Source organism: Rhinolophus sinicus, linkage group LG02 (assembly GCF_036562045.2).
Source record: "Rhinolophus sinicus isolate RSC01 linkage group LG02, ASM3656204v1, whole genome shotgun sequence".
NCBI classification, from domain to species: domain Eukaryota; kingdom Metazoa; phylum Chordata; class Mammalia; order Chiroptera; family Rhinolophidae; genus Rhinolophus; species Rhinolophus sinicus.
In genome coordinates, this window is record NC_133752.1 from 104,414,730 (window position 1) to 104,486,575 (window position 71,846).

Sequence of the window (71,846 nt, forward strand, 5' to 3'; positions counted from 1 at the left end):
AGCAATTTTGGAACTCTTTTTCTGGAATGGCCATCAGAGCTGTCATTGCTCTGATTTGCGAATGTAATTGTTAGACCTTGTATATGGCAAACCCTAGAGCAACCACTAAAAAAAATAAGATTAAAGTTAAAAAATGAAAATGCTACAATAGGAAATATTCATTGAATGTAAATGGAAGTAAGGAAAGGAGGAATAGAAGACCAAATAAGATATGAGACATAGAGAAAACAAAAAATATAATAGCAGACATAAATCCAACTATATCAACAACATTAAATGTGAATGAATCAGCACAATGAATTTTAAAAAATTATCCAGCTATAAGCTGTCTGTGGGAGAAACACTTTAGAATCAAAGATACAAATATATTAACTGAGGGTTGCTAGATGGGGGGGGTGGGGATAAGGGGGAAGGTGAGGGGATTAGAAAACAGTCAGTAACCACAAGATGGCTACGGGGTTTTCAAAATTAATTTGGGGAATGTAATCAATAATGTTGTAAAGATTTTGTAGGGTATCCGATGGACACTTGTCCCATTTGGGAGACCACTTCAGGGATGATGTAGATGCCTGATCTCTGGACTGTACACCTGAAGCTGAAGTTGAACAATAATGAATGCCAACTATAATTTTATGTATATATATGTATATATATGTATATATATGTATGTATATACTTACAAGAAGGGAATACAGCATTAGGAATAGAGACAGTGGAAATGTAATGGCTCTGGGCGATGTCAGAGGGATAGTGGATGGGGGGAGGGGGGTTCACACAGTGTGAGGGATATAAATGATAAACGTCTAAGTATTACTTTGTCTTTTGCACCTGGAACTAATAAAAAAAAAGATATAAATATATCAAAAGTAAATGGATGGAAAAGAAATATCATGCAGACAGGATCCATAAGAAAATAGCTATACTAATATGAGACAAAATCAACTTCAAAACAAACAAAAAAAGATGTTACTGGAACTAAAGAGGGAAATTTTATCATAAAAGGGTTGATTCATAAGGAAGATAAAAACAATTGTACATAGAAATAACAGAACTGTAAAACATGGAAGCAAAAACTGCAGAAATGAAGGGAGAAATAGGTAATTGAACAGTAATAGTTGGAGACTTTAATATTCCACTTTCAGTAATGAATAAAATAACTAAATAAGAAATCACAAGTAAATATAAGACTGGAACAACACTATAAACCAATTGGAACTAACAGACCTCTGCAGAACAGAATACTCAACAATAGAATATACATTCTTCTCAAGTGCACATAAAACATTCTACAGAGTAGACTATATACTAGGTTATAAAACAAACCTCAGTATATTTAATGTAGTCTCTGCGTACAAGGCAATGCAATTAGCAATCAACAGCCAGAAAAAAATTAGGAAACTTACAAATATGTGGACATTAACACACTCCTAAGTAGCCAATGGCTCCAAGAATAAATCAAAAGAGGATTAAAAAACATACTTTGTGTTGAGTGAATATTAAGACACTACACACCAAAACCTAGTTAAAAAAATGCTTAGAGGGAAATTTATGCCTGTAAGTGCCTATATTAAGAAATAAATAAAATCTCCAATCAATAATTTAATACCACCTTGAGAAACTGATAAAACAAAAGCAAAGTAAACCTAAAACAAGCAGTAAAATAGAAATAATAAACATTAGCACAGAAATGAAGGAAATGGAGAACAGAATAACAATAGAAAAAAAACACCAATATCAAATGTAGTTCTTTGAAAATACTGACAAAATTGACAGACCTTTAGTGAGATTGACTAAGAAAAAAAGAAGACTCAAAATAACTAGAATCAGAAATGAAAGAGGGAACTGTATATGAACCTTACAAAAATAAATAGGGTTTTAAGGAAGTAGTAGGAGGTCTGACAATAAAGTTTGCAAACTTGTTGCAAAGATGTTGCTAACTTTTTTTGATATCAGAGGGATTATTCATTATGTATTGGTACCAAGTGGACAAACAGTTAACCAACTTTACTATTTGGAAGTGCTGAAAAGGCTGCATGAAAAAGTTAGAGTAAAATGACCCGAACTTTTCATCAACAATTCATGATTCTTGCCTCATGACAATGCACCAGCTCACATGGCACTGTGAGGGAGTTTTTAGCCAGTAAACAAATAACTGTATTGGAACACCCTCCCTACTCACCTGATCTGGCCACCAATGACTTTTTTCTTTACCCAATGATAAAGAAAATACTGAAAGGAAGACATTTTGATGACATTCAGGACATCAAGGGTAATACTACGACAGGTCTGATGGCCATTCCAGAAAAAGAGTTCCAAAGTTGCTTTGAAGGTTGGACTAGTTGCTGGTGTCAGTGCATAGCTTCCCAAGGGGAGTACTTCGAAGGTGACAGTAGTGATATTCAGCAATGAGGTATGTAGAGATATTCAGAGTAGAGATGTTCAGCAATGAGAACTTTTTCTAGGATGAGTTCGTGAACTTCATTGGCAGACCTCATATATGCAACTATACGCCAATAAATTACATAAATTGGGTGAAATAGATGGATACCTAGCAATATTAAAAAGCTACTGAAAACTGACTCTAGAAGAAATAAACAACCTGAATGGAACTCTAACAAGTGAAGAGATCCAATCAGTATTAAAAAAAAAAAAAAAAAAAAAAAAAACCCACAAAGAAAAGCCCAGACACAGAAGACCTCATTGTTGAATTCTACTAAACATTTAAAGAATTATTATGAATTATTCACAAACTTTTCCAAAAAATAAAAGGGAGGCAAACATTTCCCAACTCATTTTATAGGGCCAATATTATCCTGATACCAAACAAACCAACCAACCAACAAACAAACAAAAAAGAAAGAAAGACCAGACAAAACAAGAAAGACCTATATTTCTTATGAGTATGAATGCAAAAATTCTCAACAAAATATTAGCAAAATATCCAGCAACATGTAAAAAAATTTATAAACCATGAACAAGTGGGATTTATCCCAGAAATACAAGGTTTAGTATAAAAAAAATCAACTAATGTAATAAATCATATCAATAGAACAAAAAAACAAAAGTCACATGGTTCTCTCAATAGACACAGAAAAAGTATTTGACAAAATCCAATACCAATTCCTGATTTAAAACAAACAAACAAACAAACAAAACCACTCAACAAAATAGGAATAGAAGGGATCTTCCTCACCTTGATAAAGGCGTCTATTAGAAAAACCTATTCTAACATCATATTTAAAGGTGAAAGTCTTTTTTTCTTTTTTAAACTAGACAGAGCAGAGTTTATTCAATCTAGGAAACAATGTAAGGAGTGTCAGTTTGGTAGTTTTGCTCAGTGGAATGTGCTAAAATTAGTTTTGGAAAAACCTGTTTATTTCATAAAGTATTTCAATGCAAATTATACCAGGGACAAAGTGAAATCTTTCATCAGTGCAGCCTAATTAATCATTTGTATAACTTAGCCAATATTATAAGGAACAAAGGAAAGTTAAAGATAGACAATAGAAAAAAAGTGATGTATTTAATTTCAAAAGTTCCCCATTCCAAGTGTAGATACCTTGCTATACTGATTTTTTCTTAAAAAAAAAAAGAAAAAAAAAGACAATAACTAAGTTTACTTCATGGTTTTCCCCTGAGATCATGCACAAGACAGGGGTATCTGCTCTCATTACTTCTATTTAGCAAGGTACTGGAGGTTCTAGCCAAGGCAAATAAGAAAGAAAAAGAAATAAAAGCATCTAGATTAAAAAGAAAGAAGTAATGTTATCTTTATTTTCAGCTGACATGATCTTGTATATAGAAAATCCTAAGAAATCTAGTTAAAACAAAACAAAACTATTAGATGTAATAAATGAATTCGGCAAGTTTGCAGGATACAAGATAAATATACAAAAATAAATTGTATTTGAATACATTTGCATGAAAAATTTGAAAATGCAACTAAGAAAATTCTACTCATGATAACATCCAAAAGAATAGAATACTTAGGAATAAATGTAGCAGATTCAAAACTTATACTCTGAACTACAAAACGTTATTGAGAGAAGTTAAAGAAATCTACATAAATGGGAAAACATCCCATTTTCATGGATCAGAAGACCTAGCATTGTCAAAATGGCGATATTCCCCAAATTGATCTACAGGTTACATGTAGTCTCTATAATATTCCCAGATGAAATTGTAGAAATTGAGAAGGTATTCTAAAATTCATATGAAATTGCAAGGGACCCAGAACAGTCAATAAACAATCCTGAAAAAGAACAACAAAGTAGGGAGACATACTTCTTGATTTAAAAACTTACTGCAAAGAAATGAAAATAAAGACACTGAAGAAAAAGGAATCTTTGTGTACCATTGGTGGGAATGTAAATTGATATGGCCGCTATGGAAAACAATATGAAGGTTCCTCAAAAAATTAAAAATAGAACTACCATATGATTCAGCAATTCCACTTTTGGGTATTTATCTGAAGGAAATGAAAATACTTAAACTTGACAAGATATGCATATGTGCACCCCTATGTTCTTTGCAGCATTATTTACAATAGTCAAGAAATGGAAGCAACCTAAGTGTCCACTGATGGATGAATGGATAAATGAATATGATACACATGCATACAACTGAATATTACTCAGACATAAAAAGAAGGAAATCTTCCCATTTGTGACAACATGGATCTTGAGGGCATTATACTAAGTGAAATAAGACAGACAGAGAAAGACAAATATATATGATCTCAATTATGTGGAATCTAAAAGCAAAACAAAGCAAAAAACTCATACAGAGAACCAACTGGTGATAGCCAGAGGTGGGTGTGTGGGCGAAGTGGACGAAGGTAGTCAAAATGCACAAACTTCTCGTTACAAAATAAATAAGTCATGGGGATGCAATGTACAGTATGGTAAGTATAGTTAATAGTACTCTATTGTATATTTGAAAGTTGCTAAGAAAGTAGATCTTAAAAGTTCTCATCATAAGAAAAAAAATGTAACTATGGGTGGTGATTGATGTTAACTAGACTTACAGTGGTGATCATTTAACAATATACTCGTATACAAATATCAAATCATGATGTTGTATACCTGAAACTAATGTGTCATATATCAATTATATCTCAAAAAATAAAAAAGATAATTGGAACATAATTTGCAATAAAAGGAGATTAATACAAAATAGATAAATGAATGTAATGAGTATTTTGGAAACAATTCTGTTTCAGTTTAGAAAAAAAATTAACTTAGATCCTATACATTGCAACAAATTCCTGATGGATTAAAGACTCAATAACAACAAAATGGAATAATATACATATTCTGATTCTTGCTGGAGAAATACATTCTGAATATTAAAGAAGGGAAATACTCTCAGAATATATTTCTGAAAATATAAAAACTTTAATAAGGTTTTCTGCAATTAATTCTTGAAATCAAGCAATAGAATGAAGAAAAAAATTATAACAGAATAAGCTAATAATAAGGAACATTTGTTTTGCAGTATTTTAGCAAATACCTGCATACATACATATATAAATACATTCATATACACATAAGTATATAAATCTGAATAAATATGTATGGTTTATAAATATCTATGGTATATACATGATCTATACCCAGATCTTGATAATACTTTATCAAGGAATAAATAGTGAAGAAAATACAAACAAAAAAGCACATGGCATTGCGATGGAGAAAACATCCTATGGCAAATACATTAATTCAAAAGTGTACTACATTTAGTAAAGAATGCAAGAAATTTGCAAAAAAAAAAAAAAAAAAAAATTCAAGAGCCTAATTTTAGTAGACAAGTGGCAAAAAGAGTACAAACACACATTGCTGATAGGCTTGACATTTCATTCCTAGGCCTGGGATTCTCAATTCCCAACATATTTGGATTCTGACAGATAGGGCTCAACCACTTCTCAATATAGTGCCCATTGTCCGGACTTGGAGATAAAGATTCCCGTCCTGGGGAAGCCTTGCCCAGGGTGACAGATCAAACCTTCTGCTCTCTGCTAGGCCGTATGTATTTCCAGACCCAACAATTCCTATTTTCACTTTCTAGGCCAAACTAATTTCTACATTTAGGCTCAGTTCAGATCAGCGTGGGTGAGAAATTGTGTGTGGAGACCGCAACGAACTTTGGCAAGGTCAAACCTTCTGAACCTTATTAGGGGCTTTACAAAATAAACAAAAACAAGCAAACAAAACTCCCTTATTCAATTGTCAACATGGAGTCATTCGGAAATAGGTTCTTCATTTCTGCCATGAGACTCGGGTAGCAGTTTTTTAAATCGTTTTGTTTTTCAAGGAATGTGAACAATTTGGAATTTATGATTTCCCTGGAAAGATGAAACAGATAGGGAGTATGCTAGCTTCAGTAGAAAGTTTGTCGTTAAAATTAAAGCATGGAAGAACTCTGGAGCTCTGCCAAGGGCGATCAGTGCAAAGGACGGTAGCGAGTTTTAGCAGCTGAACACTTTTGCACGTCTACACAGGGATACGTTGTGCACATGCAAACACATGGACACGGTTTGCACTTGGACACATGGACACGCTTTGCACATGGACATACGGGCACATTTTACACATGGACACATATTTTGCACAGGGACACGTTTTGTGCATGGCGGCAGTGACAGCAGAGTAGGACGCAGATGACCACGATGTGGCGCTGGCCCCGAGTCCCGGGAGGCGCGCCAGCTGGGCAGGGAAACTACAACTCCCGGCGCTCACGGCCACCTCCGCCGGACGCTCGGCCCCAAGGCAGATCAGCCCGCCCAGCCCGCAGCGCGGTCCACGGCCCTCCGCGCAGGGACGTGGAACCGGGGGCGCGTGGCAGCAAGCAGCATGGAGCCCCGGACCCCGGATGGCTACTTCCTGGGTGACGTCGGTACGTGCGGGGCGCCGTGGAGGCTCGGGTACAGGAATACGCGGCTGGGGGGCTGGCAAAAGAACCAGGACCGCCCGCGCAGGCTTTCGGGGACTGCAGAGGTGCATCCGATGACATTGGCTTTGAGACGCTTGAAGCACCCTCCTCTGAGTGTGTCGTCAGGGCGTTTTGGTGGGCCCAGATTGGAGGGTGATGTCCTTAAAGACGTGGGGTCCGGTGATCCCATGCATGCAGAGGTGGTTTCTATGTCTATTCCTTGTCCCCGGCCAGTGCGTTGCAGGACTGGTCATCATTGTGACGCGACAGTAGTGGGACTTCAGAATTGCAGAACCATCAGAATGCTGCGCACCTTGGGGAGGATGCGGTGTGTGTGTGTGGAGGTGTGTATGGGGGTGGGGTGGTAGTGCGTGGTCATTGTCAAGTTGGAGAAGAACCTAGGAAATGCCCATGCAGGACCGTTCATAGGGCAGCCCTGGCAAGAACCCAGGGTGGGAGCTGGAAGGTCTCTGAGACAAGGCGCCCTGTGAGAAGGCTGTGTGGCAGTGGTATTATTAGCATCCCACAGATACACCCAGGTTAGATAGAAGGAATCAGCTCCAGAAGGAGGATGTGCCCTTGTGACATTATGTCACACTGTAAAAAAATGCAATCTCAGTTCTTCACTGAATCTTATCATTGGGGCTACCCAAGGATGAAATGGATTAGAGGACAAAGGGATATTTCTTCGAGGAAGCAAACTTTCCTGCCTATGAAGTAATACTGTGGTGAATAAAAGGAGCTTTGAAAAGACTGGAAAGAAAACAAAATTGGAAGTATGTTTATACTAGTGAAAACAGTATGCAAATAAAAGTGAGAAATCTTGAGGGGAAATTTAGCTTCAGAGGAATTGCAGTCATAGCAAGGCAAAGTTATTTTCATTGATTTTTCAAAAGAGCCACCTTCAACACCATCAAAGATATTTAATAAACATCTGGTTTTACTTGGCATTCTGCCCCAGGCAAACACAGGACTTCGACCCTGCCAGTGTGATATGTATTCAATTGGATCAATTAAGTAAGGAATGACTAGCGAGCTGTGGGAGCCTATTTAAACATATATTTTGATATTTTGATTCATGTAGAGCATTCAATAGCACAGCATAACTTCTGAGCATGTTTTCTGCATAGTTTAAGGACTGTGTCTTTAGAAGAAAAGCACATTCTAAACTAATGGATACACAGCTTCTGGGGTTCGTGGATATTTTTGACTTTGTTTTAATATATTTCTTCAAGGTTTGTCCTGCTGACATTTTATTCTCAACACCGATGAAGAACCTCAATGTGTTGAATCCAAAACAACACTGCTATCTCAGGAGTAGTAGAAGTAGAGGCCCATCACAAGGCTGTTGAAATAGTCTGATCTCAAATTCTGTGTGTGTGTGTGTGTGTGTGTGTGTGTGTGTGTGTGTGTGGTGTACTCCAACCAAAGCGTGTAGGTTTTCCATTTTTTATTATAACAGCTCAAACAGGTAAAGATTGCCGAGTCTCACAATATGGCCTTATCAAGCCAGTACAAAGAATTTAGGGCAAGTCACACCCCAAAGTGAATCCCATGTTTATACTGTGTTTCCCCCAAAATAAGACCTAGCCGGACAATCAGCTCTAATGTGTCTTTTGGAGCAAACGTTAATATAAGACTCTTATTTCACCATAATATAATACCAGGTCTTATATAAAATAGATTATGTAAGACCGGGTCTTATATTAATGTTTGCTCCAAAAGACTAATTAGAGCTAATTATCCGGCTAGGTCTTATTTTCAGGGAAACACAGTAACTTAGCAAAGGTAATACAGATCATTATTGACGTAAGGTACGTTTTTATTTGCAAAGTTGAAAGCGTGATCTCCATACTCAGCATTTGTTCTCAAGAGCTTCTGACTTGGTCGTAAGAGGCTGGCCAAAGATGAAAGGGTGTTTTAGGGACTTTGGGCTCTAAGCAAGGTGATCTGCTGCTGTTCTTCAGTTATACCTAGCCAACAACTCTAAACACAGTTCACTGCCATCTACAGTGTTCAGAAGGTGAGATGGAGAGAGAAAAAGAAGAGGCAGCTCCTGGGACCACGATAAGAGCCACAGAGCAGCCGGGCACATAACGTGCCAGGCACTAGCCATCAGCCCTGGGACAGCCCCTAGACAGGTCATCACTGTTGATAATGTAAGGCGAAACTGAGTTCACACAGCTGGAAAGAAGCAAAGCTGATGTTTAAACCCAGGTGGGGTTTTTAGTTTTTTTGGTTGCTGCTTGCTTTACGCTAAAAGGTGCATGCCCTTCCCATTCAATAGGTTAATCTCTAATCGATTTATAGGGTTACCTAGAGTGCTGGCCTAGTTTCATGACTGAATGGGTAAACAGTCTGCGGTAGGTTTCTCAGGAGACCTGGTGAGACAGGTTAGCTAGCATGTCGCGAGGTAGACAGGGAGGTCCCTGGTGGATTAAACAAAGACAGCCATATCCTGAAACTCCAGATTTTGAAATCACTTCTTCACTCCAGTACATAATGTAACAAGGCCTTGAGGTTAATCATAAAATTCCTTTTGGCCTGACAAATGGAGCAGATCTGATAGATAAGAGAGGGTTATTTTGCTAATTTCTTCAGAATGGGCAAGCAGAACAAACCTGGTAGACAAATTTCATTAGAAGGCGCCAGTTCCCTTCATCAAACAGCTCCCCTTCCCCAAACAGGCAAAGGAAGGTATAAAAGTAAGAGCTTTTGCCTCAGTCACTGGGCATCCCCATTCGGGACCCCGTCCCGCTGGGGAGCCCTGACTCTTTGCTTTCAATCAACTATCCTCTTTTTAAAACTCTTTGCCTCTCCTGGGTCGTGTTTCCATTGTTCGGTCTCACGAGACGCGATCCCAGCACTCACCCACTCACTCCAAAGTCCCCTACGTCATTTGGGAACCCACAGAGATATATTCCTCCTTTATTGGGAGTGCTTTACCACCTACCTGCCTTCTCCGCATGGTACCTTATCCCCTTTCTTGCTGTGAGAAATGTATTTGCCTCAGGGGTCCACAGTCAGGAGCAGGCCAGTGCCCCGGAACCTGTGTATAAGTTCATCCTTCTGCTGCGTCTGTAGAATATGACTTTTAAAAACTACAGTTGTATTGAAAGCATCTTGAGATATTTAGATAATCAGTGCCCTGGCTGAGAAGTAAACTTCCTCAAAATCTTCTCAAATTGTGTTTCCATTTCTGCCTTAGAGAAAGCTGGATTCTAGAACTCTTTAGAAATGTCCCTTTGTGGAGAAACCTCTGGGCACTGTGTTATACTGCTAATAAAAATGTCTGAAGGAAATCCATTTAGGACGATTTTAACACCAATTGGGATTCTACGGCAGTCGCTGTGGCTGGCAGTAGCTGCCATCGCCAGCAGTACAAAGGAGTTTTAAGGTTTTGGTTTACCTTTGCTGCCTTGGAGAATGGGGAGGGGTTAGGAGTTTCTTTAGCTGGGGGTTAAGGAACAGTAATAAGAGCAGGATGTCTTGGGCTAGACCATAAAGATCCTTCAGGAGGAGAGGGGAAAGGATAGCTGCTCTGGAAAGCTGGTTCCAGGACACAGTGGAAGGGAAAGGCAGTGTTTTCCTACAATAGAGAGAAAACACTGATTCGCAATCTTGGCCGCACACTGGAATAACCTGAGGATCTTTAAAAAAATGCTGGTGCTTGGGTCCCATCCCGAGAGATTCTGATTTAATTGGGGGTACAGCCTGGCTGCCACACATTTTAAAAGCACCTCAGGTAATTCTAACATGCAACCAAAGTTGAGAACCACTGAAGTAGAAAAAGTCTTGGCCCATCACATCCTGAAAAATTAACAAATCTGGAACAGGTCTATGGGAATGGGATGGGGGAAGGATGGAGGGAAGTGAGTAAACCCAAGCACTTAAGCACAAGAAGAAGGCAACTGAATGTCACAGCAAGGTGAGAGATTTAAGCTTCTTTGTTAACTATAGTCATCTTTGATGGAGACCCTGTGTGCCAAGCAGGAAAACGAAGAGTTTATCAACTAGTTCCATGCTCTGTAGAAGCTTGCTGTGGGAAGCTTCTACATTGGGACATTGCTGTCCCAAGGAGACATCCAGCCACCTTCTTGGGTTTTCTCCCCGAATTCTTTAAGCCAGGTGTTTTCAGCCCATATTTTGGGGTGAGTTGCTTCTGCGGATGGTTTATGATTCCTGTTTTCTCTACTAAGTCTGACTTATGAATATGGTAACCCTATTCCAAATTTAGAAGTGGAGTCTCACGTTGCCCTGTCTGTACTAATTTTACAATGGATTTGAGGCATAAAAGGGCAAAGTAATGAATTTGGAGTATAAAAGAGCAGTGTCTAAATTAAAAGGCAGGATAAAAATAATTTTCTTTATATGACTTGTGAAGTTGTTTTGTGAAACGCTGGCTGAGGAATTCCATGACCTTCTCCTTCTCCTTGCTTGTTGGATAGATGGCTTTGTTCCTCAGGCTGCTGGCAGGCCCCAGCTTGACTGCCTTCCTGGGACTCACCTTTGGAAAATATTATACATATTTTGGTTTTAAAAGATTTACTTTCCAAGTTGTATTGGTGAAGTAGAAACAGAGATAAGCACTAATATCAATCAAGAATTTAATCAGTGTGATCTGATAGAAAGAAGGGAGGAGGCAAATGTTTTCCATGTCCTATTCCTACCTCCCTAAAGATTTAAACAGCACCAAACTGTGGTCTGGAGCAGTGTACTGAAGCAAATGGATGAACAAGACCAGGTTGAAAAGTAGGTCCTTCAAGATGCAGAAATCACTTACCGCTATTTTAAGGAGCAGAATTTACAGAAGTGATAAGAGAATTTAATTCTCTGGATCTTCCTTCATGGCCAGTGTAGGTACGGATGGAGAATACTAATAGGCAAAAGCTGAGAAAACCCTTTTAAGTCTGTGCTCTGAAATCTGCCTTCTCTCAAGCATTTTAATAAACCTGCCATTTAAAGTGCCCTTTTATACCTGATGAGGCTACCAGATGTTCCAAGGTAGCGAGCTCACCTGTGGCATCATGGTTACAGTTGAATCAGTAAAATTTTAACACAAGCACAAACACATGCACCCTGCTGTGAGACGACAGAATTCTGTGTGGGTTGGGTAGTTTGGGATCTCATTCAAAGGTACTTACACTGAGTCAGATACCAAAAAAGGGTCTTTTTGTTAGGAGTTTCCCTCTGTGTGAGGTGAGTTTCGTTGCATGCTTTCAGAGGTTCAGAATGAGAGGGAAACTCTAAAGCTTATGTTACGTTCCATGTATGGAAGCCCTTGCAACTCCAGAAATGGTAGACTGCCTGGGCTTGGGGGCGGTCAGGGGTCAATGAATGCTGTCCACATTTGCAGTGATATGAAGAATCACTCAGAATCCATTGGGAAAAAGGACAGGAAGAAACAGTTCAAGAAGCAAACCTAAAAAAAAAAAAGAAGCAAACCTAGAGTTACCCATGCTTCTTGTATGTACACGAAAAAAACCACTGAAATCTATTCGATGTTTGTGTGAATTTGACTTTGATGGGCTAGAGAGGCAAAGCCAGAAATAATCATGGCTATTTCGGCTACAATATATAAAATATTTTGTAGGAATCAGAGCCAAGAATCCCAGAGGTGCTGAATGGCCCTAAATGGTTTTTGGTTTTGCATTGGCACAGAAAGTATGTCCCATGTTCAGATGGGCCATTTCCTAAATATAGAACACACACAAAAACAGACATGCAGAAGCCTGGGATGGTTTGAACAGCAGGGATTCCTATGCTGTGTGAGTTTAGGCAAGTCTTTTGCTTTATTTCAGTTTTCTAACATGGCTTAAATGAGGGATTATAAAGGATTTCTTATTCATATTTATAATATCTTATGGATATAAGAGCGTACATAGTTTAAAAAATTAAGTGAAGCCACAGGGCTTAGCATGAAACATTTCTGTCTTCTTCCAACCCTTCTAGCTGTTCATCTGGTTTACCTCCATTTGTCTAACCAAATCAGGCAGTGTGACTTTCTGACTTTCAAACTTTACTCTCCCTACAGACATCCTGCTATGAGAAGGAAGCCCTCGCCCACTCGGTGCTCCTCCACTCCCATATATGTCTCTCTGGTATCCTCTAACATAATTACATTTTTGTTGTTGTTGTTTAAATCAGCATTCAGCATTTATATTATTATGAAAGTGAATACTGCACCCCCTGGCCATGATAGGATTACATTTCTCCCTTCGCATAACTTTTTGCTTTTCTTGGTGGTAACGACTTATTTTTGTTTGCTTAGTTTTCTATACACACAATCACTACCTTATTCCCAGGCTGCCTCTCAGTCGGCTTAGGCACCTCAGGTACCCCACCCATTCCACCGTCTTTCTCGTCTCATGGATGATTTGGGGACACACCCCCAACAGCTTGCCCCTTCCTGCTCCATCCTCGAAGGGTGCTCGTGAGGCCGCTGCCCACCTGTCACTCTGGAGCCTCCCTTGACAAAATCCCAGGAATTCACATCACCTCTCTCCCACATTGAATCCTAGGTCCCGTATCTCCCTCTTCCTTGATTTAACTCCCTCATTTTGATGGGACACATCTTCCAGGAAGGCCCCCAGAAAGAGGGATGAGGAGGCAAGTTATGTGAGATCTTGCTTGTTGTCCCCAAATGCCTTGATTCCACACCTCATTGGCAGCCTGGCTGTGTTCGGAATTCTGGGCTGGAAATTCTTTTGCCACAGAATGTTGAAGGCGTGGCTCCTGTCCTCGAGTTTCCAGAACTGCTTTAAGAGGTCAGACGCCATTCTGAACCCTGATTCTTTGTGATTTGTTTTTTTCCTCTCTAGAAACTTCTAGGGGTTTTCCTTATCCTTGGTGTTCTGAAATTACATGACAGTGCGGCTTGGTGTGGCCCTTTTTATACATCACTCGGGCTACTCATAGGCCTCTCCTCATTTATAGGCTCATCCCCTTCAACTCAGAGACTTTTTAGTGTAATTTCTTTGAGAGTTCTCTTTTCTGTTTCTGGAAGCCCTGCTAATTGGATCTAAGACTTCCTGGATGGAAACTTTATTTTCATACTATTTTTTTGTGTACTTTCCATCTCCTTGTCTTTTTGTTTTACTCCCTAGATTATCTGAACTTCATTTTCCAATTCTTTTATTGGATTTGTTTTTAATTTTTGCTATCATATTTTTTGTTGCTGAAAGCTCTTTCTTATTCCTTGAGTTTTTCTTTAGAAAGTCCCGGGATAGTGTTTCAGTATTTCCTCTCCTCTCTTCTGAGGGATCGAGAATAGTTTTTTAGACGCTTTTACCTGCATTGACCTAGTTTCTTCAGAAGTTCTTATGTTCTGTTTGTTTTGATCTCTTTTCTTATAAACCTTGGCTGTGCATTTGTGTTTGTGAGAGAGGCACTGCAGAGAGGTTTGGGAGTCAGGCCAGATGCTTTGATTGCACGCAGGGAGTTAGGGCAGGGACCTGACTCTCAGTGGATTGGGGGCTCTCTGTAGACTCAGTGTCAGCATCTGTAGCTTTTCCCTACCCACCGCCCCCCACCCCCATGGGTAGAGAGATATTTACAGCCTAAAGCTTATCCTAAAATTGTGCTTCAAAGAGGACTTGTAAACAAACAAACCAAAGAAGCCTATTTAGGGCAAATGAAGGTACTCAAAGAAATCGCAGGTAGTGAGTTACAAACTCTTACTGAGGTACTTTTCTGGGCAAAGCATTGTACATCATTTTTTTGTTTTCTCCTTCAAACAGCCCTGTGAAATGTGATCTCCAATGATAAGAAAACTGAGACTCAGATGATTTCAAATGAAAAACTCCCCAAAGTCCCTCGGCTGAGACAGAGGATGACTGCTCAGTGGTTCGGATGCAAAGCCCCCACCCTCTGTGCTCTGTGGTTACGGAAGGGGGGAGAGGAGGTGAGAGCAGGAGATGAGCAGATCTGATGGTGTTTGGGGAGACCGGTCTGCAGAGAAGGACTGCATTAAGAAGCTGCCTCCTCCTCCCTCTTCTTTTTCTGGCTCTTTCACTTCTTAGTAGTAATCTATTTTCACTTCTCTTTCGTTTTCACTTATTCTCTTTCACTTTCTTTTTTTCTTCTCTTACCAAGTTTTGACTGTTTTGTCTCTAGGAAGGTACCCTTTTCTATTTATTTTTTACCTAATTTAGCATATCTTAAAACCACACTGAATGCCATTTGTCCTCATGTTTACCGATACACAATACTTGGGTTATTATTCATAATTAAAACATTGAAAAAGACCTTGCTAAAAAATCTCTTACAAAGCAATAGATTATGTGTGATGTCAGAGGGGTAGTAGATTGGGGGGGTATCACTTTGTGAGGGGCATAGATAATAAATGTCTAACTAGTACATTGTTTTGTATACCTGAAACTAATTTAAAAAAAATGAAGGTTAAAAAAAAAAAGCAGTGCAACACTCAGCCCCAGTTCTCAAGTAAGTTTCTACATATAAAAAGAAAGATTTGTTTTCCCTTGAGAAGCAAGGTGACTGCTACTTTCTGGTACTAAAACTGTAACTCAGACTGCACTAGTCACAAGTACTGGTCCTGATAAACACCGTTTATTAAGTACCCACTTTGTGCCAGGCTCTTTCACATATATGGTGTCTTTGGACCTTAGAGTGTCCTGCAAAGTAGGATTTGTCATCCTTAGGTGCTGGTCTGTTTGTCCTTATGGGTTTATGACCTGCTTCTTTTTTGATTCCTTTACCGTGAGAGGGATGGGCATATGTTGCCGTACTTTTCTGGAAGTGTTGATTGTTAAGGATTTCTAAGGTCCTTGCAGCTCTTAAATTCATTGTTAGCTTTTACACACATATCCTTGTCCTTCTGGGACCTTGGGGGCTGTGTCTGTCACTCAGGACCCCTGTCTTTCTCCTGAGAGCTGAGGGTTGGCCCAGAGAGCAGGCCTCAGAAAACCATCTCCCCTGTAGCTTCAGAGCCCGTCCCGACCACTACATCCCTCAGGAATGGCCTCCCCTCCCTTCCATCTTGCTCTGCATTTATGGATGGGGTATGGCAGAAGGTTGCCATGTTAAGAATGTTTGCTGGAATATTTGGGGGAAAGGCTTATGCCAGAGACTGAAGATTATCTTCAATTCACAGCTGTGCCAGAGAAAGGCCTTCCTGCAATGAGGACCCCAGGCTGCCCTTAATGACATTCTTGGAACAAAATTCCCAGCCCAAGCAACATGCAAGGGTGCTGGGTGGATGTTGACCCCAATTCATTGCCAGTGTGCTGGATTAGCTTTGTTGTAAAGGTGTTCTCTGCAGTGTTTGGAAAACACTCTTTGTTAGAGCATGGCTGCTGCCCGTGGGGAGGCCGGCCCAGCTGGGGGAAGAAAGGTCTGGAGCAGGGCCAGGGTCACGGTCAGGGCCAGCTCAGTCAGAATGGTCTGGGTTCCTGTCTCGGGAGACTGTGATAGGGCCGCTGAGCACCCTCCTCTGATGTGGGCAGGGACCCATTAGGCCGTATACATTGCAGGCTGTCTGGGGGGTAGGGGGTGGGAGGCCTTGGAGGCCCCTTTGTTTGGAGGCTCTTTGTTTGACTCAATGAGCTTCCGGTCTCTGTGACGACTAAGTGGATGCTGGTAAAGTGGCTTTCTGGAGGAAAAAGAATTAAAAAGGAACAAAAACAAGATCCTGATTTGCTGCTCCTGCTGGTGTAAATACTCACACCATGGCTGATTTTTGAGTCCCCAGTGGCTTCTGGCTGGCGGGATTCCTGGATATTTAACAGCGGGCTGTGGTGAGCTGGTGGAAGCTGGTGGGAATGCAGGCTCCATCCTGTGTCAGGGGGCCCAGGAACTGTGCAGGTAAAGCGGGCCTAGGCTCAGTGCAGGGGCCTCACACAGGAGCCAGTTACTGGAAGTGGGGTCCAAGGTGGAGCTTATTATGGAACAAGGACAGATAGTGAAGCTGGAACCCAAGATCCCAGCAGGGCGGGCAGAAGTGGTCGTGAGGGTAATGATCCTCTCATAGTCATAGCATCTGTCATTCACTGAGCACTTACGATTGGCTGGGCACTGTGTAAAATAGCGTCCATTCAGTTTTCACAGCCACCCTGCGGGCTAGGCAAAAATATCTCCATTTTATAAGCGAGAAAACTGAGGCTTTGAGAGGGTAACCTGCCCAAGGCCACAGAGCTCATGGTAAGGGACAGGCAGACATTGGGTGATTCCTGAGGCTCTTCGGTCACTGCATACTGTCCCATTCAGGGCAGGTGGATGCAGAAACACTTGAAGTACTCAACTAGGGCTTCTCAATTCCTGAAGGATGGGCTTGGGCCTGGGGCCCTCAGATGTGAGGTGCCGGGAGCCCCAGCTAAGGCAAAGAAGGTGCTGCAGCTGGGAGCTAGAAAGGTGCACATGGGGTACACAGGCTGAATCAATTAGGTCATACTGTGGGGCAGAAAAGTGGCACGTGTTCTCAAGTGCCTGTCATTCCTCCTTGGGTGACTGACTGACTGTCATCCGGCAGTAGATGTGTAGAGGACGTTGGTGAAACTTCTAGTTTTCAAGAGGAAGGTCTTTATTTAACCCTTCACGAGCTTGGGCTTGCCAGCAGCTGGTCAACACGAGGCATGACTCAAGTGTCATCATGACCTCAAATCCAAGCACAGGCAAGAGGTGAGCTGGGATGCAGCTCTCAGTCTGGGGCATAAGTGCTCAGATGCTCTTCCAGGACTGCGGCCTTGCTCTTGTTACAACAGACTATTTAATTGGTACCCTGGCACCTGGCTCAGTGTCATGGGCTGAGCAGGTGTGTAAGGGGCTGGGAGGTAGTTGTGCTTTGGCAGTGGGAGGGCAGATCCAGCTGTGGGGTAAGAAGTTGTCTGGCAAGTAAAACCTGCTTCTGCAGAGTATTCATTCATCCCATACCTGTGTATCAGGTGCTGTGCTGGAACCAGAGGGTTTTATCCCTTGTCCTATCCTAAAAATGCTCAAGGAAGGATGGGAGAGGAGTGCAAATGAGGTGTAGGTGTGCACAGCTATCTGTACAGAGATGGAGTAAAGACAGGAGAGGCAGACATTCGACTGGGTGAGGAGGAATTTACTCACTCAGGCAGAGGATGAGAAATGGGGAGCTGGGGGGCTTCGTTTCAGTTGGGGACAACAAGTATAAAGGCACAGGGCCTGGACCACTTGACCCTGTGTGAGCTATGTGAAGCTCAGTATATTGGAGACACTGTGTGTGTGGGGGTAGGGGGGGGGAGGGAGGGCGCGAGGGTGCCAATGGGAGGGATATAGAAGGGGGAAGACAGGGAAAAGGTCTGGAACTCCATCCTGGAAGGCTTACGTACCTGGCTTGCGAAGGAGTGTGGATTTTATCCTGAAGAAAGGGCCAATTGAAGGGTCCTGAGCAGGCCCCACATGACCTACACAAGATTTAGCTGCATTAGGCAGGGGCCAAGGGAGGAGGCCAGGGGAGGGATGGGAAGACTGGAGGCGGGTGTGAAGCAGGGGAAGGGGGTGGTGGAAGGAGGAGCTAGGAAACCAGTTAGTGTCAGGGCTGGGATTTAGGGGAATGCTCCTCCTACAGGAAACTTGCCAGAATAGGAAGGTCTCAGGTTTCCAGGGTGGCCCCTCTCCTAGGGGGATGGGGTGTCATGTCAGAACTGGGGTCCAAGCACAGGGCTGGAAATAGAGCCCGAGGTCCGGCCTGGCAGGGGGGTAACTAATGTGTATCTCCCCTGCTTTCTTCACTGACTATAAGAGGATGTATCGTTTTGTTTTAAGGTAAATAACTCCTCACCTTTTCTCTGAGGGAAAGCTGGGCTACCCTCTAAGGGCCAGGGCATTCTCAAAGCTCTGTGGGGCACCATGCAGCCCCCATGTCCTTTATGTAGGGGTGGTTCTCCCCTCTCCTTGCTTCTCAGCCCTTCCTGGAGTCCCCAGAGGCTACTGAGGCCACCATCTCACCCTCTGCCCCTCCCCTCCCACTGTAACTGTCTCCTGTTGATGACAGCCTGCGGTTGGTACCAGCTGCAGGTGACAACATCTCCATTCCCAGGGCTTCCTCCATCTTTTTGTCATGTTTTTCTTAAAATGGTTTTAACATTTTTAATTGTGGTAAAAAGAAAAGCCACATAGAAATGGTTAAGATGGTAAATTTTAAGTTTACAGTTCAGGAGTGTTAACTATATGCACATTGTTGTGCAACAGGTATTCAAAACTTTGTCTTCTTGCAACACTGAAGTTCTGCACCTGGTAAACTCCTCCTTTCGCCCCCCACCCCCCCAGCCCCTGGCAATCACCATTCTACTTTCTGTCACTATGAATTTGATAACTCATGTAAGTGGAATCATATAAGTATTTGTCTCTCTGCGACAAGCTTATTTCACTTGGCGTAATGTCCTTAAGTTTCATTCATGTGACAGAATTTCCCTCTTTTTTAAGGCTGAATAATATTCTTTTATATGGATAAACCTCATTTCTTTATCCAGTCATTCATCCACGGACACTTGGGTGCTTCCACCTCTTGGCCATTGTGAACATGCTGCAGTGAACATGGGGGTACATGCATCTTTCAACACACTGCTTTCGATTCCTTTGGATATATACCTAGAAGTGGGATTCCTGGATCATATGGTAATTCTCTTTAATTTTTTGAGGAGCCAGAATACTCTTTTCCATAGTGGCTGCACCATCTTACATTCCCACCAACAATGCACAAGGGTTCCGATTTTTCCACATCCTCGCCAACATTTATTTTCTGTTTTTTTTATAGTAGCGTCCTTGTGGGATAGCTCATTGTGGTTTTGATTTGCATTTCTCTGATGATTAGCGATGCTGAACATCTTTTCATATGCTTGTTGGCCATCTGTATGTCTTCTTTGGAGAAATACCTATTTAAGTCCTTTGCCCATTTGTAAATTGGATTATTTGTGTTGTTGAGCTGCAGGAGTTCTTTATATCTTCTGGATATTAACCCCTTCAGATACACGATTTGAAAATATTTTCTCCCGTTCTGTAGGTTGCCTTTCCATCTGTTGATCGTGCTCTTTGATGTGCACAAGTTTCTTTTCTTTGTTATCACACCTGCTGCTTCTGCTCTCTGCCCTCCATGGCTGCCGCTGGTTACCAGTAAGTCATTTCCTTTATACACATAGACTGGTCATAAAAAAAGAAAATTAGCTTTTCTTTTAAAAATTTGATGTCCAGACTTTATAAATTTTTTTTTTAGCGATTCCCTCAATTCATTCATTTGCTTATTCTTAAACAAGTGGGTGGATATGAGCATCTGTGTTGAGCCATATTCTGTGCCTGACGTTGGGAATACACAGCCAAACAAGCCTTGCTTGTCACAAACACAAACACACTGTAGCTTGCCTCCTCCATGATGCTTTCCTGACTGTCCCTGGACACGTGGGTGGTCTTGCTTCTAAGTTCTCATAACTTGAAATATTCCTCTAGTACCAAAGTCATCATGCTGTTTTGAATTATTTGCACATCCTCTGTGACCAGGAACTGCTTTTTTGTCATATCTTATTCGTCCCTCTACCCTGCAGTGGAAGATGCCACATCTCTCTAGGTAGCTGCTGCATGTGGGAGCCATGCCAGGCTGCCTGCCACTCAGCCGCAGGCACCCCCAGTGCCCAGCATTCCTGAGCTGTACTTTCTTCTTGCTGCAAGTCCTAGGGCCTCGTCCTGCTCTCCTCTTTTTAGGGGTGCCACTGCTCATTCTGACCTTGGGGTGTTTCTCCCTTTCAATTGACTTTAAAGTCACCCATAGCCACTTTTCACTACCCCGCAAAACAGGCCCTCGGGTGACTATTAATTATTACTGGGAAACACACTGGGGACCCTTCTTGAGATGGTAAGTAGAAAGTTCCTTAAGCTTGGCTTATATATTTTGTGGAAATCAAATCTTCTTTGCGTTTCAGCACTCCTTTCATCTCCCCCACACTCCCTAATGGCCTCACTTTAACTTAAGTACTTCTGTGAAGGCCCTATCTCCAAATATAGTTACGAGTACATTCTGAGGTACTAGGGGTTAGGGTTTCAATATATTAAATTTGAGGTGGGGATGGGGGACACAATTCAGTCCATAACAAATTGTATGCCAATGAGTTAGATAACATGGGTGAAGTGAACAGATTCCCAGAAAGGCACAACCTACAAACTACCCAAACTGACTCAAAAATAGAAAATCTGAATAGAGCTATAACAAAGAAAGAGATTGAATTAGTCATTTAAAAACTTAATATAGGATAGCCCACGCCCAGATGTCTTCACAGGTGAATTTGATGCAACATTGACAGATTTAATCCCAATTTTTCAAAAACTCTTTCAAAAATTAGAAGAGGAGAGAATACTGACTGGCTCATTTTACGAGGTCAGTGATACCTTGATACTAAAACTAGACAAATCCATCAATCACAAGATAAATGACACTGATGAAAATAGGCGCAAAAATCCTCAAAGAATACTAGCAAACCACATCTAGCATCATATAAAAAGGATTATACACCAAGACCTAGTGGGATTTATCCCAGGAATGTATGGTTGATTTATTATCTGAAAACAATGAACATAATACATCATTCTGATAGAATTAAGATGGCATGATCATAGTTATAGGTGCAGAAAGAGTATTTGACAAAATCCAACACTCTCTCATGATAAAGACACTCAACAAATTAGAAACAGGCAGGAACTTCCTCGACCTGATAAAAAGTATCTACAAAACCCCACACTAACATTGTCCTTCATGGTGAAACACAAAGCTTTAGCTCCAAGACCAGGAACAAGACATGGGTGTTTGCTGTCACCATTCCTGTTCAACATTGTACTAGAAGTTCAAGCTAGGGCAACAAGGCAAGAAAAAATAAAAAAGCATCCAGATTAAAAAGGAAGAAGCAAAATTATCTTTATGTGCAGATGACATGATTTTGTGTGTAGAAAATCCTGAGGGATCTGCTAAAATTGAGGCATTAAAACCTGGTCCCTACTTTCAAGGCACTCACTCCCAGGCAAGGAGGAGGACAGTGTAAATGAGTGTGTATGTGCGAGTATTGTGGGAGAAGTGTTTCCCAGAGAAGGAGGTATTTCAACTGGGCTCATGTGGAATATGTAGGTGTCTAAACAGGAGATTGCAGGATGGACGCTTGGGGTCGGGGTGAAGGTGGGCATTTCAGGCAGAGAAGAATACATGCAAGGAGATGTGGGTGTGACATGGCAGGGGCAGTGATGAGCTGCCAGTGTGACTGCACAGAGGTTTGTGGGGTGGTGTGGGAGAGGGGCCAAGGAGATGAGCAAGGCCCCATTACGAAGCCCCTCATATGCTGCCAAAGACTCGCCAAAGTCCAGTCTCCAGGACTTTGAGTGGAGTGTTTAGACCAACTACATGATCATGCGTGGTGTCTGAGTTTCATAAGGGGTCTCTGGAGTTGTAAGTGTATTCATCTGACCTTTGTAGGAGTGGCATGGTCTCATCACTAGGTCCATTGCCTTTCCAGGCTTCTGGGTGGAACGCACGCCCGTGCACGAGGCTGCCCAGCGTGGCGAGGCCCTGCAGCTGCAGCAGCTGATCGAGAATGGCGCCTGTGTCAACCAGGTCATGGTGGACTCCATCACACCCCTGCACGCAGCCAGTCTGCAAGGCCAGGCACAGTGCGTGCAGCTGCTGCTGGCCGCCGGGGCCCAGGTGAGTGGCCCTTCAGGACACCCCACGAGATTGGCTGTGGCTGCGGGCATCGATGGGACAAGGTCAAGTGGCATGTAGAGGGAAGAAAAGAAGGGTTTTTCAGTTAGCGTTCTGTGATTTGCAAATACTTGGAAAGCAAAGAAACCCCTGCAGGAAAGGAGAAGGAAAGGAAAGCGGAAGCCAGAATGAGGCATGGTGGGAACCAAGGGTGGGGAGGGGCCCTTTCTGTCAACCACACAGTAGGACCAGTCAGTGTGGCTGTGGACTTGGCTGGTAGGGGAGTCACTGGCAGTAAAACGGAAGGCAGTTTTAGCAAAATGGTGGAAGGAGTGCCCTCCCCTGCACTGGGCAGGGTCCTAAGAGGCCGAGTACATCACAGACACAGGCTCTCTGGAGGGCTGGTGGGGCGTTGGCTGAAGCGCTGCTATTTGGGCTCAGAGAGCAGGATGACTAAGTGGGATGCTGGCACACTGCTCCCTGGAAAAAAAGGTTAAAAGGAACATAAACAAGATTCTGATTTGCTGCTTTCCCTGGTGTAAGGACTCATGCCATACCCAATGCATGCCGGCTGGCGGGATTGCTGGATATTTGACAGTGAGCTGGGTGAGCTGACAGGGGCTGGCCTGGACGCTGCCGGGATGGATTGCATTGGAGAATGTAGGCTCCAGGGTCAGGGTTCATGGTGTACTGCTTACTTTTCCCCAATGTTTGACCATGAAGGCGGTTCAGGAGGTAAGGGAACAAGCTTCAGCATGTACCCAAATAGCAGCTGAATTTGGACAAATTCAAAGCAGAACCTGCCAGTTGGGGAGTTGCCTTTTTCCTGCCATGTGATTCTCCAACTAGAAGGAGGCACACTGAGCAGTTTCAGGCACTCCTGGCTGAGGCTGGAGTTAAAGCCCATTTTTACGCCCCGCCTTCCGCAGCCTGAACCTGGAGCTCTCCTTGCCTACTTTGTGCATATTAGGTGTGGGGTGGTGGCGAGAGTGAGGCTGAGTTGATACGCCCTAGAAAGAAGAGAGCCCCAGACAGGACAACACCTGTACTTAGGAGGCTAGTAGGCCATCCCAACCCAGGTTTCTTTTCATCTGAGAACTCCCCTACCTGGCACAGCACCTTTAACACATACTAGAAAACCTAAGAACTTCTCAAAGAGAGCCAAGAAATGTCTTTGCCAAGATGAATGTGCATCGAGATGAGAAAGCGAGTTTTCTACCCCACCTTGTGACACCTGTTTCTTCCTCCCCATGAGGTGGACGCCCGGAACATTGACGGCAGCACCCCACTCTGCGATGCCTGTGCCTCAGGCAGCATCGAGTGTGTGAAGCTCTTGCTCTCCTATGGGGCCAAGGTCAACCCACCCCTGTATACGGCCTCTCCACTGCACGAAGCCTGCATGAGTGGTGAGTTGGGTGGAAGGGAGCCGTATGGACGGGAATTAGAAGCCTTTGGCTGGCCTAAGAGAGTTCCCTCTCTGTATCTGGCTCCTGGTCACTTGGCACGGATATCCTCAGCTGTCCTCTTAGAGATACAGTCCTCACCCAGGACTAGGGGGCTGTTGTTTCCATGATAGGATTCTATTTCTTAGTAGATGCTCAGTGCCTTTCAGGCATTCACACTGGAGATTGGTCCACTCTGCAGTGTCTTTCTTGGTCTTTGCTGCCATTTTGCCTTGTACCCCTGATCTTGTTGGGAGACGAGACCCAGTCACATCCCTGAGGACGTGCTCTCAGCAGGAGGGGAAGCTGGTCCTGTAGGCTCAGGGAGCAGGTGGGATTTCAACTGCCCTCCAAGAGTGGATGGACCTTAGATGTGGGAGCATAAGAGGAAGGCCATGTCTAGGGAAAATGATGTCTAATCTTACTGGATCAGAAGCTCCCAACAGATGAGCAACAACAGATAAGAATGGAAATTTAGGGCGAGACCAGCTGGTGGAAAATTTTTTAATGACAGACTAAGGATTTTGGGTTCTACTCTTCTGAGCAAAGGTTGCAAACTTGTGCCCTACATTTTGATTGACCAGCACGGTGTTTGTCTTTGTTGTGCTTCAGTGGGGTGTGTGGTGTACCCTCTTCCATGCCTTCATGCAGGGCCACTGTTCTCTGTGGCCTCACACCCCACTTCCCAGTTAGGTCATCTTTCGTCACCCACAGGCACTGGTGATTGCTACAGGCAGCTCTCGACGATTTCTGAGCACATATTGAATGACAAGAAAAACAACATTTTTGAAAGATTAGTTTAGTGGTCATCCATGTATAGAGTAGGGGAGGAAAACATTTTTCTTTCACCTGTCTTAGGTTCACTGGCTGGGCCCCACCAATTAGGCTGACAAGGGAGCGATTAACAAGAGAAAACAGAAGTTTGTTAATGTGAGCGGTGCATCTCACATACAATACATTTTTAGAGGAACGATAAGACCAAAACAAAATGAAACAAACAAACAAAACAAACAAACAAACAAACAAACAAACGACTTTGAGTTTCTAAGATGGCAAGTAGTGGGGAGGCAAATACCGGGGGAACTAATGGTAGACGGGGATGATTTTAGCAACTCCACTTAGAGTGGTCTCTGGTGATTAACTTCTGTCCTTCCTGGTAGAGAGGGGAAGGGGACACCTTTATGAATATATGTCCTACTTTTAGGCCATCTGGGGGTAGGGCAGAGAGCGTTTCTTCTGTTTCTTCTCAATTGTCTTCAGCTCAAAATAAACCATATACCAAAGAGGCATATTTTGGGGCAGCATGTTCTGCTATCCTTCAATAGACTGAAATAGTGGTGGTGGTGGTGGGGGGGTGACATCCTGGAAGTAGAGAGGTGAGTTGGGGCATCATAATGGTTCAAGTGCAAAGCTCTTAGAGCCTAAGTGGGAGGGATTCATTCAGAAAACTTTGAGAGAAGAATTAATGGGCTTTGATATGAGGGAGAGGAGAGCATGGGGTCAAAACTGACTCAGGTTGAGTGGGAAGTACAGCCAATGGCTGAGACAGATTGGCCAGGAGGAGGCGACCTCAGGAAGGGGAGGGAGAAGACTTGGTAGGGTCAAGTCATCCAAATGAGAATGGCCAGCAGACGGCTGTAGACCAGGGGCTGGGTTTCAGAGATAGAGGTGGAAACTCGGTAGTGTCAAAAGGAAGTGTGATCAAGTGATGAGAGAGGATGGAGTCCTGTACAGGGTAAACCTTGACCCTAATCTGCATCAAAGATACCCAGAGAGGAGGAAGAGGCAGCAAAGGCAGATCTGGTCTGGGAACCGCGTGGTAAGAGAGTTTAGGTAGTTTTCCCAGGAGGTTTGGACTGGGGGTGCCAGCAGGTTTATGTCATCCCCTCCAGTCTCGATGCTCCCAGGGCAGTTTAGGAGGCAGCCCTGAGGCGGCAGAGCACCTTCTCTCACAGCGGAGCAGTGAGAAGAGTCTTCTCTTCCTGTTCAGAAGTGGTATTCCCCAACTTGCTGTTTTCCCAGCAATAGGCTGGCTGTGCGCTCCCTTTCTGCCACTACCAGGCAGGCTTGGAGAAGAACCACTGTGCCCTCAGGAGAAAGGAGAGCCATCCTCTTGCTCCCTAGGGCCACATGGGGTCCTGAACTGCTCTCTCAGCTTGGGATGTAGTCCTGCAAGCAAGCCTGGGGCTTACCTGTTCCGGCTGCTGGTCCTATCACGCTTGTCATTTCAAATGCATATGTTCATTGACAGTTTTCATTCTTTTCCATTTCTTTTAAGGAAGTTCTGAATGTGTGAGGCTTCTTATTGACGTTGGGGCCAACCTGGAAGCACATGATTGCCATTTTGGGACCCCGCTGCACGTTGCCTGCGCCCGGGAGCATCTGGATTGTGTCAAAGTGCTGCTCAATGCAGGTGTGTTGCGTTTATACCTGCTCTGTTCAGTGTAGGGGCATCAATGTTTACATGTGCACTGTTCCATGCAGGTGTGTCGTGTTTACCGGCACCATATGCCAGCAGAGAGCTAGGTGGTAGAGTCAGCCAGCCCAGGTTTGAAGCTGGCTCTTCTGCTTGCCAGCTGAGAATAGGGCCTCAGTTTCTATATCTATAAAACTGGAAAAATAAAACCTACTTTGCAGGTTTGTTGGGAGGATTTGTTTCCACAGGACCCAGTACATAGTAGTGCTCCACAAATGCCAATCATTTTTAGTGGCCACAGGGGACCATCCAATACCTGCCTAATAAGGTTGCTGTCGAACTCAGAAAGAGATGGGGATCCAGTGGAAAATGGGGTTGGCGGCATTTGGAATCCTAGTTGTTGTCGAGTGTTCTAAAAATGCTCAGGATACTTCCGGTCAAGATGACGGAGTAGGTAAATGCTGTGTTCACTTCCTTCCATGACCACATCAAAGTCACAACTGAATTACAGAACGGCCATCACTGAGAACCACCTGAAGACTAGCTGAACAGAACTCCTATAACTAGGGAGATAAAAAGGAAGCCACGTTGAGACTAGTAAGAGGGGTGGAGATGCTGAATGGGTGGGTCGCACACTGACGGTGTGTCGATTAAGAATCAGGAGGCATATCTCAGCTGTGGAGGTCCCCCCTGAGGAGTGAGGGGTCCTAGCCCCACATCAGGCTCCCCAGCCCAGGCCTCCAGTGCTGGGAAGAGGAGACCCCATAACTCTGGCTGTGAAAACCAGCAGGGACTCCGTCCGGGTGAGATGGAGAGCTGCAGGTGACCGAGGTGCTCCTCTTGAGGGGCCTGCACACAGACTCACTTGCTCACAGACTCACTCGCCCTGGGCTCCAGTGCCAGGGTGGCAGCTTGAAGAGTGCCAGGGACATAACAGGAACTGAACTGACTGGCTTTAGGGTGAACGATAGAGGGGAAGGGGTCAGGGCAGCTCTCTCCGAGGACAGAAGTGCTGGCAGGTGCCATTGTGCCTTTGTTGAGCCCCCTCCCACCCAACCAGCAGGCACCAAATCTGAGTTCTCCATTAACCTGGCTATCACCTCTCACCCTGCCTTGGTGAATCCCTAAGACCCTGTCCCGCTCGACTCATGTGCCCAACCCAAGCCACTTCCAGGGTCTTTTCCACCCAAATGGCCTGCCTCAGCTAGTGAGCTTGTGCTGTGGACTTTCTGAAAATCTCTGAAAGGTCCACAAACCCCAAACAAGCAGTGTCTTACCTTGGCATGCCCTGTACCTCTTACTCAGTGAACCCAAACCTGGCATAAGTGGCTACCGGTCTCAACTTGCATTGTAACTCCCATCAGGTGGCCCTAATCCTGCCATAAGCTGCAGCTAGAGTTGGCCTGGAACATAGCTTCAACTAAATGGCCACAAACCTGGCACAGGAGGCAGTTGGCCTCAGCTCACATTGTGGTGCCTACCAAGCCCAGCATAAGTGGCAGCCAGCCTCAATTCACAGGATAGCCTCTCCCAAATGCCGTGAAGCCCAGCACAAGTGGCAACCAACCACAGGTCACTTTGTAGCTCCCACTAGGTGGTCCCAAGCCAGGCACAAATGATGGCTGACCTTGGCCTGCACCAGATCCCATTCCAAGAGACTCTAGAATCAATACACCCGGTAGTCAGCTTCAGACCACACCAGGCACTACCCAACCAGCTCCACAAACGACATACTTGAAGGGTGGACTCAGCTGGCACTATAGCCTCGCTGAAGAGACTCCCACTCCATAGGTAGGTCAGCCCTACATAAGCTTGTCTGTTGTAGTCACCACCAGTCCTCACAACCAGTCAGTCTGAGGGTCAAATCCATACACTGACATGCCAACAGCAACCAAGGCTCAATTACAACAGGAGGGCACACACAACCCACATAGGCACAATCCTGGAGCAGCTGGCTCTGGTGATCAGGGGGACTGTGCCACTGGGCCTCACAGGACACTTGCTACATAAGGCCACTCTGCCAAGCCTGGGAGACATAGCAGACCTACTTAATATGTAGAAACAAACTCAGGGAGGCAGCCAAAATGAGGAGACAAAGAAACATGTCCCAAATGAAAGAACAGGACAAAACTCCAGAAGAAGAACTAAACAAAATGGAGGCAAGCAATCTACCAGATGTTGAGTTCAAAACACTGGTTATAAGGCTACTCAATGAACTTAGGGCAAGAATAGATGAATTCAGTGAGAACTTCAAAAAAGAGATAGAAACCATAAAAAAGAACCAGTCAGAAATGAAGAATATACTAACTGAACTGAAGAATACATTAAAGGGAATCAACAGTAAATTAGATGAAACAGAGAATCCAATCAATGATCTGGGAGACAAGGTAGAGGAAAACACCTAATTGGAACTGCAAAAAAATTAAAAAAAATGGGGCTAGTTTAAGGGACTTCTGGCACAACTTCAGCCATACTAACATTCACATGATAGGGGTACCAGAAGGGGAAGAAAGAGAGAGAACGACTGAAAACCTATTTAAACAAACAATGGCTAAAACTTCCCTAACCTGTTGAAGGAGATAGACATACAAGCCCAGGAAGTGCAGACAATCCCAAATAAGATAAACCCAAAGAGGCCCACACCAAGACACCTCAGAGAAAGACAACACCATATGATTTCACTTATATGTGGAATCTTAAGAAAAACAAAATAAATGAACAAACAAAACAGAAACAAACTCATAAGTACAGAGAACAAATGAATGGTTGCTAGGTGGGAGGGGGTTTGAGGGGATGCGTGAAAAAGATGAAGCGATTAAGAAGTACAAATTGTCAGATATAAAAACAGTCACAAGGATATAAAGTACAGCACAGGGACTATAGCCAATAATATTGTCATAAGAATGTATGGTGTCAAATGGGTCCTAGACTGATCAGAATGACCAATTCATAAGTTATGTAAATGTCTAATCACTATGTTGTACACCTGAAGCTAATAATATTGTATGTCAACTGTAAGTGAAAAAAAAATTTTTTTAATTAAAAATTCTCAGGCTAGAGAGGCTCCCAAGGTGAAAAAAGCAAACAAAATAAAGAACAACCCAGCCTAGTGAAGGTTAGATTCAGGACTTGTCTACCACAGGGATTTTACAATGCAAAGTGGGTATTGGCAAGGAGCTTTTACTGTGAACCCAACTTCAATATTTTTGTTGAGAGAAAATTTTAGCTCATTCATTCTGGGTACAGCTTAGGATAAAAACAAAACTGTTCAGAAATAGAAAGTTTGTGAATTCTCTTCATGTGATGGTCATTTGAGCTTAAGTTGTATGTAGTTTTCTATTAGTGTTATTCACTTTAAGGTGTCACTTTTAAGTCTTTTCAGTGAAAAAGATTCATTTTGTGTAAGGTAGGTCATGGGGACAGTTTTTATTTTTTATACAATTTTAAAATATCTAGATTAGAAACAGTCATAAGTCTTCTAGTCAAGTCACTCATCAGATGGTTGGCTCCCATTTCTGTCAATCATTATTGTTGAGCTTTTCAAATAAAGATTTTACAGTGCATCAACTCTCTGCAGAGGGCCTGGTAGTATATATACGTGCTCAGCACACCTTCATTCCATGTTTTTCATTCTTTTTGTTGTGGCTATGGGGGAAGGATCAAATTAGTGGTTTTAACCCCCACATCCTCTCTGAATTAGTTAGGACTTTATAGATGTGATTTTCCCTTTGTAAGTAATAGGAGACCAACTCCACCTGGGTGAGGGGACTGATTTCTTGGTTCAGAAAACTGAAAAGATCAGACTAGAGCAAATTTCTGGGTCAGTTTGACCCAGGGGTTCAACAGTGTCACCAAGAACTTACGTTCTTTGAATTTTGCATTTCTGCTTTCCTCAGTGTTCACCTGACCATCTGCCATTTACCCAATGGGATAAAATGGCTGCAGCAGAGTTGGGCTGAAATCCAAATGCTTTATTTCTTGAGGTTTCTGATAGCTTTCTCGGAAGAGTGAAAAACTCTCTTCCCAGATGTCTCCCTCACACCTCCCATTATGTCCCATCTGCCTTAATTGGGTCACATGTCCAAACCTGATCCAGTTGCTTTGGCTACTAGACTCTGCCAAATTCTGATTGGCTCCGGCCTGGGTAGGAGCAGGGATAAACCCAACCGGGGCCCACACTGGAAGCTGGACATAGTTCATCCTGCCCACCCCCATCCTAGACCACATGCCATACTGTAGGGTGGCAGTTCAGTGCCGTGGGTTGGAGAGGAGTGGGAGGGAGACCATAATGTCCATGACAGCCTGAAACAGGGGACCTGGTAGGTAGATTTCAAAGGGAATTTCCATACTCCTGACAAATTGAAAGAGGGATGGACAGAATTCTCCTGGGGAAAGCTCCCTATGTGTCGGTGTTACCATGTGATGTGGAGTGCCACTGCGCTGTCAGCTCTAGCCTCAATCCTTGATTGCTATTCTAATCTCGGTCTGCTTCACATCCCTTCCTAGATTACATGGAGTCTTTTTCTTTTTTAAGAAAACAATATTTTTGTTGTAATTCGTTTCATTTCAGAACACTTTTTAAACAAAAAACACAAAACAACCATAGGAAAAGTAGAGAGAAAAGGACAGCACATGGATTCTTTTTAAAGCAATGATTCTCAATCTAATGAAAGCAACAGACCTCATCTCTAGAAAAACATGCATGCTGGTGCGTTTGCACGTGATTTCAGAGGAGCCAGGCTGTGGGTGCCCTCAGGGGTGGATACGAAGGCTGTCCATCTTTTGTAGGCAGTGAGGCCAAGTGGCTGAGGCACACGTGGTTTTTGCGGAGGAGGAGGAGGAGGGCTGGGGAAGGGGAAAGTCCATTTATTGTGGTGGGGTAATTTTTAATCTCATCACCAACAATAAATGTTTACCTCTGCTGGAAGCGCTCGGAGGAGCTGATTGCACAGTGTTTGCATCCACCTTCCCAGCACAGTACTCATCACACATTTCTCAGTTGTTGTATCAGCGAGCACAGTACTGAGCTCTGCCCAGGAATTGCACAGGGGTCTTGGCGTGCTAAGCTCGTGACAGCCCCTCCTTGTTTTTGCCAGCTAAGGGTCATGCTGAGTCCACTGCAATCCCACTGTGTTTTGAAATCAGGATTTTGATAATGAGCAGACTTTGACTCCTTGTCTCCGAAGCATGAAGTTGAGAATTTTTAATGCCCTGATGGCATTAACTGTTTCGCTGATGCTCATGCTCTCTCATTCTCTCTCCCCCTTCGGTTCAAGGCACACTATCATCCTTAGTCCACACAAAACCACTTTACCCCTGCTTCTCCCGCCCCCTCTTCTTTCCTCTGGCCCCCCCCCTCCCCCCGTCCCACCATTCTAATGTGTATCTGTTTTTGTAAGATACGCATTGTCAGTTGTGGAGGCATGTCTTTTTAATGGACATAAATGGTATTATGTTATAGATCTGACTTGCTTTCCTGTTTTCCCACTCAGCCCTGTGTTTTCAGGACCCACCCATGTTGCCATGTTCCTCTGGTCTGTTGTTCCCATCTGCTGCAGCGCGTGCCAGCTTCCCTCTTAGTCACCACGCCTTTCTTTACATCCAATCAAATGATGCCAAGAACACATTTTTAAAAGATACTGTTTTGTACCTCTTAGAAAGGGTAGTCACCCTATCGAGGCCTTGTATACTGGGACCATGTTGAAAGGGATGGAAGGGAGGTGTGTTACTTCCCCTGTACCCGCTTCTCTGTTGCTAAAATAGAGATAATCTCTTTTGTTCCCTATTGGCAAGAATATTGCAAGAATTAATGACTGGAGAGAAAGCTACTTGGACTTTAGATTCTGTAGACTTTACAACTTATTTTTCATTACAAGTTTGCATTTAGCATTCAAATTCATATTTGCATTATGATTGCAACACTATATAATTTTTTATTCATATAGGCAAGCATTGGAAGAAAACCCCTGATGTAGCAGAATGGTTAGACTGTAGGCAAAATGTTTCTTTTACTTAATGTGTTGCTTTTAAATATTATTTTTGTAATACACATCTGCCAAATTAAACAATTAGGGAATTTAGCCTTCTTCTGAATTGAGATATTGTTTCCTGACCGGACTTCTGACTTCTGTGGGAAGTGGAGAGAACATATCTTCACTTGTCTTATCATGATGGAATGCTTGCTGTATTCTTAGAATCATGCAGTGACCACAGTCATGAATATAGTTTTTATGTTTCCCTAGGGAGTTGAAACTATTTTAAGTCAGAAATCAAAAAACAGGATTTTTTGAACAGTGGAACTAGAAGATCAAAAAACCTTACGCTCTCTCATTTCCTCCTATTCTGACCCTCTAAATTTACCATTACATGGTCACATGCTAGTGACCTGATTTTTTAAAACCCCACTTTAATGACATTTTATAATTGTGATTTGAATCTATTATTTGGGGATAACTTCACTGCTCCTGGGCTTTTGCTTGACTTTTTTTTTCTTCTTTCTTGACTTCTTTAAAATATTTCTCTCCAAGGGAATCCTCATGCATTGTTGGTGAGATTGTAAATTGGTGCAACCACTATGGAAAACAATATGGAGGTTCCTCAAAAAATTAAAATAGAACTACCATGTGACCTAGCAATCCCTCTGGGTATTTATCTGAAGATATTGAAGACACTAATTCGAAAAGACATATGCACCCCTATATTCACTGCAGTATTATTTACAATAGGCAAGATATGGGCGTAACCTAAGTGTCCATGGCTAGACATATGGATAAATAAAAAGTGGTACATTTAAGATGGCCACGGGGTTTTGAAAATTAATTTGGGGAATCAATAATGTTATAAAGATTTTGTAGGGTATCCGATGGACACCTGTCTCATTAGGGAGACCACCTCAGGGATGATGTAGATGCCTGATCTCTGCACTGTACACCTGAAGCTGAAGCTGAGCAATAATGAATGTCAACTACAAGCTTATGTGTGTGTGTGTGTGTGTGTGTGTGTGTGTGTGTGTGTATGTATATGTATATGTATATACTTACAAGAAGCAGAGTACAGCATTAGGAATAGAGACAGTGGAAATGTAATGGCTCTGTGCGATGTCAGAGGGATAGTGGATGGGGGGAGGGGGGTTCACACAGTGTGAGGGATATAAAAGATAAACGTCTAAGTATTACTTTGTCTTGTGCACCTGAAACTAATAAAAAATAAAGTGGTACATTTATACAATGGGATATTACTCAGCCATAAAAAAGAATGGAATCTTGCCATTTGGGACAACATGGATGGACCTAGAGGGTATTGTGCTAAGTGAAATAAGTCAGACAGAGAAAGACAAATACCATGTGAGCTCACGTGTATGTGGAATCTAAAAAACAAATGAGCAAACAAAACAGACTCATAGATAACAGAGAACATTTTGAGGGTGGTCAGATGGGAGGAGGGTTGGGAAGATGGGTGTAAAAGGGGAAGGGATTAAGAAATATAGATTGCCAGTTATAAAAATAGTCATGGGGATGTAAAGTACAGCATAGGGAATATATAGGGAATATAGTCAATAATATTGTAATAACTATGTACGGTGCCAGATGGGTACTAGACTTATCAGGGTGATCACTTCATAAGGTATATAAATGTCTAACCACTATTTACACACCAGAAACTAATATAATATTATATGTCAACCATAATTGAAAAAAAGAAAAGTAGGGTTTCAGGCTTTAAAAGGTTCAAACCAGTGAATGTAGAAAACAGAAATAAAAAAATCTTTCCTTCTATCCCCTTTATCACCTTCTTATCTACATAGGAGCAGATTTCAAGGTAGTATTTTCTTAAAAAAAAAATTCCAAAGCTCCAAGAAATCTCATTGTATAGAACCGTGATGGCCGTGCCTGAAGGATGACATTGTGCAGAAATCATGTTTTCATGAACCTGTATATATTTTTAATGCATCTAACAGAGCTGTATTTTATCTACTTGTGCACATCTTTCTGAACATTGACTATTATCATGGGAAAGAGGTGGATGGCTGGGCGACGAGACCTCATCTCTTACCTGAAGTTCAGGGTGTTTGGAGAACAATCCCCTACCTGTTTTCCTTTCCAGCTGCCCTTTTGGAAAAATGTTTATATTTAAGGAATATTCATTCATTCATGCAACACACATTTTTAGAGCTTGTCCTGTACATGTGCACGGTCATGTTTGTGTGTGTGTACATGTGCATGCGTGTGTGTGCATGTGTGTGCGTGTACATGGACAGGCTGCAGAGCCTGAGTACCTCAGTCTGAGCTTCCAGTCTCAGGACCAGGCACAGACTGCGTAAGGCATTAGGGCTGCCTCTTACCTCACAGGGAAGTTTTTGTTTTATTTTTGTTTTTCTATCTCTACTTACATTTCTTTATATTTCTACCTGTTCTTATCTCTCTTGCTATAAGAAAAAGAAAGTAATTATTGCTTTTGGATTTTTAAAAAGGATTTTTGAAAAGGTTGTAGCAGAGTCTGTCTTGAGTTTTGTTTCCTGGGTGGAGATTGCTTTTGTATGCTGTGCTGGGCAGAAAGGTACAAGCCGATGTTTCTCTCCAGTCCGAGTTCTCTCCTTGGTAATTTTTGTTTCCGCTCTGGACGTGCAGGGGCCAATGTGAATGCAGCCAAGCTTCACGAGACAGCCCTTCATCACGCGGCCAAAGTGAAGAATGTGGACCTCATCGAGATGCTCATTGAGTTTGGAGGCAACATCTACGCGCGAGACAACCGGGGGAAGAAACCGTCCGACTACACGTGGAGTAGCAGTGCCCCTGCCAAGTGCTTCGAGCACTACGAAAGTGAGGCCAGGCTCTTGTGGTTTGAATGATGCAACACAGTTTAAAACAGCACGGGAGACAGTGACGCAAGAAGCCCCGATCTGACAATGTATCTGATCATTTATGAGTTTGGAAACAATGTCAGACTCAGTTCACGTGAGGCTGAAATCATAGCGGCAGCCTTCAGGAAACAAAGTACAAACAACCTGGCTAAGGACCAGATTTCTTCTTGGGGTACAATTTTTTAAATGCATTTCCATAGAATTAGAATCCCAAGAGGCTTTCAAACACCTATCAGTTTAAAAATGAACTATTTATTCCAATTTTTGCCAGCCCTAACTACCCAACCAAAATCCATTATAAACTTAGGGACCAATTCCATCCATACCTGTTGGGTCAACATTTCCTGGAAGATGATGTTTCTTTTCCAAATAATTGGGGGGAGGAGGAGGGAGTAACATGGGAAAATGAATTTCACCAGTAACTTTTTTTTCCTTGCAAAGAACTTTTTATTTCAAACATTTTCATAAAGTGAGAATACTCTGGTTAATTTATATTTTTGTCAAACACAGATCATTCTAAAAGGCAGGTCCTTGAAGCCAGGCTCTGTTTTGCAAACGTTCCTGAGCCTCAGCTGCCAGGGGCCTCCAGGCATCTTCCATCTCTGGCCCTGGTTTGTCCGCATTCCTGAGCCAGTGCTCCGGGCTTCTGAGGTCCTGAGCCTCTGTCACTAGGACAGGCATTGCGTACTGTTTGTCTGCGGGAGCTGTTTTGTAATGTGCGTCAGTTCTGGGGGTCCCCCTGCCCCTGCGGCACTCAGTAGTGAGAACAGAGCCTGCGGCCTGGAACGGCAGCTGCTGGCAGCCAGCACCTGCCTGACACTAACCTTCACGCTGTCCCTCATTTGTCTGGAAGTTCGACAAACAAGCCTACTATTGTAGATTACTGCTTTGCTGACAAATCCTTGTGCTAGGTTATAACATTATGGCAGGGGGGAGAGAATCATGAAAAACAAAAAGAGCAAAATGCCACAAAACCCCCCCAAAATGAAATGCCCGTGGACATCACCGAAATTCCATTTCCGGCTCTTGTTTCCTCTCCCAGGCTGTCCTTCCTAGTAGCCTTCTAGGGAAGGCACGCAGGACACGTCCTATTTCCAGAAAAGGGAGGCATTTCCAGTCCCACCTTGTGGTGGTTTCAGTTGAAGGATGTTAATCTGTGTTCACTTCTGTTACGCTAGCGTCATGTGCTTCCTGTTCCCTTGTTTTCAGAGACACCTCTGACACTGTCACAGCTCTGCAGGGTGAGCTTGAGGAGGGCCACCGGCGTCAGAGGGCTGGAGAAAATCGCCAAGTTGAACATCCCTTCTCGGTTCATCGATTACCTTTCCTACAACTGAGCTGCAGGCACCGGAGGCGGGAGCAGGCTGGTGGAATCCTAGCTGTTCGCCTTGCAAATGAACAGCGTGGTTTGCAAGGACAAACGAGCCCAGTGTTGTTTGTCTGAAGCCCTCAATTGCTGTAGATAGAAAAGTTCCCTGAGTCCCTGTTGGCCGTTTTGTTTCGTCTTCTCTGCAGGCTCTTGGAGAATATTTCCAAGGCACTGGGAAGGCACCACCATGGCTTCTGCTGGGGACGTGGCCCTGTGCTGGCTCTCCTAGGACTTTGCTCTAACTCTGGTGTCCCCAGATGTCCAACTGTCCTCTTTTATTGACCTTTCTCAGAGGGACTCTCAGGAAGGACTCTTCCGGGAGCACAAGGGAAGGCCAGGCAGGGCTGGGGGTCCAGGGCATTGTGGTTGATTTCCACAGGCCTGGGAGGCCCAGGAGCTCAGCACCATCTCTGGTCCAGTCAGTACCAGTGTGACCCTGGGGGTTCAAAGGGCAGAGCCTGTGCCTCGGGTAGGGAGGTCCTGACCATGTGGCCCAGGATGGCTTCATTGGGGGCATCATCCTGCCACTTGGATGCTGTTTCCTGGAGTCATGGTGGGCACCTTCCAAGGCCTACCTGTGCCCAGGTGTACTCATCACTCAGGGGCTTTGTATGGTTCTGGTGGGGGAAGGCTCACGCTCTTCTTTCCCCCACAACCAGCACAGTGTTTCGTAGGAAGTTTTCCTTCAGTTTTAGGTCTCAACTCTCAAAAAAGTTTATGTTGGGCATAAGAAACTTTTAGAAGATATATATAGGCTGTAACATACATTTTGTTAATGAGTCTTTAAAACAAAAGGTAATGTGAAGGCATGTTAGCACATGTGCCCATGAGCCATCATTTCCAATGTGAACGACTGGAAATACTGTAGAGATTATTTTTCATGTTTTTTTGGGTTGCCAAATGAATTCTTTCCCACCCTAAATTTTGCCAGCTCCTTGAAGCTCTGAAATTGGTAGAATAGGTTGCCAGTAGCCAGTGGATGCTATCAGCCACTGATCTATGCATTTTACAGGTACATATGGAACATCTATCACGCTTAAGGTGCTGCCTCGGTGCTTTGAACTGGATAGGAATCTGACTCATTACCCAATGCAGGGAAAAACAGTGTTTCACAATCTGTTCCCATAGTAACAGAAACAAGTAGTTCTATAAACCATGAGATGAACTATTAAGTCTATTCTGACTGCATTTGTCTGCCTAAGATTGTTTTGTCATTAAACAAACAAACCAACCAAAAACCAGTGAGTCAAACTAGGGGACTTTGCATAATTAGTTCATGTATATTTGGTTTCTCAGAAACAGAAAAGGCACCACTTGTGAACACTGTTGTGGATCATACCCAAAGCCAGTGTCCCCACAAATGTGGACATCGCCGCATTCTCCCAGGTCTGCCTCAGCCACCTTCTCCCAGAGTGGAATAGAATGGGCTTGAATTCTCCAAGGTAATGCCAAGTGTGCTACATGACCAGAGGTGTCTGCACAGAGCTACTTGGGTGTGGCCCGAGACCCAATGGAAAGTTTCATGCTGGCTGCACAGGTATTTTCCTTCCATCTCACTGTTGCAGCCATTGTTATGTCAATGAATGCTGAGAATAAGAGCCACTCCCGTTTGGTTACAGTCTTAGGTACAAGTTCTGGGTAAATCAGTGTTTTTGTATGTGCTAGTAACAAGGAAAAAAAAAAAGCATTGCATTCTGCCCTTTCAACTTTGTAACAGAAACTTGCTTCTAGCAACGAGCTGGTAACATTTCCACAAGCAGGTGTGCAATGAAGAATCTGGCCCCGTCCTGGCAACTCAATAAAAGGTGTTGACTAGAGTCCATCTGTGTGTTCTTGTTGGGAGCAGGAACACTAGAGGGCCTTCATCCTGTGTAAGTCCAAAGGGGCCGCTGTCATCTTCCCCATATTTTGTAAGGTCAAGTGAGGGAGCGTGCCTGTCTCAGGCTGCCATCTTCCTGCCTTTCTCCTTGTCCCCTCATGCTGATTTCAGTGCCACTCATGTGGAGAGAAACCTCCAAAGGATCAGATGCCTGAGATTGTAGGGCCTCCTGTACCTTTCTCCCCCAGCTTTATGGAGCTGTAATGGACAAATAACCCACCTGTACCCTTAGGAGGGGTGTGACTCTCCTCTCCTCCTCTGTGCCTGCGTCTCCCCAGCTGCAGAAGAGGGGCAAAAGGTCAGACTTTTCTCATTAAGAAGACGCTGATGATCAACTTCTGAATCTTACAGATGAGAAATGAGGCCCTGCTGGCCTCAGACGCTATCTGAGGCTGAAATTAGGTGATTAAAAGATGCCTTGCAGGGCGGCTGGATGGCTGTTGATTAGAGTGCAAGGTCTTAACAACACAGGGGCCAGGGAGCTGCGCCCTCCACAACTAAACTGAAAAACAATGACTTGACATGGAGCTGAGGGGTCCTGGAAAAATACACTGTTCCCCAATATTCCCCAATTAAAAAAAAAAAAAAAAAGATGCCTTGTAAAAAATAAAGTGCTCCCTAAATGTAAAAGTTACATGGTAATAACTGGACTATGGCCGTGTTGGTGTTTGCAGATTTCATAGCTGTGTAATGACTCCCTTCAGACTTTGGGGTAGTACCACCTATTTCAGGAGGAATATATTCAGAAGACCACTTCATTTACATTTAAAAACCCAATATGCAGCCGACAGATTTAGAGAAGACATTTGCAACATAGATAACAAATGATTGGTAATCAAACTATATAAAGATCTTCTATAAATCATTACGTAAAAGATTAACAGCCCGATAGAAAAAAACAAACACAAAAACAGGCCAAGACTATGAAGAAGAAATGTACAAAAGAGGAAACTTCAAATGTCGCCTGACAGGAAAGCCTGGTCAGTCATGATCAGGGAAATGCAAATTAGTGAAGATTTAATTCAAGAAAATTATACCATCACATACAATCAGCTTGAGGAACATTAGCAGGTCTGACAGTTCCTTCATGGTGGTGGACCACGTGGGCAAATGGGAACTCATGTACTGCTAATGGGATATAAATTGATGTGTGCATTTTGGAGAGCTATTAGATGATATCTAGTGCCATTAAAAGTGCATAGCACATGTGCCCAGTACGTCTATTTTTACAAACATAGCTTAAAGAAACTCTCAGACATCATAAAGAGAATGTGAGGAGGTTTACAGCCATTTCATAGTAGTAAAAGACCCCATCCGTAGCGGAGGAGTTGTAGAATATATTTGTATGATGTCTACACTCTACAAAAGTTAAGATGAATTATAGAGTCATATGTGTTAACATGAAATAGATCTAAAAAGTATAACAGCAGAAAAAAAGTTGCCAACCTATTTATGTTCAGTATGAACCTATGTGTGTAAATTGAAATACAAAACATTGTAAGTATCTGGAGATAAATGATGAGGGTACAAATGCATAAAATCATGGCACACACACACTAGCGCCACCTGTGCTTACCTCTGGGTGAAGAAGGGACATGTAACTTGGACAGGAACAAAGGGAACTTGAACTCTCTGTGATATTTCATTTCTTAGAAAAAGATATGAAGCAAATATGAAGAATGCTGCTGTTTGTTCATGGTGGGTAGTGAATACATACATGGGTGTCATTCTCCATGTGTTTCGGTATTTACTTTTTTCATAATAAAAATTTAATGCACTGTAGAGAGACAAGGGCAGAAATGTCTTTGAGGAAGGAGGAAGAGATCTGTGTGGTAATTATAAGCTGGATTCTGTTGATGAGTACCTTTCCGCTTCCTATTGGCTACAAAGTTGTATTGTGGCATATAAGATCTCATATGCCACAATAGGTGCTGATGCTTTTTTTTTTGACCAACCTCATTTTCAGATGAGAAAACAGGTTGCAGCTACTTTCTTAGATAAACTAGATTTTAAAAGCTCTGAGTGTGCTGTGTGGCTCACGGGGCCTACCCGCATCTCACTTGCAAGGAAGTGTCTGGTAAGGTACCTTTTCCCTCTCTCTGGTTAGCCTGTCCTGCTTTGGCATGGGTCACTCCCTACATGACTGTGAACCTTCTCCATGTACCTCTGGGCCAAGTCCCCAGCTTCAAATCCTACCCTTTGGAGAGAACAGAACCAGTTCCTCTAAATTGGGGAATCACGTCACAGCAGGAAAACACAGCCTCGTTCCTGGGTACTGCCTGCTCTCTGCGGGCGGGGGACAGAGGTATAGGGAAGAAGTGGGTCTCCCAGCAGTGCCTACTGTCATCTTCTATCATCTCGGGGTCACCTCTAGTCTCCAGGGAAGGAAATGGAGTCTCCTCCCTGCTCCTTCCCTCGCTGATACTTGCGCAGAAATGCCACATGTGATAACCAATCCATACTTCTAGATGAGTCTGCACAAAGCTTTGAAGTTGTTTGGGACAAAAAAGAATGCTTTGCATGCCCATTTCCTCCCCTGGGCTGCTTTGTTAGAACTACTGTTCATGCTTTCTTTCCAGGAGGCAACCCTCTTTACTTGCAAGCAGCTGAGTTACTTTATTCATGAAAATGACCCTACAACTGGCTCCGAGTACAAAGCCTGCAAGCTTCCTCATGTTGTGAGCAGCTGTGCTGCTTATTGACTAAACTGGGATGGGATCGCCAGGGTGGAGCGGGCTCTGCTCAGGTCTCCCACCATCTGGGCAGTGCTGGGGCATTTACTGTTCTCCCTATAATGGCCTGGAAAGTACTTCCAGAGCTTGGAGTCTTTTCTCAGTGTTGGTACCACATGGTCTTGACAGCTAGGCCCCAATTTTGTTGGCGTTAAAGTCTTGTGATCTTTGGCAATTTGAATGAAAATATGTCTTAAGTTGGTCCAATCAAAACAGGATGCCTCCTAAAAGCCGAATGTCTCAAAACCATAAAGATTCATGACTGGTCTCTCTCTCTCTCTCTCTCTCTCTCTCTCTCTCTCTCTCCCCACACCCACACACACACACACACACACATTTATTTATATAAAATTTTACTTTCCAGCAGCTGGTCTCCAGGTGTGTGGTTCTGGTGAACCACAGACTTCAGAGCTGAAAGAGAATTTGCAGCAGAACTCTGAGCCAGGATGTATAATTAGTTTAGTTCTCTGCTTTGTATGTGATCAGCAAGAACACTCCCATTGCTTCTTGGTGTTACTCTGAATCCTGAGGCTCATTCTACCGTTTTAGAGACAGCAGTTTGTTAGGTAAAACAAGAAGCAAGGACATTCACTTACTTGTTGGTCCACTTTATCCATCCATCCATCCTTTCATCCATCCATCCATCCATCCATCCATCCATCCATCCATCCTTCCATCCATTCTGTTTTTCTTTTTTTCTTCTTCCTTTTTAAAGCACTTGTTCTATTTTAGGTTCTCTGCTGGGCACGAAGGATACAAAAAAATCTATAAACATATAAACACAAATCTTGGCCCTGAAGGATCTCACTGTTTCTCAGGGAGCAGACACAGGAACAAATGCTGCATCTAGAAATGTAGCAACAAACAGGAAGGAAGAGCTACCTCTGCTCTTGGGAGAGAAGGAGAGCAGAGATGACCTTGACTCTGCTTCTCAAGTCTCAGGTTTAATAAATGCAACTGTGTAATACAAAAACCTTATTTTTATATTCACAGCGCCGTGTAGTTTACAAAGCTTTGTGACGATGTGGGTTATTGGCACAGAAACAAGAGAGCTCAGGTTAAGGATGTGGCATTCTGCATGTCTAAAGAGTTTACTGTAACCCCTTCTTATGCTTATGGTTCCCAAAACATTGGAAGGGAGCTCTACAAAGGGCCAGATCTGACCATTTAAGCAGCATGGAGATTTTGCCCTCCACCCTGTGGGAATCCACACCTTGCAGAACACAGGTGGGTGCTTTAAAAAAATTCAATAAACTGAGCCATAGAATAAAATCCATCACAAGCCACCTCCAAAGGGTTAATCATTAGTTTTTCTTTTCTTTGGGGGAGTCAAGGAGACCCTTGCTTCTTTTTTTAAAAAAAGCAGAGTGTAAAATTTTATTTAAGAAATACAGCAGGAAAGGGCAAGGAAATGGATTCTTCCTGGAGCCTCCAGAGAGAAACACGGCCCTCCCAAGACCTGGATGTTAGCCTAGTGAGATGTGTGTCAGATTCCTGATCTATGGAACTGTACGATAATAAATTTGTGTTGTTTGAAGCCAAAAAAAAAAAAAAAAAAAAGAAATACAGCAAAAACATGATTGAGTTCCATATAATTGCCAAGTGGCAATGGGATAAGAGGGGCAGCAAAGGGAGAGGATGGAGGCACCGAGGAAGGGAAAGGAAGAGAGAATGCTGGAGAGCAAGTGGAGGGTGGGGGACCAGGCCATGTTGTTGGGCTTACCAAGTCTGTGACTGCCCTTTGTGACATCACCTGAGGGAATACCAGCCAAAGTTCTGTAGGGATAGGAACTTTCCATTCAGAACAGCCTGGATGTAACAGGACACTGCTTTGAATGAATATGGCACTTATCAGAGCAATATTATTGGAAAGGCTGGATGACATGAAACCGAAGCCCCACATCTGCAACAGCCAGGCCCAGGGCAGTGCACCTGAAAAGCTGGGAGGCCTCCCCAGAGCACCTGACCTAGCCCACGATCAAGTCCGTGTGGCCCTAAAACAGGGCAGCCCGATCGCCAAGACTCGATAAAGCCTAATGACGTTTCTAATAACAAGGAGACTGACCCAAGAGGGGCCTTTGGTTCTTATTTGAACACATTTCTTCACGGAAACAAATGTTACCAATTCCCAGGTCAACCTACAACAATATATTCCTTTGCATTCCAGAAATATCCAATCAATTGCCTGTGATGGTTAGAGTACTCTGTGAGGGTTTGCCCTGGTCACAGAGGGACAAAACCTCGAGCAAGGAGGCAGACAGCTAACTGCACACACGAGGGCTCGGGATGACAGGACAACCACTCAGGAATGAGCAGCCAGCCACCTCCCATAGGGATGGGCAGGAAGCCCAGATGTGGGACGGTGAAGAGACATAACTGTATCTACTAGTGTCTAAACAAAGCAAAATATGATTTCAAATATAGAGGCTTTTGATGTACATTGAACTTGAGAAAAGGCAGGAGGAAGTTGAGGAGGAGGGCAGAAACCTTTATGGAGCTGCGCACGTCATCTTGCTACTTGGGTTTTAGAAGTTTGTAACATGGGCCGTGACCTCAAAGTGGAGGTGGTTCCTTGTCCCTGTTGGGTGTGCTTCCACGACTACTGTGTCACCAGAAAGGCCAGTTTGAGGCCAAGAATGGGAAAGAGGGTGAGAGAGAAAATGAATAATGAGAGGGAGAAAAATAAGTTTCTCAAATTACTGGGCAAATGTTGGATGAAAAGGGAACAATTTAGGGGTGAACGACGTTGGAAATTTGGCCTGGCATAGCTTAGTTATTCCTGGGTCAGGATACCTCAGGATGGGTCAGGAGAAAGGGGTTCCATGGGAAAGAAGTGCGATGGTGAATTTTACATGTCCACTTGACTGGGTCAGGTAGCTGGTAAAACACTACCCTGGGGGTGTCTGTGAGGGTGTTTTTTTCAAGACTCGCATTTGAGTTGGTGGACTGAGTAAAGCAGAACGTCCTCCCTATGATGGGCGGGCAGCAGGTAACCTGCTGGGGGTCCTCTGCAGAGAACAAAGAGACCAGAGGAGCCGTGTTCCCTGTCTCTGGGACCTACACTGTTGGCAACCCTGCTTCTCAGGCTTTCAGGTTTGCCTGGACCACACCACCAGCTTCTTTGTTCTCCAGCTTGCAGACAGCAGATGTGGGACTTCTCAGCCTCCATAATCATGTGAGTCACTTTTAATAAATCGTGTGTGTGTGTGTGTGTGTGTGTGTGTGTCCACCCCATTGGTTCTGTTTCTCTGGAGAACCCTGACTAACACAAGGGAGCATTTTACAAATGTGATCATCAGAATTCAACACAGTGGTACCCACTGAACATGAATCTAGAATCCATCATTTGCCAACCAAGAATGTTGTTTAAAATTTGGCATTTACTAAACTATGTAGTATAGTCTATTGCCTACTAAGCTGTGTGTTTAGTAGTGGGGGTAATGTAGGAGAGCAGCTAGGTCAGGATTTCCAGGGCTCAGGATCATATGGACCTGAAATATCAAATCCCACTCCCTGATTTACCAGGAAGGAGATGAAGGTGGTCATGGAACTTTTTTATTCTATTCCAGGGCTTCTCAAACTTTTAGCATGTCTCAGAGTCACCTGGGGGGGCTTGTTAGAATAAAGATTGCTGGGCCCCACTCCCAGGTTCTGATTCAGTGGGTCTGGGGTGAGGCCTGAGAATCTGCATTTCTAGTAAGGTCGGGGGGGAGGGCACTGCCACTGCTGGGGGGGTGCAGGGAAGAGCCTCACTTTGAGGACCACGGCTCTCATCCACTGCAGTTACCTCTTCATCAGGCTCTCTCCTTTTAGTTTCCAGCCCCAGTTTAATGAAATGTCCTTGGAGTCTAGTATTTTAGGGAGATGTGGAGTCTCGAGATACCAGGCACAGCTCAGGCCCATTTCCTATTTTGGACTCCACTCTGGGCTTCTCAGTTGGATACAGGTTCCTACAGCTGGAAATGTGCTTTGCAGATCTTGGCGCCAAGGAATACAATTGTGTCTTTCTCTCTGTCACCATTTGTTTAGATTCCCAGCTGCAGCCAAACATTTGAACCTCAGGAATGGAATACCATAATTGTATGTACTTTGTGCTGACAGATGGCGGCTGATTACCTCAGACCAGGTGTGAATCATTACTTTCCATGGGACCTTCCAATCACTGAAGGAAATGATTGATGAACAGAGGAGATCCAAAGTTGTCAGGTACATCTCTATCTCAGCAGTGATTAAGGACATGCCACAATTAATTGTGTTTCCTTTTGTGTTTTTTATAGGCATCCCTTGGTGTCCATGGAGGATTGGTTCCAGGATCCTTGCAGATATCAAAGTCCAAGGATGCTCAACTATCAAATAAAACAACATAGAGTATTTGCATGTAACCTATGCCATCTTCCCGTATAGTTTAAATCATCTCTAGGTGATTTATAATATCTAATACAGTGTAAATGCTACATAAACAGTTGTTACACTGTACTGTTTAGGGAATAATCAGGAGAAGAAGAAGTCTGTACACATTCAATACAGACACCCATCGTAGGCTACATAGCACACGTAAGCAACAATGTAATTGTTGGAATGTTTATGATCCCTGGTTGGTTGAATTGGCGGATGTGGATGGAACCCATGGACACAGAGTGCCGACTGTATTTCCAAGTGAATTAAGGCCCTTTGTAACGTTTGGCCCCTGAGCAGCTTCATGGGATGAAGGAAAGGAGTTGCCACCATCTTTGGGCACGGGAACACTATGTGGTAGAATAAAAATATAACTTGGGAAGTGACTGTATCGAAATTCATGGCAGATCGGGACAGTCTCTCTCCCTTTGGGGAATTTGCCAGACTGAGGTCTTGTTTGCACCCTGTCTCCTCAGGAGGTCCTTTTGCCCAAACTGGGACATCTAGTCCCCTTAGGAAATCAGAATGCTCATCTGGGCTTGTAACGTGTTCCCAGGTGGACACTGAGGAAGGCAGCTACCTGGGGATTGTTTCTGAAGGTGCTCAGGAAGGTACAGCCAGGATCCACCCCCTGCCCAGTGCAGCCAGGACTTTTTAAATGGCTTCAATAGTACCCCCTCCAAGGCCAGAGATAATGCTTGTTCGTTCCCAGGAGGCAGGGGAACTCTATCCTGAAGACAGGGGACCGTCTGAAGAATTTTACTCAGGGAGGAAATCGAGCGGAAATGTGTGTTCTGCAGGACAGGAAGATGCGCAGAGACTGGAGGCATGAGGTCTGTTAGAGGTTCTTTCAGGAGCTGAGGGGAGTGATGAGAGATGAGAGGGAGAAGAGTGAGGAAGGTCATGACTGCCAACTCAGAGGTAAAATCCACTGGATTGGGTGACTACGTGGATTATGTTTGGGTGGTGGTGGTGGTGGTGGTTTCAAGGGATTCAAGTCTGAGTTTCTAGGAAAATAGTAATGCAATAAATAAATAAATAAATACATAAATACATAAATACATAAATAAGGGAGTTAAGAGATAGAGCCGGTTGACCAGCAGCCACCTCTCAGTCCACTTAGCACCCTGGTTCCAGCTGCGGCACTTCCAGCTCTGCAAACTCCTGTGGGTTTAAGTCCCTTGTTCTCTGCTGATTCTATCAGTGAAAGCCCATTTTGATAGCAGAGGGTGGAGAGGGAACTTGGGGCTCCTGGCAGCCTCTCTTTGGTACGTGGCGATTCCTCCAGACAGACTTATACCTGGGGTGGGAATCAGAATTTTCCCTTAAATCCTGGAGCCACTGTGACTTGCCTGACACCCTGTAGTCTCCTTGCCTGGGACAGAGGGGAGCAGTATTGATCTCTCTACAAGACAGTCCCTCCAACCACCAGCATTTAAAGTCTTGAAAGGCTCAGGAATTTGACTCTGCTGTGTGGAGTTGGAAGGCAGAAGCAGTGACGTGGTCAAGTCAAAATGGAAAAGAAGACTCGCAGACTTCAGACCTGGTGGAAGTGAGAGCTGGGGGGGCTTTCATTTTACCTGTGTGCTAATTGTTTAACTTTCTACTCAGACTGTAACATTAATGGAACCAAGGTTCCCAGAGTCAGGAATTCCATTGTCCCCACTGGGGCTCAGGGTCACGGTCCTTGCTGGCATCCAATAGCTAGAGCACGTCCTTTGTTCTGTTGCCAAGCTGGAAACATTCCTCTACTTTTATGTAACCCAAATGATGATGGTAAGAGAGTTTTTGCAAGCTTTACTTTGGGAAGTTAGTCTCCCCAAAAGTGGCCCCACAATTTCTGTGTTTCCCAGGGGCCTGGTCCATAGGTGCTGGGTCAGGGCGGGATGGGAGGTGGTCTTCAGATCCTTGCATTCTGGCCTCCTTCTTGTCCTGTCACCTTGTGTTCCTGTGCTGCCCATAACTCTCTGAAGGGCACTGTTCCCTGGGGACTGCCACTGACTCTCGCCATGGCCACTCTCTTTCTGGACCTGGAGATAAAGACCCTACTGCCTGGTCTTCTTTGCTCCCAAGAACAGGACAGTCCTCTTTCCTTAATGCCTCCCAGCCCAGGAGTGACCAAGCTAAAACGTCAATGAGAACCTATTGCAAATCTGGGGGTAGTGTTTCTCTCGCTCCCAGGTTGCCTCCATGTGACTGGGTGATGGACCCACCTCCTCCCCGGACACCCTCCTGGTATCTACTACTGACCCGTTCATTTGGATGGAGCCCCAACGCGAGACAGAAGAGGAACAGTTTGTTCCCATCAAAGATTTGTCTTCCAGGTCCTCGTCTCCCACCCCGAATAGCACCCTTGATGTCCTCCCAGGACAACTAGTGAGAATGGCCACCATCTTCAGGGGACTCAGAGTTCTGATTGATCTCATACCCCGGACAGGAAAAGCACAGTAGTGTGACCTGGGTACCTCTCTTAATTCTGGATTATTTGGTATTGGATAATACGACAAGCAGAACATCCACAGCCCATCCCAAGAGGGGGCATATCCAGCTCAGCCCAGTTCTTCACGCTCTCCTGTAAAAACCCGGAGCCCAGAGCCATCACCTTGCAAATGGGGTTGCTCAGGGTAGAAGGAATGGGACTCTCCTTCCTGAAAGACGGAGAGTTCAATTTGGACCCTCTCTAATACTCCATTCTCAAGTCTCTGTATTTGTCAGGAGAGGCCAGCTGCTGTAACAAACATCCCCAAATCCCAGGGGCTTCATGAAAGAGATGATTTTTCCTTCATGGCACAGGGAATGTGGGTTGATGGGGGGCTCTGTTCCTTGCCATTAGGGACCCAGCATTCATGACCATCTGGGACCTTGGAATTCTCTGAATCTTTTGGGCCACAGACAAGGGAGAGAAACCATATGGAGGAGACATGCTTTGCTCACCTACCTCAGCCCAGAGGTAACACGCATTACTGCCACTTACAACCTATTGGGGAGAACAGGACCCACCTAGAAGCAAGGATGCTGAGAATATCCTGTCGCTGTACAACAGGGAGGATAAAAGCACGGACATGGTGGACAGCTCGCCTGAGTCTGCCACAGTCCCCTCGTCAACTTGAACAGCATGTGGATCAAAGCGTGCCAAGTGTAACCTCCTGCTAGAAATTCCCCCATCTCTACTGGCCTGAGAGAATCCACCCTGTCAAAGGTCTGGACCAGCCTTTTAGGTACCCCCTGTACATATAATGCGGAAGGAAGGAGGAGGGCCATGAGGGCCAAGAAGTGTTTGTGTCCTTGGAGCCAGACTTCCTGTTCTTACTCTTGTCTTCCCTTTGGGACAAAACACACAGCTGCCCTCTTCCTAATCCAACACTTAGCTCCAGCCCCACAGGCCACCAGGCAGAGCAGAGTCCACATTTTCTTTCACATGGCCAAATGCTGACACAAGGAGGAGGGAGACGAGGCAGCAGAAACATTCTCCGGCTGAGCTCAGTTGAGGCTAAGAAAATGTTATTTTCCAAAATATTATAACATAATATCAGGAAATCAAGCATTAAAAGGAAGACAGAAACCTCAAGTCCAACACAAGGCAACTGAATAGTTCAGGCACGGCAGCATAAGTGAATAAAGAAAGCTCCAAACAGTGCCTCGTCAGTGTGTTTTTCTCCCTTAAAACAGAAAAGGGTTGTTTCTTGTAGACTGGAGAGAATACATTACAGCAAGTGAATTCGCATCTCCCACGTCAATACCAGCTTCCCAAATAAAACAATCAAGGAAAATCTCTGGATCAGATGAGGCAGCCTGAACTCAGGGAACCATCTGAATGAAAACAGGGGCTGTCACATCCCTGTCCTCAGGGCTAAGCTATTTTCTATAATATATTTACCTCTCTGGGACACCTAAGCCCAAAGCACCTTGTGGTATGTTTATATACTGTCTTGGCTGGCTCAGGCTGCCATCAACAAGATACCACAGACTGGGTGGCTTAAATAACAGACATTTGTTTACTCACAGTTCTGGAGACTGGAAGTCTGAGATCAAGGTGTCCGCAGGGTCGGTTTCTCCTGAGGCCAATCTCCTTGGCTTGCAGTTGGTCACCTTCTCACTGTGTCCTCACATGGTCGTCCCTCTGTGAGTACATCTCTCGTGTCTCTTCCTCTTCTTATGAGGGCACCAGTCCTATTGGATCCAGGCCTGCTTCCATACTTGTGTAAACTCTAAGTGCCTGAAATGTGTTATCATATCAATTAGACTGTGTGTAACAGAAACCTGACCTCATGTCTTAAATACAAGATTACTTATTTTTACATAATAAGTCTGTGGTTTAGAGCAGAGGTTGACAAACTTTTTCTGTAAGAGCCAGATAGTAAGTATTTTCAGTGTTTTGGGACATATGGCTTCTGTTGTAACTGCTCTATTCTGTCATGACAGGGCAAAATAGGCCACAGATAAATAAATGAGCATGGCTGTGTTCCAATAAAACTTTATTTACAAAAAACTGGGGCTGGGCCAGATTTGGCTCATGGGCCATACTTTGCCAACTTCTGATGTAGAAGCTCAAATATGCCAGGGCCAAGTTTTTACAATTTCCTTGCCTTTCCCTCATGTTCCCGAGACGACTGCTACAGCTCCAGTCATGTCCATGTTCGAGGCAGGAAGATGAAGGAGCAGACACAAAGGTGTGACTGCCAACTAAATAAGCCTTGTTTTCTGGAGTCCCATCTGGTTGCTTCTGTTTCTATCTCACTGGCCTCCCACATGTGTATGCAAAGAAGACTGGGATATATAGTGCTTGTTATCATTGTTGTCATTATTATTATTATTTAGTTTGGGTACGTTGCCATCCCAAACAATATACGTTTTCTCTTATTAAGGAAGAAAGGAAGACCAGACAGTAAGTAGCTCCTACCACCACTGCTCCTTTTTTTCTTTTTTAATCTCCAACTAATCAGTCAATAAACTCTCCCCAGTTTACAAGTTTCTGGTCACCTCTAACTTCTCTTCATTATGAAATACTTAGAGGAGAGTACAACCTCCAGCCTACCTCTGCAAAAACACCACTCAACTTTTCCTATCTTCATTAAAATACACACACATACACGCACACAGCCTCAAGAGTTTCTTTAGTGCTACATCAATTTCCAGGTGGGCAACAAAGAAGAGGCAGCAGAGAGAGGGAGTTGCGTCCTGCTAGCTCGGCAGTGATTGTTAGCAGATAGAGGAGAGGAGAGGCAGAAGGCTGCTGTGCCTCCTGGGCATGACTGATGGTGTGTGATGGGACCAGGAACTGACCGTCCTGCTTGTTTGAGGGTCTGGGGAAGCAGATCCTATGACATTTCTTGACTTTCATTTCAATGCTCCCTCATCCAAAAGTATTTTATGAAAAGGCAGGAGTTCTCCTTGAGCCCCAGGTTTTACTCTGTTTTATTTTGTGAGTCTTTCTAAATGAGAGCATTGAGACCCTGCAGACTCTCTCCTGGTCCTCATTTAACTTCACCTCCTGCCACATACCATCTCCAAATATAGTCACATGGGAGATTGGAGTTTCAATGTGCGAATATGGGTGGGGGGGACACAGTTCAGAATGTGACAGGCATGTACAGCAATGCATCAAGAAACATGGACAATTGAAGGGAGAGAATGCCAGAGAGGAAAGAGTCAGGAAGAGAAGGGGCCATCGTTCAAATGGTCATGTGCTGCATGCAGTTCCTGAGCTTGTAGACCACAGAGACCCATGTCCTGTTAGGATTTAAAGTATAATTGTCTCTCTCTATTGTCTTTTCCATCACCCCTTCCCAGAATGAGTTTTTTGAGTCTATGGTGACAAGGGCAGGATGAGACGATGCCCTGAGTCAGCATTAAGAATCCAGAGAAGACCAGCACGCACATTTTGAGCCTTTCCCCTGGATTTAGGAGTGGCCCCTGATGGTGGTCTGAATCCCTGCTTTCTCACTTGTCTTTGGTGGCTCTCCCTGACACCCATCTTAGAAGGCCAAGATCAAGGCGCTGGCTGATTTGGTTTTCGGTGAGGGCCCTCTTCCTGACTTGCAAATGGCTACCTTTTCACTGTGTCCTCACATGGTGGTGAGAGAGAGCGCTCTGGTCTCTCTTCCTCTTCTCATAAGGGCACTAATCCCACCATGGGGGCCCCCACCATCATGGCTTCATCCTAATCATCTCCCAAAGGCCCCACCTCCAATCCCATCACATTAGGGCTTAGGACTTCAACATAGGAACTTCGAGGGCCGCAAACATTCCGTCCAGAATGTTACACTTATTCGGCTCCCATTTCCTGAGCATCTGCTGGGCATCACAGTAGCTGTTTCGGGGAAGCAGTCCTAGCTTCTGTTTTTCAAATAAGAGAAGGTCCTGAAAGGTTAAACCATTTATTCAAGATTACAGTCTAAGGAAGAGATAGTGCGTGGAGAGGAACCAGGGTGTAGCTGACTTCTCATCTCTTGCTACTGCTTCAATATTTGTGGCGAGGGTCCCACAGTCTGTCCGCCCAGCCCTCTGAGTTTTCTCCTCTCAAGACAAAACATCTTGCTTTCCTCCACTGTTTTGCATATGACTTCCACCTTTCTGGCTGCATGGCCCAAACTATGCTCCCCGAGTTGTCTGCCCTGCCTCAGCCTCCGTGACAACAAATAAGGATGGGCTAATTAGGTCCCTTCGTTCTGGGAATCCAGTTTTCCCTTAATAAAGACTGTCTGGAGACACAAGCCTTTGGGCCTACCCTATGGCTGACCCTAGGCACTTTTAATTTCATGGTCTCTTCCTCCATTACAAAAAATTTAAAAATTATATTGTACAACTATGTTGGTACAAAGATGAATTTAATCTAGGCTGGACTCATTATTATATATTCATCATTTCCTTCTCATTTTAAAAGAGCTTAAAGTTAAAACATTTTCATGGGTCCTTAAAAGTATCATGGGCCTGAGGCACTCTCCTGACTGGGCCTGGAGAGATGTTGGGTCCATGGGTCTTAGTGGGGAATTCAGTGCTGGGATGAGCAGCTAAGGGGCTGCTCCAGGAGGAGTGGCCATTTTGGGGTTCTGTACCTGCTGAAGATGGAACCAAGGGGGAGATTCTTGAGGTTGGCTTTTTAAAGTCACCATTAGGCTCCTTGAAGCTCGAGGTCCTCTGCATGTCCTCAGCTTTCATAAATAAGCCAAGGGTTTACCCCCAAATAATGGTCAGCCAGTGGGAGGTACAAATTTATGGCCCAAGTCTCCATGCACATAGACTTCCTCAGCTTCCCTGGCCAACGACCCACCAGGCTGGTGAAGGGTGCGGGTAGGGCCAAGCTCAGGGGAAGCGGCCCCTGCGGTACTGGTCCCCAGACTGGCATTTCAGCGTTTGGCCACATGGGGGCACCAAAGCACCAGCCTGCTGCTGGGACTGCCAGGCCTGGTTTTGCACATCTGCCCAGGTCTGAGGCCTGGGCCAGGGCAGGGTATTCGTCTGGAAGGCCCCTCTCTCCCTGCTATCCTCAGTAACCCCCCATAAATCCCAGGACACTAAAGGCAAAGCAGTTCCAGGAAAACGTTCATCCGGGTGGTGAGCTGGGCTCCCACCTCAAGTGTCACCACCGAGCTGTGTGGCCCTGGAAAAAGAGTCACCTTCCTGGGCCTCATTCCTTATCAGAAACACTCAAGGTGGCCTACAAAGATTTCTCAGGCTCTGTCTGCTCTCAAATTTTAATTATGGTGGAAATACAGCAGGGCTGGTGTGTGTGCTACACACGCTACCAGGGCCCAGAAGAGGCCGTTTCCTTTTTCTGCTCTTCCATTGTCTTGACTGGGTGACTTTAGACAGGTTACTTTCCCGCTCTGGTTCTCACTTGCTCTGTCTGTAAGAAAGAAGCCTTTCCATGGGCCACCAGCCTGTTGGGAGTGTCCCTGGGGCCCATGTGACCTTTGCCTTCTCCCATCTCCCTCTCAGAAGTTGGCAGAGAAAGAGGTGTCTGGGGCCCTGTCAGAGGAAGGGGACTGGCTGGGTGCAGGCCTCCAGGCAATCCACACCTGAAAACTAGAACCTTCCACCGTCCTGTCGCTGAGGCCTGAGGAACCGCTGAGTTCTGGGGATGTAGAAAAGCCAGGAGAACCGAGTTCCGGGCACAAATTCCACCCTCTCCTCTGGCAACAGACCTTCCAACAAGGGCTCTCACTCAGCTTTGCCCAGACCCACTGTGATGAGTCACATCGATTGGCTGCTTTTTGTTTGAAGTACCTTCATGGCACTGCAAATTCTCTTGTATTTACCATCTTGGTGTTTCCAGCGTCCGGCCCAGGGGCTGGCAGCAGCACCCCCATAAGCCAACTGGGGTGCTGACTGACAGAGTTCCAGGCCCTGTTCCTGAGATTGATTTCATAGGTCTGGGGTGGGGCCCAGAAATCGGCATTCTTTTAACCCGCCGCTGAGGTGAAATAAGGCCATAGAAATGTTGTTGAAAGCGTGAATAATGGTCATTAGCGGGTGTTATTTTTTTCCTATCCTCTCTTTGTTGTTTCTTTTTGTTTTAAATCATATCTTAGTACCTTGGAACTCTGGGAAGGGGGATGCAAAACTAGCCATTTTTCAGAGCCAGCCTTTTCCTGTCTCATGTTTGGTCTGGGGCAGCATTCTTGGCCTCCCCTGGGCTGTGGTCAGTGTGGGATGCTGGTAGCAACGCACACCCCAGCACCCTTCCTCTCCCTGGCACTCAGCCTACAGTTCTAAGGGCTAGGAGCTGGGTCACCACCAGGCATGTCCCTGGGAGCTGGCCAAGGGCACGCATGGTGCTTCTTTCGTCCTGGTGGGCCTCGGAAGCCACCCCTCAATCACCCCAAGCACCTGAGGAACAGTTCGAAGGGGATGGATGTCTCCGCTAGGAGTATATCTAAAACGCAACACGTGTTTGAGAGAGGGTTCCCTCCTTGGGAGATGGCAGATCCATTTTCTCCCTTTTCCCCACTCACTCAATCGACCCTGTAAATCCCAAACCACTTTCTAGGCGGTGATGCTGGGGCTACTGCCCCTTCCTCTTGTCCTTTGGGATGTAGCCCCATCTAGGCCAGGGGCACCCTGCTGGAGCCTCTGTCCACTGCTGGGCAGGGCCCCCCAGGTCCCCTTCAGGCTGCCCTCCCCTTCTTAGGACACTGCCACCTCCCACAGCCTGCACATTCTCTCCCCTTCTGTAAGCCAGGCTCCAAAACCAGTCATAACAAGCTCACAAAACAGGAAAGGGGTGGGGGGAGTTAAAAAATGTACCTTGGCCTCAAAACCAGAACCAGATTCACTTCCAAACCACTTAAAAGAGTGACATGCCGAGGTTCCAACATGTGGGCTGAGGTCTCTGTTTCAGCGGGGTCCCCCTGCCTCAGAGAGAGGTCTCTACTGGGGGCGGGGCTGTGGGAATGGGGCACGGGGAGGGGATAGTCCCCAAGGAGCAGGGCTGAAGGTTAGCCTCCTTTACACTCAGTGACTCAAGGGGAGGTACTGGGATAAGTGTCAGACCTGCTTTTTCATGGACTCTTTTGTACTCCGCCCCCCTTCCTTGGCCTTCCAGCCAACCCCAGCCTCTCCAGAGAGCGTCTGGCTTGTGGGTTCCCTGTTAACTCTCTCCACATGTGTCTCTGCCCCAGGCCTCGCAGTTCAGCACTTTCTGGGCCAGAGCAGGGGCCCAGGCCCCCCCAACCCCCTGCCTTCTTCTGGAAAGGAGCCCCCATCCTTGCTCACCTTTTCCAGGAGGCAGCGGGCAGGCCCTGAGCTGGGGCTTGGAGATGGTGTCCAGGTACCGAAATACGCTCAGTGCCGGGACGGACGCAGTGCACAGGTAGGAGTGAGTGATCACTGACTGGTCAGGAAGGAGCTGGACGCCTGGGTCAGCCTGTTGCTGCTGCTGCAATTTGTGAGGCGTGAGGGGTGGGTCCTCCAACATGGCAAGACCTCTTTCTTTTTTTTTTTTAAGGCGGGCACAGCTCACAGTGGCCCATGCGGGGATCGAACTGGCAACCTTGGTGCTACCAGCTCCACGCTCTAACCAACTGAGCCAACCGGCCACCCCCGCAGGCCCCCTCTTTTAAGCACAGTGCTGGAAAAGCCCATGAACCAGACCATAGCTGCCCGGCTATGCCTTTACCACAGAAGAGGTGGGAGGTCTCACTCACTCATTGTCATTGCAGCATTTCTGTTCCAGGCTCTTTCTTAGAGTGATAGACAGCCGTTCCAGACATCAGGCTGGAGAGATTCGCTCGGGCTATAGCAGCAGCTCTCAGTGACAGCTCCGCCAGGCTACAAAACCACAAGGAGCTGGACCCTTGACCCTTGGCCAGCGCTGCAGCTGGGACCAATTACCACGCCTGCACGGAGCGTTTGGCCACCTCGGGGTCAGGGGTCCTTCTTCCTCTGAAGAGGAAATTTGGATGCCGCCCACAGCTGTGGAGAAGTGCAGGCGTGTATGGAGTGATGGAGCCAGCCAGGGTCCTTGCCTACATGGCCTCCTCCTCTAATTCTGCCCATCTGCACCCTCCAGGGACGCAGCCATTCAGGACTTGGCTGCTCCTCTTTTTGTCCCCCTTCCCAAACACTACACCTTCTGTAAGGCTCAGGCCAGCATGTCCTTCCTCCCTACCAGGCTCAGTTATGGGAACTGGAGAGGCCTCCTACCTGAGCTTGGCCCCTTGGTACAGCTGTGCGATTCTGCGTGTAATTTAGCCTGTGGAGGTCTGGTTTCCTCATCCGGAACATGGGGATAATTGTAGTTTCGACTGCCAAAATTCTCAACAGGCTCACTGTTATTCAATTTTCCAAAGACAGTTTCAAAGCCAAATACTGGAGACACAGATCACCATAACAGCTCATTTTATGGTCTTAGAGTATGCCAGGTGCAGCTGAAAGTGTTTTACACATATTATCTCATTAAATCCTCAGACTGTCTGTCTGGGGTAGATATTACTATGATCCTTAGTTTGCTAACGAGGGAATGGAGGCACAAGGTCACACACCTATTAGGGGGAGAGCTGGGATTTCAACCAGCGTGGGCCTGCAAAATGCTCTTAGTTTTCCAGTTTAATTGAGATATAACTGACACACAGACACACCTCGGAGAGATTGCGGGTTTGGTTCCAGACCACGGCAATAAAGCGACTATCACCATAAAGTGAGTTGCAATCTTTTTGCTGGTGGAGGGTCTTGCCTTCCATTTGTAAAAATGCAACACCTGTGAAGTGCACCTGTGAAGTACGCCTGTGTAACTCTAAGTTTAAGGTGCATAACCTGAGAACCCAGTTCTGTGGTGTCCCAGATAGACTGATTTAGGGAGGGACAGGGCACCAGAAGGACCCCACGGAAGGGGGACTCACTGCACACAGCCCAGGGCTGGCAAAGGGTCACTAAAGACTACACGACTATTCTCCTGCCAAGAAAACCTTCCTTCTCCCTCTCTCCCCAGATTCCTATATCCCAACAGAGCAAGCGAAGGCATAATAATGAAAAAACAAAATGAAACGTGTCTCCCCGAACCTCTAAACCCTGTTTATTACACTTATCTGAAGGATTAAGTAACTGATGGAGACCACACAATTTTAAGCTCCGGCTCGTGTGGTCAGACATACACCTGGTCCCGAGGGGAGAAACCCAAAACATGAGAAGACCAGAGGGCAAGCAAGTGGGAACTTGGCAGGAGGAGCACGCTGCTGTTTGTGGCGGCAGCCAGACGAGGAAAACTGAGATGGTGTGAGCAGAAATGGCTGGAGGGAGAAGCCTTTCCAAGGAATTACAGAGGGATCTCCTTGCAAGGGGCTGGGGCCTCTTCAGACATGATCTCATCGCCCCTTCCACATGGCCTCAGGGGGCCCTGGGGCCCTGCGTCTCTGCCCCATCCCAAGTCCAAAGATTCAAACCTTAACTCTCCTAAGAGACCTGGATCTGACATCGCTCACTGACACTGGAGGGACCAGAAAGTCCCCCCACCCCCAAGAGCTGATCAGCAGAATCTCCTCAAGCTTCAAGGGTCCTTAAAAACACTTGAATTCCCTTGGGGCAAAAATGACCCCCAAAAAAGCAGTTGCAAAGAGAACTGTTTCATTCTGTACCAAGGGGGTTTATTGTCTCCTTTGCTTTGGGAAGACAAGAGGGAATGGGACCTGACTGCATTAGTCAGGGCTCTGAGGAAAAATAGAACAAGTAGGACATAAAGAGAGATACAGAAATTTTTATACAATTTGGCTCACATGATGGTAGAGGCCGAGAAGTCCCACAAACTGCCACCTGCAAGTTGGAGGCCCAGGAAAGCGGGTGGTGTAGTTACATCCAAGTCTGAAGGCTGAGAACCAGGAGCGCTCGTGTCTGAGGGCAGGGAAGACGGACGTCCCAGCTCAGAGAAACCACCTTCGCCCTTCCTCCACTTTTGGATCTATTTGTGCCCTCGAAGGACTAGATGTTACCCACCTGCCTTGGTAAAGGCTGTCTTCTCTCCTCAGTCCAGTGATTCAATGCCAATCTCTTCTGGAGACACCCTCACAGACTCAGCCAGAAATCATGCTTCCCAGCTCTCCGGGCATCCCTGAGCCATGTCAGGTTGACACAAAATCAACCATCACATCAGCTGTGTGCCGGACATTGCAAGGTGCCCAGTGCTGTGGGTAGGGTTGACTAAGCAACATGTCTGGGCCTCTTCCATGCCATTAGCACTTAGCTAGATGCTGGAGGATACAAACATGACCAGAGCCAGACCTTATCAACGTGTCTGTGTTGTGGCAGTAACAGCCCCACACGTGGTGGGTAAGGAATGAGTGTACAGAGTTAATTCAGAAGAAGACAAGTTTGGTGGCTATGGGTGTTATGAGGCTTCTTGGGGTCCTCATTACTAACCAACCCCCATCTATCGGTGCCAGCTATGTGCCAGCACTGTACTAAGTGACCACGTACCATCTCGTTGAATATAACAACCCTGGGGCCCCTTAGCAGCACTTAGGGCAGTGCCAGACACTTCCCCCTGACACTCGAGTGAGTGGTTGACAAGATGCCATTACAAAATAAGAAGAGTGAAGCCATAGAAGAAAAGTAATTTATCACCAGTTGCTGAGTATATGAACAAGACCAACACGCCAAGACCCCAGGGTTTAAGAGTCTAGGCCTCAGAGCCACACAGCTCAGCCTGGACTTGGCTGTGTCTGTGAGTGGCAGTGTGACCTTGGGGAGGTCACAGACTCTGCATGTATGAAGTCTGATAATTAAGTTTGTGGACTCATCCTAGAAAAAGTGCTACAAACCTCATTGCTGAATATCACTAAGGTCACATTTGAAGTACTCCCCTTGGGAAGCTATGCACCAACGCCAGTGCCTAGTCCACTCTTCAAAGCAATTTTGGAACTCTCTTTCTGGAATGGCCATCAGAGCTGTCATCGTATTACCCTTGATGTCCTGAATGTCATCAAAAGGTCTTCCTTTCAATATTTTCTGTATCTTCGGGTAAAGAAAAAAGTCATTGGGAACCAGATCAGGTGAGTAGGGAGGGTGTTCCAATACAGTGATTTGTTTACTGGCTAAAAATTCCCTCACAGACAGTGCCGTGTGAGCTGGTGCATTGTTGTGATGCAAGAGCCATGAATTGTTGGCGAAAAGTTAAGGTCGTTTTAGTCTGACTTTTTCATGCAACCTTTTCAGCACTTCCAAACAGTAAACTTGGTTAACTGTTTATCCAGTTGGTACAAATTCATAATGAATGATCCTTCTGATATAAAAAACGGTTAGCAACATTGTTGCAACAAGTTTGCGAACGTAATTGTCAGACCTAGTATTGATTTGAATATGGAGATAACAATATTTATTTCAGAGGGCTGTTGGGAGGATGAAATAATATAGTGTATAAACTTGCTCAGCATAGGACTGGCCTATGACAATTACTCAATAAATTATTTCATGAGCTTCACGCCAACGCTGAGTCTGTGAGCACCTCTTAGATTCTCGCTTCGTCACCTGACATAGCATTTTATCATTCCTCTTTTGGTGCTACTTCTTAAACTTGGGGCTAGGTTTCAAAGTCTCCCCACGTCAACACGAAATGACCCATATGGGAACCTAAGGCTGTTTAGCACAGACAATCATGTTTTAGAGAGAAAACAGGCCTCTTTCAGTTGCCACCATGATTTAGGTTAGAACTTGGATAGACCTTGCTGACTGTGGTCACTGAATGATGCTAGAATAAGTGACCACAGGCTCTTAGGAGCTGATTTTATCTAAATATTTATAATAATAATAAGGGTGTTAGGGCTAAAGATTAAAAAAAGAGAAAGAAATGGTGAAAATGCCATAAGAAGAAGAATGAAAACCAATTGCTAATTAGGTTCTTACTTGAATCTCATTGGGATAAATATTTGCTAACTTAACTCAAAGTCTCCATCTTGCATTAGGTTATTCTGGGGGAGGATTGGTTGAATCTGAGCCTATGGCTCCTGAAATCTGAGGTCTGGGAAACGCCACACTTCATCGTTTACGGGTGTAATGAAGCAGAACCAAGGCAGCGAAAGACCACCCTGGAGAACCATGCGCCGATCAGAGTGTCTGTTAATGGCTGATCCTTACTTCTCTGTCATAGGGCAGATACCCACATTCGGGATGGCTCAAAGAAAGGGAAGAAATCAGTTTCTCGTCTCTGTAATCACAGAGCTGTAGTCTGAGCTAGATGTAAGTTCCGGTGTAGCTGTGTCCCGTTCCCTTTGCTGCCCACCTAGAGTCTTCGCAGCTGGAAGCCAGGGAGGCGCCTGTGGCCAGCGTTGTGTGCAGCTCAGAAGCAGGTGGAGACGGGCCTGTCCCTACAGAGAGAAGCTCGTGCGGCAGCCACTCCTGTTCAGCCCTCGTCTTTTCCAATTCCCAGTATTTATTTTGGCTCTGTAGGCGGACGCCTCTGGGGACAGAGGGACCTAGAGGAACAGGGGCAGGGAGGACGCATTCAAACACCACAGGGTTAGTGATGAGGCAGTGCAAAACAAACCTAATCAAAATACTGAGTTTAGGGTGGGTCGGGCCTGGTGGATTTCAGGACTGTTCCAGGACTGTGAAGGGCACTGTGCAGAGCTAAACACACCCAGACCTCCATTTCCTGAAAACCTCCACGAATGATTCCAAATGGCCATGATCATAAGCTTGGAGGTGGATGAATCACATGTGAGAAGCAAGGATTCCTAAAGACTGCAGGAGGTTTCTGCTCAGCTTCCCACCCCCATGTGGGCCCTCTGGGCTTGTGAGCCCCGTATTTCGTGGCCCTGGCACAGACTGGGCCTCCATCCTTCTCCAGCATCCGCGGGGACATCACCCAAGCTCTCTGATAGGCTGCAGCTGCAGAGCAGCACCTCCAGCTACAAAGCCGCCCAGAGCCCGCTCACCTGGAGTTGTGGGGATGGAGAAAACCTGCGGGCATAACCTCCTGGGCTGGAGCTTTCAACCTGTCCTTGTAAACGTGCCTCTTTGTTTCCTTCTGCTTGCAGGGAGGTGAAGGGAGGTGGAGGAGAGAACTTGATGGATACCACGTTCAGTTTCCTGTGGGGTCCGGTACTGAAGAAGCACTTTCTAGGTGGGAGGGACTGCATGATCAAGGACGGTCCCTCTAGGAGCTGTCCCTCAGTCTTCCGCGATAATTCTGCTGGACCCGGAAACTCAGACCACCAGCGTGGCTGTTCAGGGATCTCACAGATTGCCTGTTTGTCTGTCAGCAGGGCTCAGGGGTCTGCCTGTCCCTTGGCCAGCAGACCCTCAACCATCACTCTGCTCACATGTTTGGGCATTTGTCCCTTAGGACCTTAACTAAGTACAAGGTCAGCAGCCACCCTCGATTGTTTCCAGGCCTCCCTACCTCCTCTCCCATCGAACAAGAAACAACACACAAGCAAACAAAAACCCTTTCACCTCCCAGACCTCGCCTGCTGAGGAGGAAAATCCTATCTTGGCCAATGGAGAAACTGTCAGATTCAAAGGGGCTATGAGCACAGGCCTTCTCTCTGCTTCCTGACTGTAAATGTCATCCCGTGGGACGGTTTGGCTTGTGGGCTTTAGTAAGGAGCTCACAGCTATCCCGGGACTAAGTGAGACTGGGCTCAGAGCCTCACCAGACTGCACTTCATTTTTTCTTCCTGTGCTTCTTTCTGCACAGTTGTCAGACCTACCATGTTTCCCCGAAAATAAGACCGGGTCTTATATTAATTTTTGCTCCAAAAAACGTGTTAGGGTTTATGTTCAGGGGATGTCATCCTGAAAAATCATGCTAGGACTTATTTTCCAGTTAGGTCTTATTTTCAGGGAAACACGGTAGGAGGTCCGGCTGTGCAAGACCACCCTCTGGAGGCCATCTCTGAGATGCCATGCTTAAAGGAGTTGCTGCTGGGTGGCCAGTGGTGTGTGGTCAGGAAAAGGAGCCACAGACATAATTCTGATACAGCGAACTCTTTGGGAATGCTGGTACCTCATACCCAGTGCTGCCTTCAGGTTTCCAAGGAAGCCCCAAAGCGGTGACGGCTTTCCTCTTTGAACCGCTCACTTGGAAGAAGTGGTGCTCAGGGATTCAGCATCCCTTTACCCCTGCCCCCACACTCAACGTGACGCGCAGCTTTCTCTCCTGGCTGGTCTCAGTGTTTACCTTAAGGTCAGGGATGCTGCCTCATCCACCTTCCTCAGGGCCTAGCATAAAAAATAGCATAGAATAGTTTCCTAAAATGTTGAGTGAGTGATGAATGAGGGGTAGGAAGTGACAGAGGGAGAGGGGGAAGAAGAGGAAGGACAGAGAAGTTACCTTGGGAGGGGGGCAGGGAAGAGAGGAGAAGGTGGAGGTGGCCATCTGGATGGTGAAGGTAAAAACCCCATTTCTCTCATCCTTTAGATGCTGTCTGGGCACCTCACTAATTCCCCTTCTGCAGTCTTTCCTAGATATGTCCTCACAAAGCCAAGGAGAGAGGCAGTTACCCAGAGACAACAGGATTCTCTTCTCATGGCCAAGAGTCAAACAGATGGCTGAGGGTGGGGGTTGGAGCGCTGTACCTGTGGCCCCAGCACAGGCGGGGCCTACGTCCTTCTCCAGCATCCCTAGGACCCCACCCAACTCACCAATTGGCCGGAAATACACACCTGGTCCTCATTCACTATGAGACCCAGGTTCTGGACAGCTCCAGACAGGCCTGAGTGCTAATGAGGGCTGGTATAGAGCAGTGAGTCTTTCATTCTGTATGACATAGCTGTCAGCACCCAGGAAATGGTACATACAGGGCCAGCTTGGTGGCTCAGGTGGTTAGAGCGCCGTGCTCCTAATGCTGAGGTCGCCGGTTCGATTCCCACATGGGCCAGTAAGCTCTACAGCTAAGATTGTGAACAACAACTCTCCCTGGAGCTGGGATGCCGTGAGCAGCTGGAGGTTGGCATGGGCTGCTGTCACGGGCTGCCGATGAGAGCTTCCATGAGCTGCCGTGAGCTGCTGTGAGCTGCTGTGAGCGGCCGTGAGCTGCTGTGAGCGGCCAACCAGCGACCGGCAACCTACTGCCTCAGCTGGGGGGTAACGCAAGGCTCATAATACCAACATGGGCCAGGGAGCTGTGTCCTACACAACTAGACTGAGAAACAACTGCTTGAACCAGAGTGGGGGTGGGGAGGTGGAAGAAGGGGGGAAAAAAGAAGTGGTACATACAAGATCAGACAATTAAGTTTGCAAACTCATCCTAGAAAAAGTCCTACATACCTCATTGCTGAATATCACTATGGTCACCTTCGAAGTACTCCCCTTGGGAAGCTATGCACCGACACCAGTGTCTAGTCCACCCTTCAAAGCAATTTTGGAACTCTTTCTCTGGATGGACATCAGAGCTGTTTTCATATTACCCTTGATGCCCTGAATGTCATCCAAATGTCTTCCTTTCCATATTTCCTTTATCTTCAGGTAAAGAAAAAAATTACTGGGCGCCAGATCAGGTGAGTAGGGAGGGTGTTCCAATACAGTTATTTGTTTACTGGCTAAAAACTCCCTCACAGACAGTGCCATGTGAGCTGGTGCATTGTCGTGATACAAGAGCCATGAATTGTTGGCGAAAAGTTCAGGTCGTCTAACTTTTTCATGCAGGCTTTTCAGCACTTCCAAATAGTAAACTTGGTTAACTGTCCAGTTGGTACAAATTCATAATGAATAATCCCTCTGATGTAAAAAACAGTTAGCAACATCGTTGCAACAAGTTCACAAACTTAATTGTCACACCTTCGTATGTCTATAGATACACACTGTGTGTACAAAATGAGTGTATACACTGGGCCCACCAATAACAGAGCTGATACCACAAGACCTGCCCACCCACGGTTCCTCCATCTCGGGTCCAGCAGGTCCTGGGATGTTTGGAAGTGTAAGACCAGGTGGACAGAAGATTTACTGAGATGCTTCTTCTTTTTTGTGGTGCTAATGTGACCGGGATAAAGTCTCTGGTCACCCCGGGGCCCCTGCATAGTGAGCAGACGTGAAGACTATATGAGTCCACAAACATGTCAATTAACAGGATGCTATAGAGACAGTGAACTCAGAGCCCCTGAGGACTCAGAGGCTCAAGTGGATGTTCTGTCACGGTTACTTCTGAAAAGTCCCAAGTATGTTAGTGGAAACCTGGAGAAATCACCATTCAGATCATTGACGGACCCCTTGCTGTCAGACCCTCACTCTGCACTGGCCAGGGTCACAGGCACAGGGGTGTGTGGAGAATATAGGAGGCGTAACTCAGGCTCTAATGCAAACCTGGCCATGCCCTGCTGTTGGGAGTCTGTCCAGGATGGCAAATGGCACGGATACCAAGGTTAGCTGTCAGTTAGACAGCAGGAGCTGGACAGATCATGGCAAGGCCTTGCCGCTTCCCAAGACAGGCAGTGGAGGGGACGCAGGCCCAGGAGAGCTGGACTTGGTCCTCAGATCTGTCACTGACAGACCGTCTGGGGAGGAGTCACTGGGTTTCTTGGGCCTTGGCTTTCTTCTCTTTAGGAAGGAGCTTCCAGCCTTGCTAGTCTCTGCACTAACCTGTCCAAGGGTAAATTATGAAGCTGGGCAATATGCACAGCCATCCAGAAGGGAAAGGAAGCCTCGATGTGACTCAGTGTCCCCAGTCGGTGGAGCATATCCATGTGGACAAAGAACCACACCAGGGCCTACTTGCCCGCCTTCCCTTCCTCCTCAGCTGTGTATTCGAGTTGCAGACCGAGGCCTTGCCTGGCAGTAGCTGACCACATGCCGGGCACTGGCCTGGGCCAGCCCCCCTACAGCTCTGAACAGCCCGGGAAGGCCCCCGATGGCCATGGCTGTTGGACTTGTGCTTGCAAGGGCTTGATAAATTAAAGAGTTGTGTGCCAATGGTGGGGAGGTAAGTAGCACCTGTCTTATATGCCGTGGTGACCATTCTTTTGGGGTTTGGAAGTTCATGACATTCCTTTAGGCTCACACAGCATCTTGGGTCTTTCTCATTCATGCCTACCAGGACCAAGGAAATACGAAAGCCTAGACCATGTTGTTTTTCTGAACGTCATCAAGAGCTGGATGGGAAGACTAGAATCTTCCTTCCCACTTTCAGTTTTCCTTCACTCTTCATTGTCTTTCTCTCTCTCCATCTCCCCTCTTCTGTCTTTCCCCAGGCTGCAAGATGACAAGATAATAAAAAAAAAAGAAAAAAAAAAAGGAAACAAAACTATAATTAGACACATAGGAGCAATAATTCTGCTGTGGGCAATGGAAAAATAAACCATACCCACATTTCTATTTTTCCCAGGATCTGAAGAACAACCTTGGTGGTTTGGGCAGCTGGCTATTCTTGGGTACATTTCAGAAATAACTCATGTTTATTTATTATTCGGTATTTATAACAGTGTTTCAGAGCAGGTTTCCAATAACCCCACAAAGCAGTGTGGGCTCCAGTGCTGGGTGGGTGGGGGGAGAAAGGGAAGGATCTCATTGCTGCTGGGAATGACAACCCCACCCTCTCCTCAGCATTTCTGTTTGCTGAAGCCACAACGTGGGGCAGCGGTGGTTGGATTGAAAAACAAAGCTCTGAGCTTTGTCTCTGGGCTGAGGCTTCCCTGAAAAGACGTCAGAGCCTGAATCGGATTACTCCTAGCATTTGATGGAGGGGAGGCACACGCACACGCACACGCACAAACACACACGTGTACACACACACACACATGCACACGCATGTACGCATGTGCACACACAAACGCTCACACACTCTGGGCTCAAGCAGAGATCAGAGGTGACATTTCTGGAGCACAAAAGGATGGTGGATTCCTGAGCAGTCACCCACAGACCTGAGCCACTCAGGAATGCTTGCGTCTCAGGGGTGCTGACATCAGCCCCCTCCTGGCTCTGGGAGGAGCCCTCTGACTCCCAGGTCTTAGGGCAATTATTTTTAGCCAGCAAACCCATGCTGTGGCATTCCCATGGCATGCTGAAGGGAGCCGGAATTTCAGGGAGGGACCCTCTGACTTTACTGCCTCTCCTGTGAAGTTAGAGACTGTGAAGGATGGAGCCCTTGCAGCCCTTGGGTCCTGTGCCTGGAGAGGTCGAATGGCTTGTTCAAGGTCAAACAGCCAGTTGCAAATCTACCTTCCTGTGCCTCCCACCTCATCCCTACTCCTGCTCTTTGTTACAGCAGTTCCCAAACAATTTGGGACTGATAGAACTAAAGCTGAGACATGTAAAAACATATGCTTTATTAATTCATTAAAATACATAAATAAACTCATTGAATTGCTATCATAAAATATTCTATGATTAATAACTATGTTTTCCAAAACAAAAAAGAAAATTTAGTGAAAAGAGTGACATCATTCTACATTTTGCAAATGGTTTGAATGGCTGATTTAACAGGTGATAGTGGGATCGTTATACCTGCTTCTGCAGTCAATGAGTTGCAATATCACTCTCCTGTCACCTCTGGAAAACTCCACTGTGAGAGGATGAGAGCGGAAAAAGCAAATGTCTATGGCTTTTATGACAGCACCTGACACTCCAGGGGTCCCGGTAGCACATTTTGAGAGCCATGTCTCAATTTGCCTCACCTGCTCATCCAGTCACTGAGTAAGCAATCGATGAAGAACTACTGGGTGGTAAGTTGGAAATGGAGATTAATGCAGCATGTGTGAATTTCAGTCCAAAAACCCGCTTATGAAAGGAATGGGGCTGACTTTATTTTTCTATAACAACCATCAGTAACAGCTGATTTCACTCCTGTCTTCTGCCAGCCTGCTGGAAGTTTAAACTTAATCCTTCTTGGGCCTCCCCAGCCAAAGTAGTGTATTCTGGGGCTCTCGAATAGTGCAAAAGCTTTGGGGGTGGGTCGTGTGGCCCTTGGTGTTCAGATCACACCAGAGCACTTGAGATGCCCACTGTCGTGTCTGGTGACCACTCCGGCCCTGTGCTTCCATGTCAGGCTTGAGGTGTGGGACAGGCTCATGGGTCCACCCCCTCCACATCTCAGAGGAGCAAAAATATGGGTACAAGTCCCCCACCCCTCTCCTGCCCCAGAAACTACGATCCTCTCTCTCATTCCTTCTTTCTCTCCCTTGGGTCCTGCCTCACGGGCCAGATGAAACTTTTGTCTGGGGGAAATCCCTCTGCATGCAAGTGTCTTCAAGTCTCTCTCCGCGTCTCTCAACAAAAGTCAGAAAAATGTGCAGGCTATTTCTGCTTCCCACCCTGCCTCATGCCTCCCTGGGGATTAAATGAGTTAATAATAAACGGGCCTCGTGCACACCAGGTACCCAGTAAATGTTGCTAGTAATCTTCTTGCTCCTTTTACTCAGGGACATTGAAGCAGAGTTTGGATGGGGAAAGGGAAAAAAATCAGGGAGAGAAACCTTCCAGGTTCACATTTCCACATGCCCCATGACGCTGGTGCCTGGTCCCTCTCTTTGCCAGCTGCCTCAGTGGCCCTTTGAGGCTGAGAAGCATCCCTTATGCCCATGGCCTTCTTTCCCTCTCTCAGCTGGCACCACAAGTTTTATTTATGGGGAAACCTGCTCCTAGGTCACTCCTTGGTGCCCCGGAGGTGAGCTCACCCTCATGGAATGTGGGTATCAACAGGCTTTGGAAGCTTCTGCAAGTTCCCGGGTCCCCAACACCACCCTGCTGAGGTCCTCCAGCCTGTGCTCAGGCCCCTCCAGGAGTGGGCAGATCTGTAGGGACAGCCTGGTGCTCTCCAGCTCCTCAGTCTGCCTTCAGGCCATGTGACTTTTCAGTGGCATTCGCTGTGCCCGCAGTGCCTCCAGGAGGCACCCTTGACAGCCTGATGGGTGATGTGGACCAGCCCCAAGCCATTCTGTGATGCAGGCGGACCCTGAGTGACAGCTTTGAATGGGCAGGAATCTCTGAGCAGGCCGAGAGCGTCCTCTATGGGCGGCAGGTGGTGTAGCCACATGCTTTCCCAACAGAGCTGGAGCCCATGGGTAAGTCTGTCTTCACCGGGACTCATTCTATTCATTGTTCGCTTTGCCTAACCTGATGGGGCTGTGCGTGCATGGTCACCGCTAGCTGTGTGTGCACACATGTACATGCGTGTGTGAAACGCTACTACTGTGTGTCCACAGGCACACAGCAGAGCAAAAAAGGGCGAAGGATGGAGCGTCTTCTCTCCTTCTACGCTGTCCATTGCAGTTCCCTCCACCAAGGCTTGGGAGTAAATCTTGAAGAAATGTGGTTGGTGGGCAATTAAGACTTTTTAAAAGTGGAAATGACGCTCTGCATTTTTCTCAGGGTGTGACATTCATGGCTGGGTGGGTGTCCAGCCTGGTGAGAGCTGCTGGTGAGCCTCCTTGTAAGGCCAGGCTGGTGATGGGCAAGGTCCCCAGGCCTTCTGTGTGCTCAGGACAAGTGGGGTCTGGTCCCGACTGGACCCTATGGCTGGACATCACACTCTTTTGAGTCTGGGCAGCTGTATTCTCCTGTTCCCCAGGGCGGAAGAGAGATGAGTGGGACCCGTTCTAGGCCCTGCTAAGTTAAGAGTGGAGAAACAGGATTAGGGCTCAGCCCCACAGCCTCAGCCCTGGGCTTCCGGCACAAGCCACATGACCTGCGTGGGCTCAGTCAAGAACCACCGGTAGATTACAGCTCAGGAGAAAAACCCATGCTGTTTGGTTCTGAGCAGACTTGTGCGAGATGAAGCAGAGGTGAGTCAAATGCCTTCGGAGGAGGAAATGACTTATCAGGCTGACCTTCCTCACCAGTGCATCCATCTGTCACTTGCAGAAAACAAAAGAGAGCAAGAGAGAAGACAGTTTGCAAACTCCTGGTTGCAAACCTCCTCCTGGCCCCCGACCCCCTAGGATTTGGTAGAACTGTCATGACTGGTGAGCCTCCCTGGGGAACTGAGGGTCTCTTTTAGCCAAGTCAGGCCTGCTCTGTGAAGTCGAGGTGTTCCCTGAAGACGAAAGTCCATTCTCCATACAATTTCCAGGGTCCATTCTCCCAGAGTGTAACATTGGTTCTTCTCCTAGGGGTGGAGGGTTACTTTGAAGGCAGAGCCAAGGGGCTGGAGAGGCTGTTGCATCGTAAAGTAGCTCCTGCATGACAGCACTTTGCAGCACTTTGTGGGTGAGAACCCCAGTTCTACAGTGTGCTCAGGGGTTCTTGTCACTGCAAATACAGCCGTCTTAGATCGTGGCCTCTGGGGAGGCACAGACCTCCCTGCCTGACATGCTTTCTGTGGTGGCCGTCCAGCTTTGTTCATTGTAGTGGGACAGTAATTTCTCAAGTCATGTGTGACTTTAACTGCTATGATTTTATTTCCGTACATCATAATGGAGCTTAGAGTCCTAGAGAGTGAGAGATGGAGAGAAATTCGGGTCATCGAAACCCTTGATCTGACAGACGAGGAAACTGAGGCTCCATGTCTGTGACATGCCCAAGGTCATGGAGCAAATCCAAGGAAGGACCTGGACAAACCTCAGTTCTCCTCTCTGGCTGGTCCCTGTGTGTTTTATAGTCTCCATGAGGCTAATCACAACTAAATTTTTAATATGCTGTGGTTAATAATAGTAAAAATAATAATGGCATATTGTTCCCATAATGCTGGAAATTACTCCTGAAGTTTGGGTTTTAGGTCTCTATTGCCTGACACTTGTAAAGTTAAGCTAGATGCAGCCTAAACTTCCTGACACCATGATTTGCTGACAGTGATTAGACATTCGTATTTTTTTGGGTGGTGGTATTTGTCTCTGTAGCCTAGAATCTAGATTCCACCCCTTCTGTTCTCACAGTGAACGCGGGATTCCATCTCCATACAATCTGTGAACTGTTTCACCCCAATGCAATTATCATCATTTCACTTCACACCCCCGACGGTAACACAAAGGGCTGTAAGTGATGTGGTTCAGAGACCAGAGCCCATGCAATAAAAATGAATCCCTTATGACAGTCTGCCACGATGCACATGGATCCAGCGTCTGGTTTTAATGGGAGCGGGAAATCGCTAACAGATGACTGTACTGTCCGCTGGGCTAGAATCTCTGGCCTTCCAAGTACAACCATGTCTGATGGCAGCCCGTCGGCCTCACATGTGCTCCGCAGACATGGGTTATTTACAGGACGCCCGGAGAACGCGATGCTGGATGTACTGCAGCAGGGGCTGCGTGCGTGATGGCTGAGGTCATGGTTATTCATTTCAAGCTGTAACGACAGTCAGTTTTAAAAGCCTCAACGACTCCACTGGGATTGGCTTTCAGAGAAGAAAAAGAACCCCCGAGTTCCTTTCTTGTCCATACACGGGGGGGGGTGGGGGGGGGTCAGCACTTACATCAGCGGCCCCCACTTAACCCTTTGGAGCAGAGGGAGGTCCTGCATCCTCCAACTTGCTCTGGGCAACTTAGTCTTTTGGAGGAAGATGGTGGGTCACAGTGACTTACTATGAACTCACTAAAAATGCGTCTGACATGCATGCACCCAAACCGGAAGCCACCAGAAATGCTACGAACTTACATCGGGGCTCAGAAACCCACATTTGGGGACTTTGCAAGAGACCTTTGGATAAGTCTGTTTCTGGAAGCAGTTTCCTCATCTGTAATATAAATGTAGTGGTGGGGGGACAGACCAGATGATGCCTCGATCCCCTCCAGCTCTTACATTAGGCAAACCCATGAACATAGTCAGTCTTGTAAATATTGTGTGATTGTGTCAGTCTGTGTTACTGCCTCTCCCAGGATGGACGCTTCCTTGAGGTCCAAGGGGACCCCGTCTGAGGGCACATGGCTATTTTTCTACATCTTCCTGTCCTTGTGGGTTCACTACTCTTGAACCAAAGCAGTTAAGCGGGAGGGAGGGAGGTTATTGGATGTACTTTAAATATGCCTCCCTGTCCGTGATGTATCACAGACGTACACTATGGGCAGCAAAGGTGGAAATGGAGATAATGTGGGTGACTCAGTCATGGGCTGGGGAGACGGTAGGTAGCGGGCCCGGCCTTGCTTGATACAAAGATGTCCAGATAGGTGATAACTCGAAGGGATGGTGTGACGAATAACGGTCATGGTTCCCAAAGGGTAACGCTTTCCAACCCTCCTGCACACAGAAGGGTCATCACTGTCGCTGAGCCATCTTTGAACATAGGCAACAATAGCACAATCTAAGATAAACATACCCTGAATCGATGCTCTGTTTAACTAATTACAATTTAGCAAAACCATGCTCATGCAGAGAGGAGACGGGAGGGACGAAGGGTTGCCGTGAATGAGAAAACACATGATTTGTATTTTCCTCTGCTTGTTCATGTATATTTTCCAAATTTTCAGCCACAAACACTGATGAATTATTTTGGTAATGAGAAAAAAATTTAATCCCATATAATTGGTAGTTTAGGAAAGATAGCGCCTACTGTAGTTTCCCCAGATGGACTTCCTGCCGTCCCCAACACAGAAGCATGTTCATTTCCCCCCCTCTTCCCTGGGATTTCGGCAGTTCTACACACTCGTCTTCCTGCTTTCTGGCATTGACTCCAGCATCTTACAGAGAACCATGTTTCTCCGTTCTTCCTAACATTCCGACTTTCCTGACATGCACACCGGATGAATTCTCTATCCTGTCAGCATTTCTGCAGCTCCCTGTGGGCACTGATCTGTATTCTTTCTGGTGCTGCCTTGCAATATTTCAGGCCCATGTGTCAGCAAGCCACCCCAAATCTTCAAGCAGGCCACATGAGAGT

At 45.7% G+C, this 71,846-nt stretch overlaps 1 protein-coding gene across 4 annotated transcripts; it reads left to right on the forward strand.

The window, feature by feature from the left end:
- The first annotated feature begins 6,668 nt into the window (after positions 1-6,668).
- ASB13 (ankyrin repeat and SOCS box containing 13) lies at positions 6,669-38,486 on the forward strand. 4 transcript variants are annotated; one of them, XM_074325040.1, is made up of 8 exons: positions 6,755-6,894; positions 19,383-19,527; positions 19,913-20,022; positions 22,398-22,585; positions 23,838-23,988; positions 26,303-26,437; positions 35,068-35,259; positions 36,510-38,486. In XM_074325040.1, exons 4-8 carry the CDS (start codon positions 22,499-22,501, stop codon positions 36,635-36,637), a joined length of 693 nt encoding a protein of 230 aa, XP_074181141.1. In that variant the 5' UTR covers positions 6,755-6,894; positions 19,383-19,527; positions 19,913-20,022; positions 22,398-22,498; the 3' UTR covers positions 36,638-38,486. The 4 variants fall into 4 exon arrangements, with proteins under 4 accessions (XP_019593828.2, XP_074181139.1, XP_074181141.1 ...); XM_074325038.1 differs by lacking the exons at positions 19,383-19,527; positions 19,913-20,022 and adding an exon at positions 14,670-14,833 and having other exon boundaries at positions 6,745-6,894; XM_074325039.1 differs by lacking the exon at positions 19,383-19,527 and having other exon boundaries at positions 6,758-6,894.
- Positions 38,487-71,846: the final 33,360 nt, after the last annotated feature.

Coding starts and splice junctions, on each gene's coding strand:
- ASB13 (XM_074325038.1), top strand. CDS start 14,782: ATGCAAAGCCCCCACCCTCTGTGCTCTGTGGTTACGGAAGGGGGGAGA. Junction 22,586..23,837: donor TGCTGGCCGCCGGGGCCCAG/GTGAGTGGCCCT, acceptor CCTCCCCATGAG/GTGGACGCCCGGAACATTGA. Junction 35,260..36,509: donor GTGCTTCGAGCACTACGAAA/GTGAGGCCAGGC, acceptor CCTTGTTTTCAG/AGACACCTCTGACACTGTCA.